This window comes from Nicotiana attenuata, unplaced genomic scaffold (assembly GCF_001879085.1).
Source record: "Nicotiana attenuata strain UT unplaced genomic scaffold, NIATTr2, whole genome shotgun sequence".
Lineage (NCBI taxonomy): Eukaryota > Viridiplantae > Streptophyta > Magnoliopsida > Solanales > Solanaceae > Nicotiana > Nicotiana attenuata.
In genome coordinates this window covers 202,407-274,495 of record NW_017671402.1, presented here as the reverse complement: position 1 = coordinate 274,495, position 72,089 = coordinate 202,407, and the positions used below count along the sequence as shown (strand labels likewise).

The following is a 72,089-nucleotide window of genomic DNA, read 5'->3' as shown; positions in this document are numbered from 1 at the left end:
CACTTGGGAGATTTATGGTGTCCCAAGTCACTAGTTTCAAATCCCGAATCGAGGAAAGGGTTGACTCTGTATTACAGTGCGCGAACCAGATATCCGGGTAAGGAATTCTGTTAACCCGGGAGAAGGTGTTAGGCATTCCCGAGTTCCGTGGTTCTAGCACGTTCGCTCAACTGTTATTATTGGTATAATTATCTGATTTTAGAAACAATTTTAAACCTATGTGCATTTTTACTTTTAACAGCTTTTATTTATTTTAAAAGAAGATTTAACGTCGTCCAAAATATGTCTTTGAATCGCTTCATGAAATGCACCCGCAATCCGAAATACATTTTATTCAACGTTATAAGGATTTGGATTTGGGTCACATGAAATGCACACCCGAGTTTAGGAAGGTAATATTTAAAATAACGCGCCTAAAACAACTACGCATTTGCAACTTTGCGAGGGCCATGAAAATTCGCTAAATGGCACGCCTCGATTTCTAAGGACAAACAAGATTAATTAAACGAGGGCAATGCAATTGAGATTTTTGTTTGGCACGGCACGCCTCGAATTATTCTAACCAAGAGGTTTCTAGATTAAATCGTGAGGGCCATAAATATTTATATTATCTAATATGGCACACCCCCAATCTACTTTTAAAGAGCCCAATTGATTAACTAAGGACGGTCGGAAGGGATCGAAATTACTTTAAATTAAAAACTCAAACTTGGTTCAGGAGGCAAAAAAGCCAGCAGGGATGAGGTCCAGCCTTTATTTTGAGGCTTGGGCCTGACATAGGGCCCATTAGTCTAATAACGTTACAAGGCTGCCAACGGTAGGCCTCTCAACAATTCAACTCAGGCCCAACTCAAGAGGCCCAATCCTAAGGGTAAAGCAGCATTGTCAAAATTGGAGACTAGGGATCGAGTCCCTTCATAGCATTAAACGGAGTACATTTTGGATTCAGAAACACTAGTTGACCCGTGTCAGATTTTTGTCAAGTAAGCAACAAAGGGTGGGGCGTCACTAAACCATAACATCATTTGAAGTAAGAAAAAAAAATTGGCTTAAGTCCAATTATTCCAGCAACAACAGATGCACAGCATTCCATTTTTATTTAAAGCTCAAACTAAATTACAACCAGCTATAAGCCTCATTCTGCAAAACCAACAGTTACTTAAAATCGATTGAATGAAAATCAAGCAAACAAACTACATGAGACATGAAACTAAACTAGCAATCTATTTTATTTCTGAATTTTGGTTGTTTAAACATACATCAAATAACTGAGCGTTTTGCTGGTCTGAAACACCCTTTTTAACTTAAACATGTTCAAAAACAACTTAAGGTCCATTTCACCATCCATTTCCAAATAGAGCACTACTTAACTAAAATCTATTACAACTAACTTAATGAACTAACAGGCATGAAAGTTCAGGTGCAGCACATTGCCATTACATTGTTTTATAAGGTCAGATTCCCAAGTTCACTACTCTTATTCAGATTGCCAATAACTAATTATGAGACATCCAATGAGAAATTGCATTCCTCTACTGATTTACAACCAAAATACAGCTCACAGAGTAGTATTTGTTAGCAACTAGCAGAAAGCCATATATCATAAACTAGGAACTAAGCAAGTAAACTAAGTAAAATCATTTATGAACAAAACTAATTATGACTACTACTCAGAGCTCCAAATTCCATTTCGATTCCAGATCAAGCCTTACATTAGGTGGAATGCAGAAGTGTACCTGAATAACAGCAAAATAGACCCAAAACTTTAGTCTGAAACTAAGAGGAAACAGCAGCAGCAGCAAGCTAAACATAGCAGGAAAGCAACAGCAGAATCAAATGAAGCCCAGCGAAGAAAACAGTGTTCCCACAGCCAAAATACACACCCAAACTCTTAAATATCCAACAGTTTAATCCATTTTGAGCCAGAATGCAGAACTGTAGAATTTCAGTGTTTTGTTTCTAGCCTATGAGGATCAAAGGAACAAAAAACCAAGCAGAATGTGCAATAATTTTCAGAAATTGCAAGGCTTTCAGGGTTATTTCAGAATTTCTTTTAAGAAAAGCAGCCGTTTTAGTTTTTTTCTGATTTCTATCTCTAATTCTCTGTCTTGAAAGGCAAGAATAAGATGCCTTTATAGGCAAGCAATAGGGCAACTATCAGATTTTATTTTTTCAATTCTACCCTTTTCTAATTTTTATTTTTGCTACTCAATCCCTCAAATTTTGGCTTGCTTGCCAAGCAAAGCTCTTTCCAGCTTCTAAGAAGCTTCTTTAGGTGGTTACCAAAAGATTCCCTAGATGAACTACCCAAAATACCCCTTAGCCACCCTGTTTTTACCCCTGAACCTCAATTGGGTTATAGGTCAAGTTGACCCAAGGTCCAGCCTTAAACCTTGACTTTCCAACTAGAATGAAACCCATTTTTCTCTAGTCTTTGATTCAATCAGCAACCAAATCCAGTCCATCAAAGCCCAAACAAAATTCAAACCCCAAAAGGGGTTACAAATTAAACGGATTCGAAGTGAAACCAGAACAAGGAAACGAGAGATTTAAAATTAATCATGAGAACTAAAACAAAAATCTGAAACTTAACACGACTTAAATAAAAACAAACATTGCGAACGAGCAAACCAAACACAATAAAAAAGAGCACTGGAAAGCATGGCACATCATGAATATCAAGCAACTAATGAAAGAAAAAAGAAAGCCTAGATTCAGAACTTGAGCTTTTCCTAAATTCATCAAAAGAAGCTAATTGAAGAAGAGTCGAAGGAAGAGAAGGGGAACAGATAGTGAAACAATGAAAATAGACAAGAAAGATGAAGAAAACTTACCAATATAGGCTGAAAACTAGCGGAGACCAGGGACATGACCAAAGTAATATTGATCCCTCGTTCTTTGTCAAGAACAAATGAACAATATTAGTTTCGCCAAGTCCGAACTTCAAAGCTCGAAAAGAAAACGAACCCCAAGGTCGTGCATGTTAACAGGCTTAACAAAATGATTTCGAACTTTAGAAGCCAAACTCGGATTCAAAATTCGAAGAGTTTGAAGCTGATTCGGGAGTCACTGACCATAGATTAGGGAAGAGGGGGTTGTGGTGACTATGTGGTGTTAATTTGGGGCTATTTGGTGGTGGCGCCTCCACCCCAAGACGGTGGGATTTAGGGTTCGTTCGATCTCTGAAAGGGGTGGGGTTCTGAGAGAGACAAGTGAGATGGGGGGGTGATAGGTTTCAGACANGAGATGGGGGGGGGGGGTGATAGGTTTCAGATACTTTTATACTTCCAAGAGGATCAGTTCCCTACCGTTGATTTGATCGAGATCGAACGGCTCAAAACCAGGGTCATTAAAACGGGACCGTTTGGTTTTAGGGGGAGACGGGTCGGGGAAGCTGTGCCGGGTTTGGGGTCAATTTGGGGCAGGTCTTGGACAAAATATCATTGGGCCTGGGCAGACAAATTAGAGATGGGTTCAATTGAAATTGCTTCTTCTTTTATTTATTTTCACTTCTTTCATTTTTTCCGAAAATTCTCTCTTTCTTCTCTTTTTTTTAATTAATTTCTAGAACCTAATTAACCCTAAAAAAACTAATTAAACCTAAATTATAATTGTCACAATTAATAAAAAAAACAAATTAAAAAGAAAGCTACTCAATATCAAAGTCAAAATTAAAAATGCAAATTAAACTATTTTTGTGTGATTTTCCTTTTTATAAACAACTTAATTACTTAATTAATCCTAACATGTCAAGTTAAATCCTAAATGCAAATGCACATATATTTTTGTATTTTTCATTAATTAAAATGCACAGACAAAATGCAAACAATTAACAGAAAATGCCACAAAAATCCTCAAAATTGCAAACATTGAAAGAAATTATTTTGTTTTAAATTTATGGGAGTAATTCGTATAGGGCAAAAATCACGTGCTCACAGCTGCCCCTCTTTGCTCGGAAACACGAAAAGTTTTCGTGCAAAGATAAAGTGAGCGGATACGAGCGATTTTGCCCGTTTGAATACTCCGTGGGAAGCATTTTTGAAAGAGTTGACCGCACCCTGCTTCTGAGGTTGCCTACATATCCTTGGCTATAAAGGAATCAGGTCAGTGTAGTTCAGGAATATTTGGTAGCTGGGACTACCATGAAGTTGTGGTTTCACTGTTGTTGTTGCTGTTGCTACTGCTTACTGAACCCCTTATTACACCATGTCAAAAATAAAAAGAATCTAGACTAAAACTATGGTCTATGAATTACAAAACCTATCTATCTCTTCAAACTTGATCCTGCAGCTCTTGTTGCCATGTTGACTTGTATTCTCCCGGTGAGATCCCTTTGTTGTCGACTTGAATTGTACTTTGAGATGCTTTCCCTATCTCCAGGTGGACGCCTGACTGCTGAACTTGAACTGTATTTTGAGATGCTTTCCCTTTTTCCAGGTAGACGCCTGATTGCTGAACTTGAATTGTATTCCCGTGCTCTCCAGGTGGGCTCCTGACTGCTGAATTTGAATTGTAATCCCGTGCTCTCCAGGCGGGCTCCTGACTGCTGAACTTGAAATGTATTCCCATGCTCTCCAGGCGGGCTCCTGACTGCTAAACTTGAAATGTATTCCCATCGCTCGTCCGAGGTCGTCGTCGTCGTTGACTGTACTAAACGTTGAACTTCGTACTTCCCATCGCGTCGTCCGCGGTCGGTCTCCGTGACTAGCTAAACTTGAACTCGTATTCCCATCGCTCGTCCGCGGCGGTCTCGTTGACTGACTAACTTAACGTGTACTTCCTACTCGCGTCGTCCGTCGGTCCGGGTCGTCCGTCGTACGTACGTACGTAAACCGTTACGTAACGTACGTACGTTACCGTCTCGTCGTCTCCGTCGGTCGTCGTCCGTCGTCGTACGTACGTACGTACGTACGTACGTACGTACGTCGTCGTCGTCGTCGTCGGTCGTACGTACGTACGTACGTACGTACGTACGTAACGTACGTACGTACGTACGTACGTACGTACGTAAGGACGACGTCGTACGTACGTACGTACGTACGTACGTACGTACGTACGTACGTACGTACGTACGTACGTACTACGTCTACGTACGGTACGTCTACGTACTAGTCTAACGTCGTAACTCGTATTCCCACTCGCTCGTACGTCGCGTCGCGTCTTGACTAGCAACGTTACGAATCGTAGTCCTACTCGCTCGTCCGTACGCGGCTCTCGACTAGTCTAACTGTAACTCGTACGTCCACTCGCGTGTCCAGCGCGTCTGACTGCTAACGTAAATCGTATCCACTCGCTCGTCCGACGCGGGCTCCTGTACTACGCTAAACTTGAAATTCGTATTCCCATCGCTCGTCCGACGGCGACGCTCCTGACTACGTACGTAAACTTGAAACTTCGTATTCCTATGCTCTCCGGGCGGGCTCCTAACTGCTAAACTTGAAATGTATTCCCATGCTCTCCAGGCGGGCTCCTGACTGCTAAACTTGAAATGTATTCCCATGCTCTCCAGGCGGGCTCCTGATTGCTAAAACTTGAACTACTTCTCCCTGTTCTCCAAGTGGGTACCTGATTCCAACAAAAATAGACAAAACAAAGGAAATTTTCTGCCCCAGTTTGGTAGCTGGGCACATAGGTGAGTGTTAAACTGAATCATTCTACCAACTATTATTAAGAATTTGAAAGCTAGGTCCTATTATCCAGGGGGTCCTGACAACTCTTAATTAAACGACAATTATAAATCTAAGTTATATCTTCTAAAGGTGTGACTTTCGCTAAATCTTGTTATCTAAGAGGGTCTTAAACTACTCCCCATTATCGAGGAGGGTCCTGACAATTCCTAATTAAATTACAATTTTAAATCTAAGTTATATCTTCTAAAGGTATTATTTTTGCTACATCTTGTTATCTAACATCAATTTTAAAGCTAGGTCCCATTATTCAGGAGGGTCCTGAAAACTCCTAATTGAATCATATCTCAAACATGTAATTTTTGAAACCAACTTATATTCCTTGGGGTACATTTATGCTAGATTTGCTACTTATGAATGTTTCGATTTTTAAACTAGGTACCATTTTCCAGGAGGGTCCTGAAAACTCCTCATTGAATCCTATCTCAAACATGCAAACTTTGAAACCAACTTATATTCCTTGGGGTACATTTATGCTAGATTTGCTACTTATGACTGTTTCGATTTTTAAACTAGGTCCCATTTTCCAGGAGGGTCCTGAAAATAAAAAGTCAAACCTGTCTGGTGCTTGCTTTTCCTTTACGGAGGGTTTCTCCGAAACAACCAAAACTTCTACCCCTGTTTCAATCAAAGAAAAAACTCTTGTCAGTTTAAAATGTGGTGGTTGGTTTGTGGTCTTGAACTTTGAGGGCGATTGCTCCTTCACTTCTTGTGGTATCTTTGGTTTCAACTCGAAAGACCTTGCCTGTTTATTGACTGACCGCTTTTCTATCATCTTTATCACAGAAAATACCTCTTCTCCTTTCAGACCCCCATATCCTCTATTTGTTGCATTGCTCATAAACTGGCATCTACCAAACCTTTGTGTTTCACATGAATCCCAAAGCACGTCAATTGCCACCCACTTAGTGTGTATGTTGTTCTTTCTTGACTTAAACCACTGGCCTTGGCCTTGAGGTCTGTTGCACTTTCACTTGCCATGATAACTTTGATTTCTGCTTGGAAGACCTTGCTTGTTTATTGACTAACCACTTTCTTTGTCACCCTTATCACAGAAAATACCATTGCTCCGTTCAGACCTAATACCCCCTATCTGTTGCATTGCTCATGAACTGACATTTACCAACCTTGTGTTTCACATGAACCCCAAAGCATGACACTTGTCACCCCCTCATTGCGTATGCTATTCTTTCTTGACTTAAACCACTAGTTCTGTCCTTGAGGTCAACGGCTCCCTCATTTGTCATGATAACTTTGATTTCTACTTGGAAGGTCTTGCTCGTCACTGGTTTACCACCCTTTTGTCAATCTTATCACAGGAAATACCTTTGATCTGTTCACCCTAACCCTTCATCTGTTGCATTGTTCATGAATTGATATACACCAAGCCTTTGTATTTCACAAGGATCCCAAAGCATGTTGATTGTTACCAACTCAGTGTGCTTGCTGTTCTTTCCTTACTTATGACGCTTTGATGTGTTAACCAGATCCCGTTTTGTGCAATTGGAAAACCGGTGGCAAATTTTGAAATCATTTCTCACTTGTTATGACCAAACAGACTCAGGAAGAGGAAGTAAACAAAACAAAAGGAACAGAGTAAAGGACAAATGAAAGAGATGATTCCTAGCAAGAAAGCTACAAAGTAGAAACCTGTCAGATGTGGATACCAACTCTAATGACCATGACATGCACCAGTGGGTATTCTGTCAAGCAAGTCTGATGTTCTACTCCTGTTGTACCTTTTTGCCGTGAAACTGGGATTCAATGCTCTGCTTATCCAATCTGATTCACAATCCTTATTCGACTTGTAGTGCCCGAAGGGTTTTCACCATCAAGCCTCCCTCATTTTGGTCTTTCTCTCAACTCACCGTCGCCTTATGGTGCCCGTGAAGGTTTTCACCAATAAGACTCTCTCATTTTTTATTTCTCTCAGCTTTCATCGCCTTGCGGTACCCGTGAGGGTTTTCACCAATAAGACTCTCTCATTTTCCTTTTTCCTGCTTGAACCAGAGTGTTGCCCCTCATACGAATCACCTTTACTTGCTCGACTTGGCATTTTTCGAAGACTGATCGGAAGGTCTTTCTTTGGACCGTAATGTGGGCTTTTGGATAGGGTTAGAAAGAAAGGGTATCAAAAGGCTCAAAACAATTCAGATGGGTTCAAAATTACAACTCTCGGAATCAGATTTCTCACAACATCCGCAACTTCTGCCCCAGTTCCTTGCTTGGGGACTTCTGGATTTTTGCTTTGATGGGACCGAACCGTGAGGCTGCCTACGATCCTTAAAAGGAATCAGGTCGAACGTAATTCATGACATAGGAATTGCTTTATTGTTGTGATTTTCTCTTTTCTCTTTTTTTTCTCGTTCTCTTCTTTTCTTTTCTTTCTTCCTTTTCTCTTTTTGTTGTTTTGTTGTTGTTTTTCTTTTTCTTTTTCTTCTCTTTTTCTTTTTTTTTCTTTTCTTCTTCCCTTTTTTTTTCTCTCTCTCTTTTCATTCTTTTCTTTTCTTCTTTTCCTTTACTTATCTTTCATGCTTGCGTTTCTGATCTTTGCTACTGATTCCGAAAGAGGGGTATGAAAGAAAATAAATAAGGCTCAAAGGGGTAACGAAGGATAAAGTGTTTAGATAGCAGAACAAAATGCCTTCGTCATTCCAATCTCCAAAACATGCCAAGTACAATAACGCAATTAAACAAACCGAGGAACACATTTATAATATCTTTTGATTGTACCAGACTTGATAACCATATCCACACATTCGCCTTCTACATCTGTCAACTACAAAGCACCAGTGGGCAACACCCTCACTCTTATTACCATGAACGGACCCTGCCAATTTGAGCAAACCTACCCTTAGCTTCAATCTGATGCGGCATGATGCATTAATATAGGGTTCCTTTATGTTCTATCTGCCCTGGTTTCACACAATTCGGGCTTTGAGTGATCTCAAAATGCCCTTACTTATTTCCCTCAAACGTCCCTATCATCTTCAAAAATTATTTCATTGCTTCCTGACTAAACTGACTTTTAATGATTTGGCTGAGAATTATGCGTGCATGTCATGTCACTAGAACCAGCATGAAAAGAACTGTAAAAGGAGAAGAGAACCAAAAAAATGACCAGAAATAGCAGAAAATAGAGAATTGCATTAAACAGACGGTGAAAGGGTTTGAACAGCAAAACAAGCAAAATAGCCTGGGGTACAACCCTAAAACAAACCTAGATAACACTAAATGAGATACTACGACTAAAGGAACTAGACAAACTAAAAGGATAGAAGGGTTTGAGTCACAAAACAATGTCCGGATTATAACCCTAAAATAACCCGGACAACAGAAATGACAACAAACTAAGCCACCAAAGCTCCTCTTCGACTGACCAAACAGTGGAGCGTCTTTTCAATTACCAAGCACGGTATCTTAGCCACGGAATTCTGCATCAACAATACTAGGAACTTCACAAGTCTTCATCACATTGTTCTTAACAAATTGCTTTTGGGTTCCCTTTGCCTGCTCGTTCTTAAGATCAACCTCTGATAGTGCTGAAAGCTTGGTAGCACGTAGGCCTCCGAGGCTCGCAGAAGAATTCTCACATTCCTTTTCAAAATAAATCATACCCACCATGTGCATCTCATTATGCACAGGCGATGGACTTTGGCTGGTGTTTGCTGCATCTGGATTTTGCACGACAATATCGCCTGCATCAATAAGCTTCTGAATCGCATTCTTCAGATTCCAACACTTCTCTATGTCATGCCCCAGGGCGTCTGAGCAATATGCACACCTTTGAGAAAAATCAAACTTCTTTGACAGAGGGTTTGGCATTTTTATCTGAATTGGCTTCAACATGTCCAATTGCTTCAACTTTTGGAACAAACTGGCATATGATTCTCCAATAGGGATGAAAGCCTTTTCTTTTTTCAGCAACCTCTCGTTCTTAAATGCTTGATTGGGCCGGAAACCTAATCCAGGGGGTTTTCAATATGTTCGTAGGGGTGGATAGGCATTTTGTGGAGCTGGGTACTGGGAAAGTGATGTACAATTTTGGGAGTTCTGTGGAGAGAAGTGGCATTGGGGAGGATCATCTGGTGCACAAGGATGTCCACGGGGAAGATGTCGAGGCTGGAAGTGTTGATCAGGAAAGCCCATCGGATCATCTTTTCTGTTTCTCTTTCTTCCACAAGTTTACTGGGATGTTCTGAATGTCTTTCGAACAACTCATGATTTTGCCTGTCTTGATTCCTTCTTCTACTAGATCCCCCATTTTTAACACATCATTGAAAGGCTTACCCAAGGCCGGGATCAAATGACTGAAGTAGGTGGGGCCCTGGGCTTGTAGGAATAGCTCAACTATTTCTTCTTCACCAATCGGGGTACTGGCTCGCCCTCCATCTGAGCCCAAACTCTCTAAAGCTTTCCTCCGGCTTCTTTTCCATTCTAGATAGGGAGGAGCAGTCTGGGGTAACGCATGATTTGTGTTGAAAGTATCGAACAAAATCTTGAGCCATGTCACCCAATGTAGGCCACTTACCAACATCTTGACGAGTATACCAGTCCAAAGCTTCCCCAGTCAGGCTCTTACTGAAATATGCCATCAACAGGTCATCTTTCTCTCCAACGCTTCTCATTTCACTGCAATAGACCCTCAGGTGGGCTACCGGGTCTCCACACCCATCATACAAGTTAAATTTTGGCACTTTGAACCCTGCGGGCAGGCGAACGTCAGGGGACACAGACAGTTCTTTGTAAGTCATGCTACCCTGGTCTCCCATTACTTGCTTGTTCCTTATGGACTGTTCTATGTCTTTCAGCCTCCTGGGTATCCCGTCCCGCCCTTCTCTTCTTGTGAACCTTTCATTTTTAACATGAGGCTCATCCCGCGGGCCCTGTTTGTATGAGTAGGGAAGCTTGTGGGCAACCTCTGAGGGGTAATATTGGGCATCATGAACTTGGAGATAAGCGGGTGGATCTGGAGAATATGGAGGATCATCTGGCATTGTGTCCGGAGCTTGGGTAAGGGTGGAATCTAGGAAGCTAGTTGGTGGCGGGGGTGGTGCCTTCCCAATCATCCAAGCCTGATACATGTCCACCATGTATTGTCTCAACATCTTTACCTCTTCAACGAACCCATTGTCCTGTTCCACCAACTGCTTTCGGGCCCCGATATCAACCAACTCAGTTCTGTTGTTGTCTGCCATTGCCTTTTGACTTTATATTGTGGAGAGGAGTTACTATTTCGGGAACCACAAACCAACCACCTTTCTGTACTGAATTGTCAACAACAAACTTATTAGTGATTAGAGCTTAATAGATAGGCAACCGCACATTTGGGGAATGAATGCACCTAAGCAGTTAACCGTTTCTATTATGCATTTGATCGGTTGCTTGCGTCATCCCGGCTTTCCCTTATTTCCATTTGCAACTTCCCTTTTCTCTTTTTTCCTTCTTTTTTTCTTTTCATTCTTTCCTTTGCCTTCTCTTTGTTTTTATTCTCTCATTTTTCTCTCTTATTTTGCCATTGTTTCCTTCTCTCGGTTTCTTATTTCTCTCTTTTTCTTTTCTTTTCCTCTCTTGTTTTTCCTCTCTTTTTCTTTTCCCCTTTTTTTTTATTATTTGGTTACGGTCGAATCCTATGGAGATTGCCTACGTATCATGACCCCGCATGAATCAGACCAAGCGTAGTTCTTGGGGATATAAATGAAAAATAAATAACAAAAATATTTTGGGATTTTCAATTTTTTATAAAAAGCAAATACTTTGATTACAATTACTCAAAAACTCACAGACACAAAAGAAACTAACAGACTCTGCCAGGATGAAAACACAGACTCAGTAAGAACTAACAGACTCAAAACAAACTGACAGACTTCAACAGCAAGAAAAGTACAGACTCAAGCAAAAATCACGAATACATTAATGCCTCGAAAACTCCTGGGGCCCGCGGGGCATCATTCGGCCTCACCGCGGGCCTATATGCAAGATCCCCTTGGAGCCTCTCTAAATCACTCATGATTTGTCGGACAAATGTCATCACCGCCGCAAAGAAAGTGGTGCGGGTCATATTCTCACATGCTTGGCACTTCACAACAATATAATCGGCAATAGCTCTGACCCTCTCTCGAATCCTACCTTTTTCCTGAAGTAGACGCCCGACCTGCTGATTACGGGCTTCTAACACTTGAGAGTCGTGAAGGTGTTGATTTTGCAACTGCTGTATTTCTTCCTCCATCTGAGCCATCAAATCATAACAGTGTTCCCTATCAGCTTTAAAATCCTTGGCCTGCTTGGCCACCTCATTCTCGAGGGTAGTTACTTTTCTCTTCAAGCTGGTGATTATCCCTTCATAGTTCCTTTTCATTTGTTGCACAAACCTTGCCTGCTCTTCCGCTTCTTTGCTCATTGTGCCCGAACTTTCGCTAAGCTGGCCTCAGACTTTTCCAGGTCATCCTGACACTCAAGGGATTTCTTTTTCAGGCTGTTTATAAGCTTTTCGTCCGCCCGGCTTCTTTCCGGGTTTCTAGCAGTTATTTTCATCCTCCGGATTTGATCTTTGAGGGCTTCATTTTCCTGAGTTAGTTTTTTCTTTTCTCCCTCATCTACGGCGGCTTGCAATCCATTTTCAAACTGGAGGTCCATGACTTGCTTTTCTAACCTGCTTATGGTGGCTCTGTACTCGTTTTCTTTGGTCAGCCAGTCCCATTGCACCGGTGCTACGTCGGTGAACTGTTGGACATGGGGTCTTTTTGCGGGCCTTTCGGGTTCCTGATGAACTCGGGATCTTTTACCATACAAAGTAGGGTAGCCAAGCTCCAACTCTCCTCTAGATATATCTCGTACTTGAGTTTTAGACTCTAAGAATCTACACTGATGCCAAATCCGACGCACTTTTTCTTCTGGGAAGGCAGCTTTGGGTTCTAACTCAATGACCCGTCGACTCAAATCTTCATCGTGTGGGATGGTCTGGTATCGGCCTAACTGACGTAGGACTCTGTGCGGAGCATAAGGCTGGATACTTCGAAGACCCATCAATAGCAGAAAACACTCCTCAGCCGACATATAGATTACTTCTCCGATCGACAGCCACCCGAATGTCCATTCGATTTTGTTTGCAGTCAAGGATCTCAAGTGAGCATGCCATGCTTTTGTACCCTCCGGGAACTCATAACCCTCTACCCGCTTTCATGTTTTTCAATGCATTCGAGGCCAGTCATACCACAATTCAAGTATCCGGGACGGTGGCAAAGATGTTCCACCATCCATAGTTGTAACAGCATATTGCACCCTATAAAGAACTTTTCTCCTTCTAAGCAAAGGGTCGGGGCTCGGTAAATTTCTGCCAAGATCAACGGCACTATGGTCCCATTTGCCTTTTTTATCATAAAGTCAGCTATCCCCACGAGTCCCAGCTCTATATTCCCATCTTTTCTGGGGCAAACCAAAATACCCAGGAATGCCGTTATAAAAGCTAGCCCTCTCCGAGCTTCCCACTTGTCTTGATTTCCTGCGTGAGTAAGACCAGTATCTGGCGTCTCAAAGCCACGGGGATTCCCGTAACGTCGGTACTGAAAGTAGAAGGTATAGAATCCATTGGCCAAATTCCCGTCTCTGACGTCCCGAGTGATGCTTAACAAGTCCAAAAATTTGTGAGGGGTTACTGTTCTAGGTGCCACCGGGTATCGAGTTTTGAGATTCCCCTCGGAATCGGCGTATCCTGCTATCTCTTCCAGTGTAGGAGTCAGTTCGAAATCAGCAAAATGGAATACATTATGTGCCGGGTCCCAAAATGGTATCAAGGCCTCAATTATGTCCTTTCTCGGCTTAACCTTCAAGAGCCCAATAAGACCACCCAACGCTTTTGTCACAACTTTCCTGTTGTCGTCCCCCAAATCATGCCACCACATATGTAGCTCCAAAGGGATCTCTTCACGGACTGAAAAAGGTTCATTTTGATTTGTGCTCATCCTGCACATTTATTAAGGTGATTTTAATTAAAAGAAAACTATGACTCATTTTGACTCAAGAAGAATGACACCATTTTTCAAAAGTTTATTTCAAACTAAAACCCAGTTTTTAAATACGTCCTTTCAGCACTTCGGGGAAGAAGATTTTAAGGCTGTGCCCGCTAACTGGCCAAAAAATTAAAAAATGACCAAAGGTGGCTGTTCTTGCAAAAACAGCCTTCCGGTGCCCTTTTAGGGACATTCGGCTATTTTTGACAAGAATGGCATAAAAATAAAATTTGTTCTTTTTGGGCTATTTTTCAAGAGGGAAATTGGACCCGATGAGGGTTGCCTACGTATCTCACACCCTGTGAGAATCAAACTGGCATAGTTCGGGCAAATAAAACAAAACCAACTATTTTTTAAAAAACAAAACCTTTTTCTTCTTTTTTTTTCATTTTTCTCAAAAATTCGGCAGAGTTTTAGTACCATTTGGGCATTGGTTTTTTTTTCCTTTCAAAACAGGTGATTAACTCACTTAACCCTTACACTGCTATTTTCTTCTTTCCAATTTACTCAAAAGCCGGTCAGCATGCAAACCCGAAGCAAATAAATGTACAAGTAGCACGTAAAATATGCATCAAGATGGTCTGTTATTCTGGGTACACCTGTCCTAGACGGACCCAACCCTTGTGTTGAGTCCCCTAAGTCAAATGCACATGATGCAAACAAACGTTCCTACTAGGGATCCGACATGAGGCTGAGTTATTCTAGGTTTAAAACCTGGGTTTATTGTTCTAGACCTGGCTTACCCGAGCGGACAACTCGAGCTGAGAGGGGGCAGCGTACCGGGAATACAGAAGCTTCGCCGGCTTTGCAACTTATCCGAACCTCGTTCTAAAATTTGGGATGTGACTCTAACAGAAAAGAAGTCACACGAAGTGCACACTCCTTCATGATTTAGAAGACTTAGAGAGAAGAAGGGTTTCGTAACAGTTTATATACAGTTCACAGAATATCAAAGCGGTAAAAGCAACACTTAGCACATTAGGCCCAAACATGTAACAAAATCAGATAATTAATAAAGCCAACTATAACAATTCATCTAAGCTCGAATTCTGAACCCTGAACCAAAAGTTCTGGGTTTTTGTTCCCAGCAGAGTCGCCAGAGCTGTCACACCTCCTTTTTACTACACCCCCGGAAGGGTATAAGGGAGTTTTTTCCAATTAAAGGACAATCGAAATGGGATTCTTTACTTAAAAGATTCAGAGTCGCCACTTGGGAGATTTATGGTGTCCCAAGTCACCGGTTTCAAATCCCGAATCGAGGAAAGGGTTGACTCTGTATTACAGTGCGCGAACCAGAAATCCGGGTAAGGAATTCTGTTAACCCGGGAGAAGGTGTTAGGCATTCCCGAGTTCCGTGGTTCTAGCACGGTCGCTCAACTGTTATTATTGGCATAATTATCTGATTTTAGAAACAATTTTAAACCTATGTGCATTTTTACTTTTAACCGCTTTTATTTATTTTAAAAGAAGATTTAACGTCGTCCAAAATATGTCTTTGAATCGTGTCACATGAAATGCACCCGCAATCCGAAACACATTTTATTCATCGTTATAAGGATTTGGATTTGGGTCACATGAAATGCACACCCGAGTTTAGGAAGGTAATATTTAAAATAACGCGCCTAAAACAACTACGCATTTGCAACTTTGTGAGGGCCATGAAAATTCGCTAAATGGCACGCCTCGATTTCTAAGGACAAACAAGATTAATTAAACGAGGGCCATGCAATTGAGATGTTTGTTTGGCACGGCACGCCTCGAATTATTCTAACCAAGAGGTTTCTAGATTAAATCGTGAGGGCCATAAATTATTTATATTATCTAATATGGCACACCCCCAATCTACTTTAAAGAGCCCAATTGATTAACTAAGGACGGTCGGAAGGGATCGAAATTACTTTAAATTAAAAACTCAAACTTGATTCAGGAGGCGAAAAAGCCAGCAGGGTACGAGGTCCAGCCTTTATTTTGAGGCTTGGGCCTGACATAGGGCCCATTGGTCTAATAACGTTACAAGGCTGCCAACGGTAGGCCTCACAACAATTCAACTCAGGCCCAACGCAAGAGGCCCAATCCTAAGGGTAAAGCAACATTGTCAAAATTGGAGACTCAGGATCGAGTCCCTTCATAGCATTAAACGGAGTACATTTTGGATTCAGAAACACTAGTTGACCCGTGTCAGATTTGAGTAAAGTAAGCAACAAAGGGTGGGGCGTCACTAAACCATAACATCATTTGAAGTAAGAAAAAAAAATTGGCTTAAGTCATATTATTCCAGCAACAACAGATGCACAACATTCCATTTTTATTTAAAGCTCAAACTAAATTACAACCAGCTATAAGCCTCATTCTGAAAAACCAACAGTTACTTAAAATCGATTGAATGCAAATCAAGCAACAAACTACATGAGACAGGAAACTAAACTAGCAATCTCTTTCATTTCTAAATTTTGGTTGTTTAAACATACATCAAATAGCTGAGCGTTTTGCTGGTCTGAAACACCCTTTTTAACTTAAACATGTTCAAAAACAACTTAAGGTCCATTTCACCATCCATTTTCAAATAGAGCACTACTTAACTAAAAACTATTACAACTAACTTAATGAACTAACAAGCATAAAAGTTCAGGTGCAGCACATTGCCATTACATTGTTTTATAAGGTCAGATTCCCAAGTTCACTACTCTTATTCAGATTGCCAATAACTAATTATGAGACATCCAATGAGAAATTGAATTCCTCTACTGATTTACAACCAAAATACAGCTCACAGCATAGTATTTGTTAGCAACTAGCAGAACGCCATATATCATAAACTAGGAACTAAGCAAGTAAACTAAGTAAACTAAATTTATGAACAAAACTAATTATGACTACTACTCAGAGCTCCAAATTCCATTTCGATTCCAAATCAAGTCTTATATTAGGTGGAATGCAGAAGTGTACCTGAATAATAGCAAAATAGACCCAAAACTTTAGTCTGAAACTAAGAGGAAACAGCAGCAGCAGCAAGCCAAACACAGCAAGAAAGCAACAGCAGAATCAAATGAAACCCAGCAAAGAAAACAGTGTTCCCACAGCCAAAATACACACCCAAACTCTTAAATATCCAACAGTTTAATCCATTTCGAGCCAGAATGCAGAACTGTAGAATTTCAGTGTTTTGCTTCTAGCCTATGAGGATCAAAGGAACAAAAACCAAGCAGAATGTGCAATAATTTTCAGAAATTGCAAGGCTTTCAGGGTTATTTCAGAATTCCTTTTAAGAAAAGCAGCCATTTTAGTTTTTTTCTGATTTCTATCTCTAATTCTCTGCCTTGAAAGGCAATAATAAGATGCCTTTATACGCAAGCAATGGGGCAACTATCAGATTTTATTTTTTCAATTTTACCCTTTTCTAATTTTTATTTTTGCTACTCAATCCCTCAAATTTTGGCTTGCTTGCCAAACAAAGCTCTTTCCAGCTTCTAAGAAGCTCCTTCAGGTGGTTACCAAAAGATTCCCTAGATGAACTACCCAAAATACCCCTTAGCCACCTTATTTTTACCCCTGAACCTCAACTAGGTTATGGGTCAAGTTGACCCAAGGTCCAGCCTTAAACCTGGGCTTTCCAACTAGAATGAAACCCATTTTTCTCTAGTCTTTGATTCAATCAGTAACCAAATCCAGTCCATCAAATCCTAAACAAAATTCAAACCCCAAAAGGGGTTACAAATTAAACAGATTCGAAGTGAAACCAGAACAAGGAATCGAGAGATTTAAAATTAATCATGAGAACTAAAATGAAAATCTGAAACTTAACATGACTTAAATAAAAACAAACATTGCAAATGAGCAAACCAAACACAATCAAAAAGAGCACTGGAAAGAATGGCACATCATGAATATCAAGCAACTAATGAAAGAAAAAAGAAAGCTTAGATTCAGAACTTGAGCTTTTCCTAAATTCATCAGAAGAAGCTAATTGAAGAAGAGTCGAAGGAAGAGAAGGGGAACAGATGGTGAAACAACGAAAATAGACAAGAAAGATGAAGAAAACTTACCAATATAGGGTGAAAACCAGTGGAGACCAGGGACATGACCAAACTAATATTGATCCCTCGTTCTTTGTCAAGAACAAATGAACAATATTAGTTTCACCAAGTCCGAACTTCAAAGCTCGAAAAGAAAACGAACCCCAAGGTCGTGCATGTTAACAGGCTTAACAAAATGATTTCGAACTTTAGAAGCCAAACTCGGATTCAAAATTCGAAGAGTTTGAAGCTGATTCGAGAGTCACTGACCATAGATTAGGGAAGAGGGGGTTGTGGTGACTATGTGGTGTTAATTTGGGGCTATTTGGTGGTGGCGCCGCCACCCCAAGACGGTGGGATTTAGGGGCGGCGATTTAGGGTTCGTTCGATCTCTGAAAGGGGTGGGGTTCTAAGAGAGACAAGTGAGATGGGGGGGGTGATAGGTTTCAGACACTTTTATACTTCCAAGAGGATCAGTTCCCTACCATTGATCTGATCGAGATCGAACGACTCAGAACCAGGGTCATTAAAACGGGACCGTTTGGTTTTAGGGGGAGACAGGTCGGGGAAGCTGGGCCGGGTTTGGGGTCAATTTGGGGCAGGTCTTGGACAAAATATCATTGGGCCTGGGCAGACAAATTAGAGATGGGTCCAATTGAAATTGCTTCTTCTTTTATTTATTTTCACTTCTTTCATTTTTTCCGAAAATTCTCTCTTTCTTCTCTTTTTTTTAATTAATTTCTAGAACCTAATTAACCCTAAAAAAACTAATTAAACTTAAATGATAATTGTCAAAATTAATTAAAAAAAAACAAATTAAAAGAAAGCTACTCAAAATCAAAGTCAAAATTAAAAATGCAAATTAAATTATTTTTGTGTGATTTTCCTTTTTATAAATAACTTAATTACTTAATTAATCCTAACATGTCAAGTTAAATCCTAAATGCAAATGCACATATTTTTTTGTATTTTTTATTAATTAAAATGCACAGACAAAATGCAAACAATTAACAGAAAAAGCCACAAAAATCCACAAAATTGCAAACACTGAAAGAAATTATTTTATTTTAAATTTATGGGAGTAATTCGTATAGGGCAAAAATCACGTGCTCACAGTCGTATGTTATGTTTGAAGTCAAGCGAGTTGTGGAACAAAAGCTGATGAAAGTCATCACAAGTTACGTTCATAAGTTTTACTGAAATTTTGGGTCAAATGTAACTGCGATTTTCTCCCAATATACTTAGAGTTATGGGGTGTTCCACCCATCAAATTTAAGATCTATGAGTCTACTTTCAAACTCACTAAACCGTATTTCAATACGACATCGGAGTAGAGAGATATGGGCATTTTTGCAAGACTGCGCAGGCTGCTAGGTGACAAGTAGCTTAGCTGTGTCACCTACTTGCTTAAATGAGAGCCCAAAGATGGGCCATTTCGGGTCGTCCAAAGAGGCCTTTTAAAGGCCTATTTTCTTCATATATTAGACTGAAAATAGGTCATAATAACTAGACATAAGCTCTGCAAAAATCCTCCCAAAAATTCCCCACAAACCCTAATTGCTTTTCTCTCCCTTTCAAGTTTTAATTGGAGGTAAAACCTAGAGTTTGAAGAATCAAGATAGGAGATGAATTATCCAACAAATAAGGTGAGTTTAATTCTCTATTTCATCCATTTTTTCTGCTGTAAATTCATGGTAAGTCGTTCTATACTTGTAAGAACTCACGAGACGGTGATCGGAAGCCGTGAATTCGAGTTATTCACTTGTAGCGGATTGTTTTATGGACTGTTTTGTGTTGCTGTTGGGCTGCGTGTTTTACTACTGTTTTATGGATTTTTGGAGGAGGAAGGGTGTGGAGAAATACCATATAACTGTAGGGTGGTGGGCTGGTCGTTCGTCGTAACGTTTTCGGGTTGTTTGACACTACTACGGTGGTCGTTTTGTGTATGAAGAGATTGGGGTGTGTTGGGCTGTTTTGTAGTATTTGATGGTGTATATAAGGCTGGAAAATAATGTATATATGTTGTTATTGTTGTGTTCTTATGTTGTTGGTGTTATCTTGAATTTGGAGGAAGTAAGGATTATAGGGGAGATGCTGCCCGTTTTAATACAATAAGCTAGTCATTCGTTGTGCGATAGTTGTAGCTTTCGTAACATAATGATAGTGTTGTTATCGTTGCAGTAGATTAAGGTGCGAAGAGTCGAGTTCAACTTGGTGATTGGAAAGATTGTGATAAGGTATGTTAAGGCTAAACCTTTCTTTCATTTGGCATGATCCAGTAACTACATGTGTTTGACAACGAGACATAAAGAGAAGTTCATACTCCCGAATTTATATACACTATCCTAGTCTCATAAGTTACAGTATTCTCCCTTATCGGGACTTCATATTCAATTTAGTTTTGTCTTCTGTCAGCCAAGACAGCAGAGAGTATATATATACAGTATTACAGTATTTTCACCACCATCGAGCTATAATCGATGGGCAGGCCCATATTGGGCAACCTCTGATCAGATGGTGAGTTATATACCGAGCCTACTGTGGCTGAGCACCTATGAGTGAACCTGGTATGGCCGAGATACAGAGCCTAGTATGGTCGAGCGCCTATGAGCGAGCCTACTACGGCAGAACAGTTACACATACCGGGCCTTAAAAGGCCGGACAGCTATTTTACTTACTATATTGAGAGAGTTGAGTCATTATTAGTAGGTAAGCATATTTTCAGATTATCTTTGACTCCCAGTTACTTTTAGTTATTATATTATCAATTCAGTTTCAGCTTGCAGTTATCCTGTTGCCTTACATACTCGGTACATTATTTTGTATTGACGTCCCTTTTGCCGGGGACGCTACATTTTATGCCTGCAGGTCCTCTTTGACAGTTGGATAGACCCTCCCAGCAGACAAAGTCAAACATCAGCTTAGTTGGTAAGCTCCACTTCCTCGGAGTTGCCAGGTCTAGACCTTGGAGTCCATTGTATATATACATGTTTGATAGGTAGGTCGAGGCCCTGTCCCGACCATGGTACAGTTCAGTTATCTCTAGAGGCTTGTAGACAATCCTGTATACTTTGTATATCAGTAAATGTTCATATATATATATATATATATATATATATATATATATATATATATATATATATATATATATATATATATATATATATATATATATATATATATATATNAGAGATGTTATTTTCAGACGATTCAGAATATGGCCTCATCGGCCTAAGTTGAGGGTTACCCTTCCAGAGTCCACAGTTACAGAGTGGTACGCTCGGGCCGAGTATGGCATCGGGTGCTGGCCTCGCCCCCCAGGTTCTGGGCGTGACAGATGTCTCATGAAAAACAACATTTCTTGAGACAAATATGTGGTTGGTAAGTAGGTTGAAAAGTTTGTAGCCCTTTTTACCAAAGGGGTAACCAAGGAAAATACAAGGATCAGCTCGAGGATCAAGTTTCCCTCTATGTTGAGACAAAGTAAAAGCAAAACAGAGACAAACAAAACATTTGAGAAAGCTGTAATCAGGAGACTTGTGAAATAAAATTTCATAAGGAGTTTTATACTGAAGAAGCTTGCTATGGAATCGATTGATTAGAAAAGTAGCAGCAAGAAGACATTCTCCCCAGTAAGATATAGGCACTTTAGAATGAAATAAGAGGGCTCTACAGGTTTATAGCAAATGTTTATGCTTTCATTCAACAATGCCATTCTGTTGAGGAGTTCCTACACAAGAGATTTGATGTAGAATGCCTTTAGAAAGAAAGTAGGTTGTAGCAGCAGTGTTGCTGCCTAGTTCAAAGGCATTATCAGATCGGGCTTGGTCCACATTGTCACACCTCTTTTTTCTCCAACCAACCCTATTATGAGGTTGAGTTAGAAGAGTTTTTCCAATTGAAGTGACGTTTTGAAAAGGGATTATTTATTATTTAGAGTCGCCACTTGGAATTGAGTTTTGGTGTTCCAAGTCACCTTTTATTGAATCCCTTATCAAAAGGAAGATTTGACTCCTAATTTTATGGTCTACGAAATAGAAGACTGAGTAAGGAATTCTGTTGACCGAGGGGAAGGTGTAAGGCACCCCTCAAGTCCCGTGGTTCTAGCACGGTCGCCTTATTGACTCATGTAAGGCTTAAATCAATTTTTAGCTATTCTTGTATTTTATTCGTTATGGCTTGTCTATTACCACTTCACTTAATTTATTATATTTTTATTAATTGTTTTGACCTAGATGCGGTACGCACACGAGGTACTTCTTTAAAATTAAGTGTTAAACCAAGATACGGAATGTACACATGGTTAAAACATAATTATTTTAATTTGAAAGGTATCAAGACGCGGGAATGCGCGCATGATCCTTTTATTATTTATATTAGACCAAATTCTAAATAAATTAATCAAACAAAAGGATTCAAAAGTTCCAATCATAAAATTATATACGTATCAAAACTAACAAAGGCTAACACGTAACTAAAGATTTCATCATGCACTGGAGAAACAAAATAAAATAGAACAAACTAAGACATTAAAATATTAAAAAAAAATATGCATTACCAAACAATTCAAGAACTGCGTGAATCCGAAAGTTTCATTTCCAAATTTTAACTAATGCTTCAAGAACATTTATGTAAAAGAGCACTGAAAAGTTTGGATCTTTTAGGATGTAATTTCTTTCAAACCAAACTTTTAGACTGGGACAAACAATGATCAAATCCAAAAAGGGAGTTGTCTTTTCCAACAGCAAAACAGCTAAGCTCTAAAAGTTTGCATAAATTTTTGAAAAAATGATTTTTGTCTATAATTATAACTACATGGAAACTATATAGAACTATAGGCTAGAAACAGTAACTATATGAACCATAACTACACTTTATTTTATTATCCGAAGCTTTAGAATAGACTTTAAAGGTTCATGACATGTATTCCAGATTTGTACCCAATAACATGCGCTTAAACATGGACCCCAACAGATTAAATTACTAACATGGTAATACAAATCATGTCATTTTAATTCAATCTCAAATTATGATTACAGAGCTTGAGGGAAATACCTAGTTTCACGGAAATAGAAGGAGAGTAACCGAGCACCAAACTCAGCAAACAAACTCTAATCAAATGAACCAGCAATAGCAGTGAAATTCCAGCAGCAATCGGACCCCAGGACTCGACAAAACCAGAAAACAGTGATGTGTTTTGGATCGAAAAGCACTGAAGACCGAACCTTAATGTTTTAGTTCCTAAAACCGATTGGGAATAATTTTTCAGAAGTTTTTCTTTTCCCCCTCAATTCTCTGATCATTCTCTCATTGTGATATGTCCCTTTTATAAAGGAGAATGTTGGTGATATGTGATCATGTGCAAAAGAGTTTAGAGTTGGAGTTGGAGTGAGAGAATGGGGTTGAGAGGAGGAAATCTTGGGGGAGAGGGTTGAGGAGATCATGGTAAGTAGTTAGGATAATTTTTTGAATCTTTCAAGAGTTATCCCTATTTTTTTTGTTATATTATTTACTTATTTATTTATTTATTTTGCTTGCTTTTCGTTAATTTGCTGAGTTAGTTTTCTTTTTTTTTTCTTTTTGTTTAATAACTTTTACTTATTCTTTATTAATGAAGAAATTAGAAAGTAAAATGCATAGTTAAAAAATATTAGTTAGCTACCTTATACTTAAATATTATATACATAAGAAAATTAAATATTTACATTATAGTTTAAATTATACTAAGAAAAATACTAAAGCTAACTTATTTATTATAATTCTAATTAAAAGAACCATATACATACATATATATATATATATATATATATATATATATATATATATATATATATATATATATATACTAAAGCTAACTTATTTATTATAATTCTAATTAAAAGAAATCATATATATATGTATATATATAAAGAAAATTCATACTCTAAGAATGTTAGTATTTTTGTAGTTTTCTTTTATTTAGACCTTAAAGAGATATTTATACTAAAATAGTATAGAATTTGGGCGTGGTCAAAAATTAGTTGTTCACACACATCAAGAAAAAACATTCGTAATGAACGGATCTCTGATGGTCGAGCCTACCAAGGACACGGAACCCAGCCATCCACCGGCCCTTCTCCTTTACGGGTCTGGATTTTTCGCGTCGTTTCAGTTGTCCTGATCGACGGGGAAGAAAGAAATGAATGAATGTTCTTTTGGAAAAATGTATAATAATACACCTACCGAGACGAAAGCCAAAGTCTTGATTTTGGTGTCAAATTGTCTCTCAACCATGGAAATGAAGGATTGCAACACAGTAAAGGCATTGCTTTTAGTACCTAATAGGAAAATCCATGTGCCCCCACTGTAATCATCCACAATAGTAAGAAAAAATCTGAAACCATCATGAGTAGGAAATTTATAGGGTCCCCAAGTATATATGTAGATTAGTTCAAACACATGAGAGGTACAACTAGTGCTATTGGGAAAAGGTAACTTGTGTTGTCTAGCCATAGGGCAAATAGAACAAGGGAAAACATTTGCACTGGAACAATGCTGTTTACAAATGGGAATATGTCTCATGGTAGATATAGGCAAATGACCCAACCTTACATGCCAAAGATTATCACATGAAGCAGTAAAACTAGACATAGAGGAATGTAAAACATTGACAACATTGGAGATAGGTTTAGAACTATGCAAAAGAGATGAAGTTTTATTATCTATGTGCAGGGAATCAGCAGGATGATGAACAAAATGCAAAAGGTAAAGCCCAGCCTTGATTTCACCAAGAACCAGAGGCTTCCTCAAGGAAAGGCCCTGCAAGAAACAGGCAAAATCACTGAAGGTAAGAATAGAATGAAACTGTTCACATAATCGATGAACAGAAATCAAGTTAAATTTGAAAGTTGGGACATAGAGTACTAGAGTTAATAAAGGGTGAACTGTCACTTGTCCCGCATGAGTGAATTTAACCTTTTGGGAATTAGGAAGAGTAACATTGATAGGTCTAGACAAAGTAATGACATTTGACATAATGGTGAAATCAAAAGTCATGTGCTCGGAAGTACCTGAGTCAATGATACAAAATGGTATTTAGAAGATGCAGGAGGATGAGTAGGATTAAGCAGAGATGTACCAGCACAATTAGCAACAGCACTGGCCTTAGAAGTGTTAGCTTGTTGCCCAACTTTAACTTGTTTAAGTAGTTCCATCAGTTGGTTACGTTGCCCCTGATTTACACAAATAGTAGCTTCAGTCTTAGAGGTGTTGGGTAGAAACTGCCCAGGTCCTTCATCTGAAAAGACTGCATTCCCTTGAATTGAATGTTGGAAGTTGTTCTGTCTATTGGGGCTTTTGAATTGTTGTGGATAACCATGCAAATTGAAGCACTTATCAATTGTATGTCTTGCCTTCTTGCAGTAGTTACAAAATAGATCTTCCTATGTTCCTGATTGTTCCTGGTAGACTGTGTTCCTGCCATATTACCTCCATAAGTATTTGGATTTCATATCTCTGTTTGTTCTGATTATTATTCTGCCCAGGTACATCAAAAGAGTTGGATTCAGTAGGATATTGAGCCATATTTTGGATGCTTCTCTATCTTTCTTCCTAAAGAAGAAGGTAATATGCTCTATCAATGGTTGGAGAAGGTTGCATCATCATGATATTTCCTCTTACTCCAGTATATGTTTCATTTAAGCCTGTCAAAAATTGCACCAATTATCTTTCCTCAAGTGCAGAGTTCTTCTCTAGTGCTCCAGTATATGTTTCATTTTTTGTTAAAATAGGATGCAATATTACTTGATCCTTGTACAGTTTCTAACAGTTGTTTTTGCAACTCAAATGACTGTGCTAGATTAGACTGACAATCCCTATCTTCGAGTTGTTTCCGCATGATCCTTGTGGACTTGAAATGAATCACACTTGACCTAATTTCTGGTGTTAAGGAGTTCAACAACTAAGAAAATACCATATCATTACACCTTACCCAAGACCTAAGATCTACAACTCCATCATTTGGGCGAGGCAAGCTTCCATCAGTAAAACCAAGCTTATTCTTAGCTGACAAAGCAATCAATATAGATTTTCTCCAACCGCCATAACCAGATCCATCAAAAGGAGGTATAACTAAAGCAGTCCCAGGGGAATCGGATGCAAAAAGATAATAAGGATGTTCATAGTCAATCTTCTCCATTTCAGGCACAGATTCACAATAAGAAGTTGAATCAACAATTTGTGATTCAGAATTTGGAGAATTTGACATAGAATTCAGATTTAGGTATCAATCAAAATCGAAGAAAATGCTGGGGGAAAAACTTTAGAGAATTTTCTGAGTTTAGATTGAGATTGAGATTGAGATCGTGTAATCCAAATGCGTGACGGATGTTGCTACTGGATCGAAGGCCCAAAGCTCTGATACCATGTCAGTTTTCATGGAAGATTCTAGAATAGAATTGGTTGAATTATATTTCTCAACTGAACTTTTCAATGTACAGAGTGTAATATATATACATATCCTCTCTAACTGACTAACCTCCTAACTAACAGTGATATAATTAATTAAGTAACACTAGTGGAATACAGCTGTCACAGACGGCTGAGTTTAGTGACACGTGTTGGCTCCCTCGAGCTGTAGATAAAGTCCCTTCTCTTTACTCATTTCAAGCGATACCACCAAGAAAGAAGAGGAACTATCCATCACCCACGGTCCTTATTGACCAGTAAAACTTTTCCGGCGACATATATTTTGGTGAGTAGTTCAGTTATAAAACGAAACAAACAAATGAAAAAAAAATCTTATGTGTCTTAACGACCCCTCAAAGTAAAGGGTCGATCCTGTCATTAATTTTGGATTTCTCCACCACCTACTCTTCCATCCAAAAGCAAAATGGTCGAGCGAGATGTATAAATAATTGCTTTCAGAACCCCTATTTAAAGAATAGCCGAAGTTAATTCACAATTTTTTGAAAATTTAGTCACTTCAGAAGCAAACTTCAAAGCATCGAGTCTAAAGTTTCAATCGGGGGTTTGAAGTTTCAAAAGTCAGACCGTCAAATTTGAAATTGAATACAGTTCGATCTTAAATTTTAATTTTGATAGTGTAAACTTCAGACATTTCAATGTGAAGTTAGGCTATGAGAGTGAAAAAATTTAGACTCAAAAGTCCGGAAAACAAGCATAAAAAGTAACAACAACAGGAGAAATTTGAAAATTTTCAAAAATGCCTAAATATTTAAATAATTTTTAACTATTGAATATATTTTAAATAGGATTTCTAAAAGCGACAAATTCATAAAAATGATCACAATCCATTCATCGGCTCTTATTGTAGAAATAACACCAGGTAGCCACTTTAAAGGGCTGCTAATTAGAAACTAATCAGTGTATCTTTAGTTTTTGAGTTTAATTTTTCAGGATCTTGAGTTGTCCTAAAATTAAAACTTTAAATTTAAAATTTCATGACAATATTCTATCTATGCACGGGCTAATATTCTATCTATGCACTTGCCCCGCTACTTTTCATCTATTCCCTAAAAGACCAAAACTCAAGCTAACCGTTAGTTCTGCGAACAAAACAATTGAACCAGTAATATGGACAGAGAGTGGGGTTCGAAGCCAGGAAGTGGTGGCGCCGCCTCAGCACAAAATGAAGCCATCGACCGGCGTGAGCGGTTACGGCGGCTTGCCCTTGAGACAATTGATCTGGCCAAAGATCCATATTTCATGCGAAACCATTTGGGAAGCTACGAGTGTAAACTTTGCTTAACGCTACACAATAACGAAGGGAATTACTTGGCCCATACGCAAGGGAAGCGCCATCAGACCAATTTAGCAAAGCGAGCGGCTCGTGAAGCTAAGGATGCGCCAGCTCAGCCGCAGCCTCATAAGCGCAAAGTCGCTCTCAAAAGGAATGGTAATAATTGAAACTATTTTTTTTTTCCAATTCTTCGTATATTAAAGTTATGAACTTCAATTTTGGACTTCTAGTTGGTAGTACATTGGATTGGATACATGACACCATGGTAAATTAGTATGGTTTGGTAGAAACACCAGGTGCGGATAAGTTGTGATAGAGATAGTTTTAAGTAGGAAGGATAGAGGGGCAGAATCATTATCCACCGACTGGAAACTGTGGATCTGTTGATTTCTCTATTATAGAAGATAGTTTTTTTGTTGTTTAGTTGAATAGGGTTCCAGAAAAGAAATTTATGGTTGAACGGATTTTCTCTATACCATTGATCACGCTATAGTCTTTTTTGTCTGGGCATGTTATAGAGTGGATTTTATTATTAGACGGAAAGAAAGTTTGCCATTTTATTTATTATAGTAATCTGAGTCAGATTTCAGATAAAGATTTTGACGTTGCCATTTTTCATTGGCAAAATTACTGAAAATATTGGATTTTGTAATAATTACTTTGGTAGTACCTTCTGTACTTTATTTTATCAAGAAAGTGGTGTAATGGTAAGAATTCACCACCCTTAACTAGAAGTGTCGAGTTCAAGCATCGAGAATGGAGAACCTTTTGATAGATAGCGGTTTACCCTCTTAGTGGGCCTACCCAGTGGATCCAAATATAATCTGGCCAATGGACTTCCAATACTGGATGCTTTAAAAATTAATTCTTTTAAGCGTTAGATCTTCAGAGTGAGAAACGAATAGTTTGATGATAGTTATCAAGGTATTCTAGTTGATTGGTTGACCTGTACTAAGTTTTTCGTCTGTTGCAATTGCAGTTAAAATTGGTCGGCCTGGCTATCGAGTAACCAAGCAGTTTGATCCAGAGACAAAACAAAGATCTCTTCTATTTCAGGTACGCCATGTCTTTTGCTGTCCTTTTTCTTTTCTTTTTTCCTTTTGATCTTTATGACATATCTGCTGCTAACTAACGTTCAATGGCACTGTATCATCTCAGATGACATTAAGTGTTGAAATAAGATCAATATAATGTTATTTTTGCAATGAGTAAGAGATGATGAGGAATATCGATAAGCCTTTTCGACTTACTACGAAATTAGATGTGTAAAGTCTGACTTTAATCCTTTTTGGAATAGCATTAGTATTCAGTCTGAATAATTGAAGCACTAGGCAGTAGAAAACCTAGTCCAAAAAAAAAAAGGCAATTGGCTATATAGAGAAGGAAAAACTAAAAAGCACTTCTAGTCTCATTGGTGCGATAAGTTGGTTATAAACACATATCCAGTCGGAGTGGACGCCATATTCGATTTGGTGCAGATAGTGAGAGAAAATAGAATATAGTTCAAATATAACAGAATAAAGCCATACGTGAAGGACAAAAAAGTCTGTGACGTCTTTTGTGTTGAAGATGGACAAGGAGGTGTTAGGACCACTTGGTGAAGGAGGTGGCAACCTCATAATGTGAAAGCACTTGGGCATGTAGATGTGGGCCACACCTTTGTATGCTATTTAGAGAAAAAAATAAGGAAAAACAATTTGTGTCTTTTCAAAACCATGAAAAATGCGGAAGTGATAGAAACTTAATGTATTGGCTAAAGGGCTACTTGAATCTTAATGCTTGCGTGACGAATGAGAAAGTAGGATTTTGTCCACGTTAAAAGTGGTTTACTAGATGCTCTAAAGAAGAGAAATGCACAAATATCGTAGATTAGTGGTAGGTTGCAGGCGGTAACGTGGATCAGTTTCTTGAGTTTGTATACTAAGTTGGGATTGATAGGAAACAGAATTTCAGGGTTGGCCGAGGAAGAAAGGAAAGGGAAGGGCTGGCCTTCCTTCAAGCTAAGCTGCTAGTTCAGTAATAGAGTATAGTACTAAAACCTCGGACTTTTCGCTGGTTTTTTTAGTGCAGTTGTTCACCTTTTGATCTTTGCCAATACAGCCTCCTACTTTCCTTCTGAGATATCCTTTTGCTCATTGTTCCCAAGGATTTTTTGGGATCCTTCTTCCTAGCCCCTAGGAAGTCAATGGTGTTACATATTGAGATATGTGAAATAAACTTGAGAGCACAGATTTCTACTGGTGCTAATCAAGTGCCTTTTTGGGTGATTTTAACTACCTGCCTATGATCACATACTCAAAGTATGTACTATGTTACCAGAAACTCTGATTGCACAAAATGCATGTTTCTAAAAAAATTGTATTTGCCCATCAATAGTTTCATGACTTTCAATTTTGTTGTAGATTGAATATCCTGAGATTGAAGACAATACAAAGCCAAGGCACCGATTCATGTCCTCATTTGAGCAGGTTTGTTATGTCCTACAATTATCTTTTCTGAAGTACTCTATTGGTACATAAGAATCATTTCAAATTTTAACAGGATCATCCTTATGTATTTTCTTTTCTTTTTCCCTTTTGTGCAGAAAGTTCAACCTTTTGATAAAAGATATCAGTTTCTTCTGTTCGCTGCTGAACCGTATGAGATCATTGCGTTCAAGGTAGTTTGGTTCTAAAGTAGAAATATTCTTGTCATGGTGCAGCACTTATGCTTGTTAGATTTTTTTTTTTTTAGATGAGAGATCTGTTTCTAACTGAAAACGTGCATTCTTTAGGTTCCTAGCATCGAGATTGATAAATCTACACCAAAGTTCTTCTCTCATTGGGATCCAGACTCAAAAATGTTCACTGTAAGTCGTCTGAAGTCTTCAAACTCCAATGAGTTTGGACTGTAATACCTACTTGGGAGGTTTATATTTCTTTGCCAAGTTTCACTAATTCTCCTCATGGTAAATCTGACATTTCACCTGGATAAATCGATTTCAGTTGCAGTTATACTTCAAGACTAAGCACCGGAGACCAACAAACCGCAACCTGCTCCTACAGCTAATGGAACAACACCTGATGCCCCACCTAGAACTTTGCCTCCTCCGCCGCCACCACCGCAAGGACTCCCCCCTGGAGCGCCACACCCGCCTAGAGGCCCACCATCTACCCCTGGGTCTATGCCGCCTCCTCCTCCGTCTATGGCTAATGGACCTAGGCCTATGCCTCCAGGTGGTAACTTGCCTGCCCCACCACCTCCACCAATTGGTGGTGGTGCAATGGCTCATTTTACTCCTGGTGCACACATGGGGAGACCACCAATGATGCCTCCACAAGGTTTCCCGGGGCAACAGATGCAAGGCCAAGGAATGCACCCACCACCTCCGCCACCCAACATGGGACGATGAGCATTGGCCATGATACAATTTGCATGGATGCATCAGTCAAGCTCACTCTTCTGGTGATGAGTTTTGTAGATATGCTTTGGTTGAAGAGTCAGATGGTGATTGGAGTTTTAGGCATGAAAATCATGACTGCATGTTACGCTGCCTAGTATTGCCTTAGGGCAGACAATGTAATACATACCGGCTTCAAATATCAGAAGCGGCCTGGTGCATTAGCTGCTGCTCCGCTGAAATGAAGGCCTATACTTGTTTAAATTTAATCTTCTCAATTTTCAGGAGCCAAATCTGAGTTAATAAGATACATTTGTATTTAAATTGTCAGTGAATCAATCTACCTTCTTGGCATATTCTTTTTGTCTATTTATATTTTTCGTTGATGTCTTGGGAAATTAGCCTGACATCTTCAGGCATATCCAGGTTGCCAAACTCCATCTCAACTTGAGAGTTGCCTCTCTACTAAATTGAAATTCAAGTCAGTGTATTGGTGGTATCTTCATAATGGTAATGGTGTACAAAATGCAGAAACGTTGTTGACAAAATCAACAAAGAAAAGTTTTTCCATTGTTGCCAGAAGAGTTTACATTTACTTTTTTCCAGAAAAAAAAAAGGAAATCACTAGATACAATATAAACCCTCGTAAGCCGTTTTGTGCATTCTCAATAAATGAAAATAGTAGATACATATCTGTCAACCCATGAGGACACTACAAACAAGTCATGGGATTAGTTGTTTAAGGGAAAAGATGAGGTATAAACGACAATATACACACTCTTCTAATTTACTACTGATTTTGCAGGAAACACCTTTCGAATGAACTGTAAGAACCGCTGTGAATAAAATGTTGGCTCCACAGCAGAAATGGACATAGAATCAAACTGAATAGATTTGTATGCATGTTCTATCTTCTTACGTAGGTTGTATTCTTGCAATATGTCAATGATCCCGAGATATAATACAACATCGTATACTTTGAGAAACATCCGTGCTTCATCTTTCCTGGGTATATATTCTGCTCTTGCTGGCATATTCACTCCAAGCTGAATCTGGAGTCTGCACGGGGATACGAGGGAAGCTACTTTTAGAAGATATCAATAGAAAAAGGGATCAAAATTAATCGGCAGATTACATGAGATATATAGCATAAATATGCATTCCTTTGGGCGAACATATATAGTCATGAACTTTCTTGCATGTATCATTTCTAAATCTGTTTTTATATTGTGTTTTGAGTATCAAATATTCCTATACAGTTGTATTCATACTTAAACCTATTTGATGCACTGTGGTTCTAGCAACTGAGTCATGCACGCTATCCTGGAATGAAACTTCTAAGTGAGCTGAAAGTACCATGTTCAAGATTTTTGAAGTACCTTGCAGTCCCAGGAAGGAGGAGATCTACTTCCTCGTCACCTGTAGCAGATGCTGCTCGCAATCGGCTGCCTCTGACATGAGGTCCTACGACTACATTATTATCATCTGCACCACGAGGGACTAAAACAAGGCCCTGTGGTGATATTTCATCCTCCAGAGACTCTGTAATAAATAAAATAATAAAGTTTCAGAAACAGTGATCAAGCACTTTGCTCATTGATTAGAAAGGGGGATCAGTAATTTACATTAAAGAAATGATCACATAGATTGGAAAACACATGAAATATTCATAATCTTTCAGAAACAAACATACCATCTTCTGCAACATTTCCAAATCCTTCTGCTGTTGTACGTCCACTGCACGAGATGGGAGATCGTAGGTGCTGGGGTGCTCTATAATGAACGCCTAACAAGAGGCTGTAATCCATTATGTGCTGCTCCTCCAAAAATTTACTATCGATCTCTATCTGCCTGTACAAGTACATGAATATCCACAAACAAAATGAGAGCATTTAAAAGGATTTCCGCTGAAATGAAAAAGGAAATTTTATTTCAAATCACTTATTTCCTGTTGGGACACTATTGAAAATGGTATCTCCTTGAAGAAACATCAGATAATGCAGGTTACTTCTACAGTAGTAAGTGACGTTCTACTCTTTCTATGGTATCTTAAGTTCAAAAATTCTTTCCCTTCTTGATCTCTTTAAATTAACAAAATAGGGATCTATCATATCATTAAACTACGGAATGAGAAAAGCTATTTACACATACCATTGTTTACTTATTGAAATGCGCATGAATTCAAGAAGATTCTAGTAACATTTGAGAGTGAAATCTGTGACCATATAAAAGAGAAACAGTGTCTTGTTTCCAGTGCCAGTGCAAGTATTACTTGATTCCAGGTTAAAGCACCAGATAAATGCACACGAAACGTTACTCGGTCTTATTAAACATGCATAAATACTTGAAGTAATTTGCATGAATACGTAAAGGTTCTAGTGAAGTCAGTGATCATCAAACATAAAGAGAAACACTCTCGAACAGCTTTTGAATGCCAGTTGTAACTGCTTCCAGGAAAAGTACTAAATAGATCCATGCACTCTAAGCCTTACTCTATCTTATAAAACTTGCAAAAATAACAGACTGGTATAAGCACAGAAAGAAATTTCCACCATATTTACATAGATGAATCGTGTGGAACTGTTATAAAAGAAATACGACTATAGTGGCTGAGAATCGTCAATAGCCTAATACAAGGAAACAGAAAATGTCAAACCAGTAAGTCATGAAATTATTCAACTGACTGCAATATATTGGAGTTTTTCCTTTGTTACGGAATGAATTGCTACATCCATCAAAAGCCCTCGAAAGTATCATGCTAATGAGATAGGCGTTAACTAAAGGGCTAACTGAACCACTTTGTTCGGTACAGCAATATTACCAGTAACGGAAGGCTGTTGCTGTTTAAATCCTCGGATATCTAACAGCACAAGGTACCTTCTAGTTTAAATGCTAAATAATTAAAGGACTTGATCAAACTTAAGAATGAATTTTTTTAAAGGTAGACAAAAGATTTTAAGAAAGGGAGAAGTCCTAGCACATGAACGTTCACTAATGTTTACAAGAAGCTCTATGGAAGATCAACCATTACGGGATGGCAAGTAAACCTTCAGATATTACTATAGAGATAAAGTGAAGACCTATGAAGATAAGGAGGTAAAAAGCAAAGAAAAAGTTAAGTGCATAAACACCATAGGAAATACATGCAAAATAAGGAATAATTTTACCAAAACTCACATTAGTAAAGCTTCCTGCCAAGAAGGCTCCAGATAAAAACAGTAGTTCAAATCTAGATCCTTAAGAATTGTGTTCTCGTCAATTTCGACCTTGTCTGCAGATCGTCCAAGTGAAGAACCTTTAAGATCAAATCGTCGGTGGATTCTTAACTCCGTGCAGAACATATTTCCCATTACTACAAAGCAGAACTGCAAATGTTATTGGGAAAAAATGAGTTAGTTTTGATATGCAAAAGTCTATATGTTCTTTCTTCAAATGATAGCATGCATGTAAGGAAAAATGTTCTGGAACCAAACCACTTGTCAAAATTTTTACTCAGATAAACATATACTTGTCATTGATGTGACTAATTAAATATCTAAACATGTAAGTCTCTACGTATCAATTGATAGTATTTCGAGATGTGTTATACGATATTTTATGATAAGTCATTTTTATTTCAGTGATAAGCCAACTTCCTACTTAATTTTGTAAAAAAAAAAAAGTTTTTTCTTTCATTATTACAGAGTATACATGTTTGATGTCAAATAGCTTCTCAAGTTATCCTAACTTTACCTTCCGCAGCTTGTAGAAACTCGTAAGTACAACAAAGGAATGATGAAATAATGTGACTGTTTTACAGTTTATACCTTTTGTCCACTTGAAGGCTTTATCCTGTGAAGACCAAAAAATTTAGTGATGAGAGTATTCTCATATGCCTTGACATGACGATGATAATCTGGAAGCATCCGCAGCAAAACCTACAAATGAGATGAACGTTAATAAGAATTATAACCGACACTAATTGAAAGAGTGCTCTTTTCATATACCTACTTACAAATATCAGAGGAACGCTAATAAATTAGTCAGAGGTTTACAAAAATGAGATGTTTTGAGAAGTTATTGTAAGCACTATCTTAGTGCTTCTATGCAACAAAATTACTTATCAAAAGAGACTTTGTAACTATAACGAAAACAAGAAAACATGCCAAGGATTAGGAGGCATAGCTCTTCAAAAGGAATGTTGAAAGAGAAGGAAGCAGAAAATCCAGGTTAGCTATTTCCAAGGCAATCTAACGAGATAAGAGAAACTACAGATGAGGAAGTACTTCAGTTAACCCCCACGCAGCCTCTTAAATGATCTTTTCCCATTACATGCAGCTGCTTTCCCTGAACTGAACAATCATGACTACCACCGTGGTAAAATAGTTTAAGAGGCGGTGTGATCATTTAAGCTGAGATTTCACACCTTAACTTCTGACTTTCGTAATGTCTTAATCATGAAACGATCATCTTGAGACAGGAAAAACACACTGCCACTTTTCCCAGGAGAAGAAAGTTCTCTAAGTGCAGCATTTCCACAGATGGACATCATGTAGTCAGCAGTATCTATTTTAAACATTTCCCTCAGATTCCTACAAGAAGGTCAATCTGTTTCAATTAGTCTATATATGCATATATTAAATAAACAAACAAAATGCCAATAATTAGCCTAGACTTATCTGACGCCATTAATTTCACCCAGAAAATGAATATACTAAGGGATACAGGGGGTCAGCTCAGTTGATCAATGGTTGAGATCAATGACTATCAAAAGATTCTCTTTCTTAACTAGTCAGCAAAGGAGAAGTAGGCTGAGAGAAGGCATAAAAGATATTAATCTATGATTTACAGATATATCCTGTATATTAATTCACTTGGGAGATGTACATTTACTGATCAGAATTCTGTCAGAATAGATCAAGCTATTTCCTCACTGTTAGACATAATGTCATGCCTTCAGGAATTAAAAAAACAATGGAATTGACAACTGAAAATTATATCTAGCGGACAGAAATTGTAATTGACTTTGCAGGTAGAAGATGGTAAATGACCAACCTGAAAACCATTGGACAATAATCTTTCCACTTGAAATCTTCTGATTGATGAGAAGGTGTCAGTTGAGATCCTTCTTTAGGAAAATACATCCAAAAGCTCGAACAGGCACCAAAATCAGAGGCTCCAACTTCTCGTCTTTGTACCGGTGTAATTTTCCCCACAGAGTATCTGGTCACATTTCATAACCTTTCAACATTCATAAACTAGAAGCTTAACTGGTCATAAAGGTTGACATAAGATAAACAGGAGGGCAGAAACTTGTCTTTTTTTAGACCTCACATATATGGACCATGGTTTCTGTTATGTTCAATATTTCATGGGAGTTACCAGGAACCATGGATGAAGCAATGTCAATATGCTATAAACAGGATGGAGAGATAAACAAGGGAAACAAATTGCTGTAAGTAGTGTACCTGATCCCAAGCTGCAAACTAAGCATTACATCATAACGCCTATGACCCTTAATAATTGCCTCACCTGGCCTCTTTGATTCCCTTGCAAGTTTTCTTTGTCTCCTTTTTGCTGCTCTTTTAGATTGTGGTGAGAATCGATCATTTAGGACAACCTCACTTATTAGTACACCTTGCATGTATTCTCTTTCCAAAATTGGAGAATTCATATTGTTCCCAATGTCAACACCATCTATATCATTTCCAATTACCTTCTCAATAGCTACTTCAAGACTCCATCGTCTTTCCAGAGAAACATTACTGGGCTGTGACTGCTCATGCCTTAATATGTTCCCCTTCGAGAGCCTATCGTATGAATGGCTTCCACTTACTTTGACATTTCCCATATCTACTGAAGAGGCGTGAGAGATATGTGAGACTCGCAGTTGTTTTCTCAAATCTGGAAGTAATCCTCGTTTTCTCAAAGCATTGAGGTACAATTCCTGACCAGCTGTAAGTCTGCTACCACTAGGATAAAATGTTCCTTTTCCATCTTTTATTCCATGTGTCCATGTTCCAATATAACAGCTACCATCACTCCATGTATATGCACCAACACCATGCATTGTACCATTTAACCAGCTTCCTTCATATGAATCTCCACTCATCCAAGTGAGAGTTCCTTTTCCAGAAAAGTTCCCTCCCTTCATATTGCCCGAGTAGACATTCCCATTCGCCCATGTATACTTACCAGGTCCTTCAGGGGTTCCTTGGATCCAGGACCCTTCAAAAATATCTCCGTTGGGATACACTTGATACCCTAAACCATGTTTGAGGTTCAACCGCCAGCGTCCCCTATATGTCACTTTATCAGGTGCAATATACGTCCCCTCACCATGCATATAACCACCTGAAAATTGACCATCATAGACAGCAGAAGTAGGCCATTCTAGTTTCCCGTGTCCATGCCTCATCCCATGTCTCCACTCACCCTCATACCGACAACCATCTGACCAGATATACTTTCCTGAACCCTCAGGTATGTTTCCAAGTAGCGATCCAGAATATGATTCCCCATTTGGTAAGAAGATATCCCTAACTCTAAAGCTGGTGCTTTCAGAAGTATGACAGACATCACCATTTGTCCATTTGCTAGAGCGGTTATTGTCATTAATTAACAGGGCGTCCAGAGACTTTGTCCTATCTGACAAAGAAAATGTTTTTCCAATATTATCAACGATGGCCACAAGACCAGACATGCAAAATCCCGGGAAGTTTCAGTTTTATATTGGATGAGTTAAGGCCAAGATTATCTCGCTAGCTAAAGCACACACCCCGAGTGTAAAATGATTTGATGAATTTCCCCCGCTTTGACCTGAAAGAAAGAAAAGCACATGTAATTGAACCTACTAATAGACAAATTCGTCTTATAGAACAAAATTACAAATTAAAAGAAGAAAAAGATTGAAATTCTTTCTGAGTCCACAAATAAGAATAGGAAGCTAGACCAGAATTCCAATCATCCGTGCACTGTGTTAACTCTTATTCAAGAAATAATAGCCTTAAAGGTCATACTCAACACGATATATGCCACAAAAGGTCCATGAATTGAATATTCATGAACAGAACGGTAAATCAGACCATTTGACTCAATCATAGTATAACATCCTAACCTCTAGTAGTGGCGGAGCCAGGAATTCATGCAAGGGGATTCAAGGAAATTACTAGACTGTCACACTTAGGATATAAACTTGTGACCTAAAGCAATATTTGAACCCCATTGCCACTACACTAGAATCCCTTACGTCAAGGGATTCAAAACTTTATATACAAACCCAAAAACTTTTTTTTTGCCCTATTTGCACAGTATTATTTTCTAATGAAGGGGATTCAATTGAACCCCTTGGCTCTACACACCTCTGCCTCTGGCCTCCAGGAAATCCAAATAACGAGCTAACACTATCTTAACTGTCAAGATTTAACACAAGGAGAGTAGACAAAAAATCATAAGCTCAGAAACATAAAACAATCAATCAGCTCTCATGGAATTGCTCTTCTCAAGTCATTACCCAAAAGATGCTATCAATTTACATGAAAAGAAACACGAGAGTCATTACGCCCCCTGAAGACCATTTAAGTATTGTATCAAAAAATGCCTAATTACTCAAATGACACTAATATCAAATACTTTATGCTCCTCTAGACCATAAGAAAAAAGAAGAAAAATTTGTCTTTTCGGCATTTAACTCCATTTCTATTCCTCAAAAGCAAATGATCAAAAAGGCTGCTTGTACACAATTACAAAAGGATTGCAAAATGAAACATACACTAGAAAGCGAAACTTCACAGAGATTTCTCTGCAAATATTTCAATTTATTGCCTTCGAGCCTTCCACACCATATCCAAAAGAAACAAGCAAAACTTCAACTCTCAGACGCAAAAATACAACACAACAATGTACATTATACTATCCAAATATTTGTTTTCCAAAGAAAATAAGATTATATTCAAACATAATCATCATCAATAATCATAGGTTCGAAAAAAAAATACTACCGTGTGTGTGCGTGTATATACACCGCAGTAGAGAGAGAAAGATACCGCGAAGGTAGAGAGAAGAAAGGTAAGTTTGGGAGAAGTGGAAAAAGGTGCCTTTCCGTTTCAGTTTATGTTTCGCTTTCTGAAGATGAAATTCCGTTTTGTTGCTATGAATCGCAAAAGAACAATAAAAAAATACTTGAAGCAGAAAATTTTAGAAATCGAGGCATATTACTTAAATTTAAAAAAGAAAATTAACATAAATAGTTGTACGAAATTTAAGAAAAGAAAAAATAAAGAATTAAAAAAAGAGATGTATTGTATAATGTCAGCTAAATAGACTTATGAAAGTGAAATGCTTTATTTTGATATTAATTTAAAGGTAAATTGTGATAGGTGTTAAAAATCGTAAGAGTAGACCTAAGGATGCCGACCAAGATATTGATAGGAGTGTTTGTTTTTAAAAGTGCACGATGTAAACAAGTAGCTAAAAAATACCAAATTGAGGATTAGACTAGAAGTACTCCATTCGGTCCATTTTAATTGATTTTTATGGTTTATAATATTCTATCGTTTTACATATTAAAAAGAAATTAATTCCTTTTTTCTTTAAAGTTTCCCTTGAAGTACAAAGCCTTGGAATATTTGTTGTATTATCAATGAATAAATTAAGATCAATATGATCAATTTCATTGTTAATTAATACTAAAATAGAAATTTCTTAATATATATAAATAAGTAATTATAAAATTCAATTTAAGAGGACCGAGGGAGTAATTTTTTAGCAATGATTATGTGGCATATATCTTAAGCTCAATAATGATGCAATCTGCGTTAATGTAGAATTCAAACTTTGCTAGTCATTCAACGAGAAACTCATCTCCTTTACTTTAAAGAGTCGATTCCTTTTTTAACAAGCAAAGTTCATAAAAAACATCGAACTTAGTCCATAATTATATAAATCAAATAAAGGTGTGTTAAACAAATTGAAGCAAAAGAGTTTTCACAAGTCTAAAAGCAGAAGCATACCTATGTGTAATTTTGAGGAGTTATCGGATTCCATAAATTTCGGTAAGAATCTCGTATACTTTTAAGATAATTAATTTATGAACACTAAAAGTCTTTAAAAAGCTTTTGATTGCGAATATTATGGCACCTATCTCATTAAATCTCGCGTCTGTCTCTAGCTACAAGAGTAAGGACTGGGTCATTATATACATATTGAAAAGGAACATTTATAATGACTTTAAAACTATTTTATATTTGTAAACGAACCTCCTTGGCCGGTCACAAGTCAACTCAATGTAATTTAATCACTCATTTTCTTAATTATTAAGTTAAATTTCGTAGCATAGAGCTCATCATATTTTTTAGAACACTATTGCATTTAGTGTTTTGAAATTTTGCTTAATTTTGTTTCATTTTTTCTTTTTATGTTACTTTTGAGCTCATTGTAGGTTAACACGTCGTGATATTTTTCATTAAATTATAATATTAATTTTGCAAACTGCATTAACTCATCAACCTAACTTCAGCAAACAAAAAATTTCGAAGAAATAGTCCAAAATCTTGAAAATATTTATTTGCACTATCTCATCGAAAAATTTAAATTGGTAGTATACTATTTATTTGAAAGGACATGCTTATGTGGCCCGTAATCGTGTTTAGACTAAATGTTAATTTAAGTTATTCGTCCACCAAATCATATTAATTTTTTAGTGCTCTATCAACTAATTAGCACTCCCTTTACATAGAAATGTTATCATCAGGGAGTGAAAGTCAATTATTAGCTTTTTTGGGTTAGTTAAACACATGGAAAAAAAAGAAGTTATTTTTGTTACCTAAGAGTTTCTACCATTACCATTACGTTAACGTGGCCCAATATTTAATTATCCCTTCGCAGCTTATAATATTGCTCTAACGTTGTTCTTACATTCCCCTTTGTTTTTTTTTTGTTTTTTTTGTTACGAAAGACTATTATTAATTATGCATTATAACAAAATACATGTTATTACGAATTGAAGAGGAGTATTGGAGTAAATTTATTCTCGTGTGATCTATACTCATGGGAGGTCAAAGCAGTCACTAATGTTTGCATTAGGGTAAGCTGTTTATATCACACTATTTGGGGTGCGGCCCTTTTCGAACTCTGCATGAATGCAAAATATCTTGTGCACCAGACTTTTTTTTAAAAAATCGTGGATAGCATGTCCTTACTTCTCAATACTATATGCCTAGTTTCTAACAAAATAATTTCTAGTTTATTCGTCATTATATTATCATTGAACAATTAAGGAAAGAACTACTAAGATGAATAATTAAAGAAGGAACTGCTAGAAACACAAAATTATCAACAAAGAAAAAAAAAATTCTTGCTCCTTCTTTAGCTTGCATAGTTGCAAATTATATTACTTTTGTCTTTGTTTCTTCAATTAAAATTGTGAATTTAAATGTTGTGGCCGATATGCATCAACCTTTTTATAATGGAAAATCCACAACACGCACCCACAATCATAGGCGAAGCCAGAACTTCAAGCTTATGGGTCGGAATTTTAATCATTTGAAGTTACTGAGTTCTAAATTAATAATATATACGTATTCAATGAAATTTTTAAGATAAATACAGGGTTCGAATCAAAGCTACTAGGTTCGGCCGAACCCGTTCCGGTCACTCTAACTCCGCCCCTGCTCACAATCACTTTCTCATAAAATAATTTTGGTCGGTATTTCCTCAAAAGGACTACTCAATTTGTATCATTGCTTCCACTATGTTATTCAACAATCCGTTTTCTTATAAAAACAAGTTACGAGAATTAAAAAATCTGTAGTCCTTGGTCAAGAAAGTGGCTCATTGGATTAATTTTATATCTTATAACTGGAAAGAAAACGACTGGTGTTCATAAAAAACAATTTGTCGGTATATTAAGTACTAAACCAGAGGCGAAGTTAAGATTAAAGCTTATGCAGAGACGAGTCTAAGATTTTTAAAATATGAGTGCACTACTAAAAATAAAAAATAAAAATTATTAAGTGAGAATCGTACATAAAAATAAAAGTATTAAGTGAGAATCGTACCTTTAAAAAATAAAAAATAAAAAGTATTAACCCATGTTCAACCAAGTGCACCATTCAATATGTTTTGGAGCATGAGTGTCAACAGATAATATTTAACCAATTTTAGAGAATACGTACATAAAATACCTAGTTTGGCGGAGAGAACATGGGTTCACTTGCCCCGTGATTTAGCTTATAAATCCGCCCTGAGCTTATGAATTCGAATTTTAGTCAGTATAAGCTACTGAATTCTAAATTAATAATTTATATATATTCAATAAATTTTTTAAAATAAATTTTAGAATTTATACTAAAGTTACTGAATTCGGCTAACCTGCAACAAAAAGGCTAGCCCTGCCCCTGACTAAAACTATATTAGAAATGGAATACACAATTTAAAAAAAAACATATTTTCCTACTGAGTTGTCGTTTTCTTCTTCTTTTTTTTTGTAAAGCTGTGGTATTGTCATGACTTTGGAATTTTTCAGCACTATGCTATATTCCAATTTGACTTTGCTTGTTTTATAGCAGCCATAGCCGCCCATTATCACCGCAGTTAAATGGTTTTTTTCCTGGTTTCAAATTAATTTTAAATATTATCATGTTTTTTTCAATGAGTTACATATTTTACTAAAAGAATTTGATTTTGTTTCTAAATGGAAGGCTTCCTGTCATTTTCCCACATTGATAAGAGTAAAATATATCACCAATAAAGTCAGAAAAGAGTATTTGGTTATTGTCTTTAATGATTTTCTTGATGTTATTCATCTGCTTGTGTCATAACTCATAAAATGAAGATAACTAAAAGAATATAATGTTAATAAGTTAGCACCTTTGTCTGTCTGTTTTTTTGGACATGAATTCCAAAAAAAGTTTAAATTTGGAATTTCACTAAAATTTCAATTGAAGATAAAGTTGTATTTGGTTATAATTTTTACAACATATTTAGATGTCTTTTCTTTAAAATCATAAAACATGATGTATACCACACAATTTATAAGAAAACAAAACCACCCCAATTTGATTTACTCATTCTTTTACGTTTCTACAACATAACAAAATATAATAATCAATCGCATATGAAAGCTTTCATCTTTAGAGTGCATAACAACAGAATATAAGCCTTATAAGTAAATAAGTAATATTAAAGGCACGCACATAGGAGCAAAAAGGAAAATAAAACTTTAAATCAAGTTACTCGATTAACCGGTGACGGAGCAGTAACAAAATTCTCGTATGAAAGAAGATGACCTGCTGCTTGTGTTTTGTGTTTCTGACTTTATGAAAGGAAAAGTGGATAGTTGATGGTTGCCTAGGTTAATAACTGAAGGGGTCTTTTTATAAATTTATATATATTATATTAAAAGCACGAAGACCCTTAGCAAAATGTTATTCGCCTTTTTATCCATTGTAAGTGGATTTTAAGTTGGATATAATTGTAAATATCAAAAAGGTATTTTTGGGAGAAAAAAATGAAACTAACGTATTACAGTAAAAGGAGAAAGAAGAGGAGAATAAGTGAAAAACAACTTCTTCAATTAATATCCATCACAAATTGTAATTTTCGTAGGTTAAAAAAGGAAAATAGAACTTAAAAGAGAATAAGTAGGAAACATTTAATATCTCTATTAAAGAAAGTCAAATTTTCGGTGGGTTCAAAAGGAAAACATTTAACAGAATAAATAGAAAACTTATTATTAATGAATATCCCTGTTAAAGGACATTAGAAACGTGTACCAATTTTCATGAAACTAAGGTTTAGTTTCTGCGTCGGTTAAAATTTTTATTATTGCTTTAAGAGTCAATTTTGTTGTCTTTTCCTTATTGTCTTTCATTTTTTATTGTTGCTTTAACTTGGAAAAGCTTTTGCTTTGAATTCTTTTTTATATTTTTTTTAGTTTGCCATATATACGAGAAGTTTGATATTTTCATTAGGGTTGTTTAAGTCTTAATTTGATATTTTCATAAGGGTTGTTTAAGCGGACATACTCCAACTTTTGGAATTCCATTTCGATCCCGATATCAAGATTTCCACTGCCGACCGGGAAACGCCAAATTTCCATTTTCGCCAATTCAAGCCTAAATCTACCACGGACCTCCAAATTATATTCCGGGCTCCTAAGTCCAAAATCACCTAACGAAGATATCCGAACCATCAGAATTCACATCCGAGACCTTCTACTCATAAGTCAACATCCGGTTGATTTCTTCCAACTTAAGCTTCTAAATAAGAGACTAAGTGTCTCATTCTGTTCCAAGGCCACTCCGAACACAACACAACCAACACGATATGATCAAATACAACTGAACAACACATAAGGGAGCAGAAATGGGGAAAACGGGGTTGTAACTCATGAAACGACCGGCCGGGTCGCTACAAAACCGGAACAACCTCGCTGATAAAGCGCTGCAAACTGAGTGTGGTCAGGTAGAAGAACATTTCCTACTTCCAACACTTAAAGTCCACGCCGGAAAACTTTTCGGGCTTTTCTGCTGATGCCATCGCCAGTGTAGGCGTTGTGCGACTTGAAGATGCAGTAGCCATTGCAGCAACAGTAGTCCCAACAAAACGATTCTGTTGTTCCGTACTCGTTGTCATTTTTCTGTGAAAAAAATTGACACAACCAGAATTAGTAAGTCGGTGAAGTTCTTATATCTTCAAACCGAATATAAAAAATCGAGTAGAAAATTGCAAGGATTTTAATTTCGGATTGAGTAGAAAGTCAGATGAACACAGAATATATTAAATTCTTCAAGCTTGATAACATCTGTATTCGAAAAATAATTTTGGCAAAAATAAAATAAATCAAAAGCAGAAAACATAATAAATAAAAGTTCCGAGCCTAACAGAAAACTGTGTTTCCGTAAGGAATTTAATCCCCTTACTATTTTCCAAGGTTATTGGATTAATCCCTCCCAGGATAGAACGGAATAACTATTCTGTAATACCGGCAACGGAAATTACAGAACTTCGTCGAACTCAACAAATGACAGTAAACCACACTTATGCTTATGTTTTGCTTTGAAAAAATAGTGCAGAAATGCAGAAGAGAAAGGGGAGAGTATGCAGATTTTTGGTGGTAAAAAATGAGGCTACTCCTCTGTATTTATAGTTCGCCAGAATTAAAATTTTGTTAGTCGCGAATTTGACTGTTGGGAAAATTCCGCAAATATTAGAAAAAAAAATTAAATAGCGGAAAACCGAAAATAATTTTGATCCAAAATATTATCAATTAATCATATCAATTGTCCGAATTTGAGGCGACGACGACAACGGCGCAAGGCACCACTTCTTATAGCTAAAGAGCTAGAAGATGTGCTTCTCTATATAAGCATAAAGATTTTCTTTCTATTTTCCGATATGGGACAAAGTGCAGTAGTAAAGGAAACAACTTCAAACTTTTTATTTTCCTCCAAATCTTTCCCCCCCATTTCCCATTCACACCTTTTATCTAATTAGATAAAACCGAACAAACAATTCCCAAAAAAAGATGACAGAAATTGCACTTATATTCCAAATATTCTCAAGATGGATCTTTTGGAAAAAGCTAAGATAGGTCAACATCATTAGTGAATTAATTTTTCTTGACCCAGTGGCCCGTTTATCCTTGTCCCTCGATGGTTACTCCAATCTAGTACGTTAACAAGTTAATCTACCGAGGCAAAGACCATCTAATAAACATTAGAGGCAATTGAAGAAATTTCTCTCAGTCTAGAAAATAATTTGCTTAATCCTCAAACATACACCGGCCTAACAAATTGCCAAACAAATTAAATATAATATTTGGTTCCAAAAAAAAATTTAACTCGGCTATATGAACTCTCACTAACTATTTTTTTTTCATTTTAGTTCTCATATTTTCGGTAGCAAAAATATAGAATTATCCCTATAAATTATGCAATGCATGAATCTGAATCTCTTATTTTTTTTTTGAGAAACTAGAATACTAATATTAGTACTACTAAGAACCAGTCATATAACATGTCAGAGAGATGCCACTTAGGGTGTTTTGGTTACCAAGTTCAACCAACTTAGTACATATGTTATCCGAAATAAATCTAATAAAATGTGTTCCACCTTTGTCTGCTAGGAATCGATTTTCTACAAAATATGGCGGGACTGCAAAATTCCTGACTTGATTTAGTTTGGACTGCTTAGCAGCTTATTTTGCCAAAACATGAGATACTTGATTTGTTTCCCAAAAGCTATATTGATTACCATGACGAGCGCAAAACACAACACAAAATTGTTGCTCGCTAGCCAAAGATAGTATAGTTTAATTATCGTCTCCGCATGGATTGAATTTAAACAATATTCAAATAATCTTTAGTTAATTACTATCCAGGAAAATTAATACTTGATTTTACGATTATCAACTACCATTAACTACTAAAAATTAAGCGATTAATAATTGATCGCAAAAGACAACAGATGAGCAATAAAGAAATATCAATGAGAGAAATAAGGGTAATTGGATAGACATGTGCAAGATAATTGACTCGGGATCCAATTCTTGAGTTAGTTCACTCTATAATATTGTTGATTCTCACGAATTCAACAAATAATAAGATTTCACTTGAAGTTAATGTTTCTCCTTCGATTAAACGTTAAATTCAGTAATTAATCCAATTGAAGCACGGTAAATAACTGCAATGAATAAAATGATGGTTATGGTTTAAAGGGTAACTTCTCACGAATATTTTCCTATTTGCTAGTTTGATTAACAATTCAAGAGGCTCTTTCGAATATTTGAATCACGAATTTAAACTAGAGCATAAGATGTAAAGAGTTCAATATAAAGCTCCTCTTTCGATTAAGTAAAATAATAAATAACTTCACAATACGAATTAAAACTCCATCAATTAATTCCAACAATTATCAAAAATCGAATCCCTAATCAAGTTATTAAAAAATATATATGTCAACACCCTAAAAGAAATTACTCCATAGCAATGCAAAAAGTCATCTCAATACGGTTTAAAAACATAGAAAACATCAATACTAATGATACGATACAAACTCCCGTATTCACCGATTGTTCGTTGAAATCTTGATGAATTCTTCTGTCTTTTTGCCTTAGTTGCTTCCTAAATCTTTCATAGGTCCAAAGTCCTCTAAATCGTATTTTTGATATATTTATACCATGTTGGAACGGGTCCGGACGAAACTATCCTTTCCTAGCCGAACTAGGACAGTACTATGAGAAAAACACACTAGCACGGTGCAACGCGGCGCACCAGTGGACTTTTATAGAGGTTCATTTTTTATGGATTTGGCAAGCTTACACAGCCCCGCTGCACCCGACGACCTGGCTGTGTAATTTTTACGGAGTAATTCTTTTTCTTCACGTTTTGATATCCAGACTTGACTCCTGACCTCCGAACGTGATCCCGGTTTAATTTTCTGGGCTTTTACTCAAACTTCAAAGCTCCAACTTGTTCGATTTAGCTCCCGGTTATCTTTCTAACGCAGAATCACTTCCTGCAAGGTATAAAACACATAATGAGTGCAATTCACTATCATTTAAGCTCAAACACAAGTAAAATGCAGTAATTATACTGTAAACTATGACTAAAATACGAGTTTCTAGCATACCATCAATACCCCACACTTAAACCATTATTTGTCCTCGAGCAATCAAACTGCACTTCACATAGAGATGATCTTTTCATCAGACAACCTCCCTAACTCATCATGCCAAGAATATTTAAAGTAGACTAAGCACCCTATCATAACATCCTAGCCTCAAGACTTGACTCAAAAGCACCACGTATTTTTCAAAAACCCACTCACTTACTCTAACACGGAGGCCAAAGACATTACCTTTCCTTTATAAATCATGTGCATTCACACCAAAGAGACAGAGTAGTTCTACACACAACAAAATTCAAAAACAAATAAGAACTCAATATGGGAAGAATTAACTCCATCTCAGAAATAAATTCCATGCACCACAGAAAACGTACCATAGGCTTGCCCATAGGGTAATACTCTACTAATTGAGCTTATTCAGTCAAAGATCAAGTAGTACTTTATTTTGGTTGTAATGTAGGCTGTGAGACGGGTAAGATACATTTGGATATAGTGACTACACCTTCCTAAGCACTTTAATACATATACATTAACAATTTAACCCACACTTGTATTGAACCAAACCCCAACCTTCATAACATAATAACCCCACTCCCAATTTTTTTACGCACGGACAAGATGAGAACTACTACTAGCAAAGAATCACTTTTTTTTCTACTACATATACAAACTCTTTTTCGTGCTTTTTTTTCAATCCCTTATATGTGGCTCTCACAAATTTTCAACTAGTGCACCTTTCTCCATTATTCTTAGCTCCACTCAACAGCCTACCATACCTCCATTCAACTCGTAACAAGCTCATAACAGTTTTAGCTGCTTACGAGAGGTAAAAATTTCAAACAAATGGTCAATTCAAACAACGGGGTCAGACTTGTAGTGTAGTTGCCAAATAAGTAGGATTACAGGTTCAACAGGGCTAACTAAGATACATACAACTAGGTGGGTGATAAACATATATATGGCTCAACAAAAAATGCATATATCGCTTCCTAAACTGAACATGACTACTATTTCGCTTTGCAAACATATGGGGCAAGTTCTAGACATCAACTGACATGCACAGAATTTCAATAAGATCTCACACACACATTAGCACATAACTCACTTAGGACCAGATCTATCCCGACTCTCTAGTCAAAGCAGTTAAGGAAAGTCGAGATCAAATAATTTAAGGCACTTATACATGAGTCAAGAACTAAGCCTAGGCGTCATAACTAAAGCACTCACTGCTCTCAAGGCGTACGCAGTTGATCTACTCCCAATCTACACTCAACAATGAGTGGAAGAGGTCGTTGGAAGAATAGTACCCAACTATGAGTCGGGGTCAATTTCCTCAGGGAGCTAAATGTGGGTGTTAGAGTGCAGACTTGATGAGCGTAGAAGAAATAGCTTAAATACACTTCCAAACAAGATGGTTTTGCAAATTACTTCTATAAACTATACTATCAATGATTAATTAGAGAAATGAAACTAGAGATTGATTAATTATTTTTGGTTGTTTTTAAATAGGTAAAAGTCCCAGGGATGTAACATTTACCTAGGTATTAGGCTAATGGGTTAATTACATTAACACTTGTTTTAGCTATTGGGGTATATTAAAGCTCTCAACTCTAAGTTACACACTCAATACCCGTCGGTCATAGAGTGATTTTGCCAATTTGGCTTTCTCAAGCCCAAATGGGTATCATACCAAATAGTTGATATAAGCTCAAGTCGGGTTTCCACTATCTCTAGTGCAAACCCTTTAATTAGGCTAGTCAAAATTTTAACTAGCCCAATTTCTTGTTAGCTAAGTTTTCATAGACTACGTCACTCTTTTTCAAGTAAAGACCAAGTCATAAAGGCATGAATCAATGTTTGCAACCATTAATTCTAAAATTGAAGCATGAACAAGGCTAAATAACAAACATCAAATCATAAACAAGCATTAGATTAATTACCCATAAGGTTTACACACTAGGGTTGGGTCACAACCCTAGTAAATATCTAGCTACTCATAGTAGAAATGGAAGAAAACAAAGAAGAAGCACTAAATAAAATACAAAATTAAAGTGATAAAATAATGTTTTTTTAACCCAAATTGGTCACAAATTACCAAAAGTGGTAAACAACAACGACTACGGCTCAAAAAACTACAAAACTTAACCTAAAAAAGTGATTCCCGTCTATTTATAGTGGCCCAAAATCCGCTGATAAAAATGCCCTTCGGGATGTTCTGCGACTGCACAATTCTATGTGCGGTCCGCACTTTGCTCGAGTCTTCAAATTGAGGGATTTTTTTGCCGCATAATTTGATATGCGGTTGCACTTCAGCTTCTGGGGCCGCACAATTCCATGTGCGATCCGCACTTCTGGCAAGACTTCAATCTTGATCGTTTTGAACACTCTTTGAACTTTTTGAATTCTTGTCAGTGCGATCATGTTTTTCAGCCGCATAAATTGTGTGCGGCCCGCGCTTCTCTTCAATCAACTTTTGAGCTTTAACACCAGATCTGCGGTCCACAAAGAGAATTTTGCGGTCCACGCTTTCTTCTGCGAACCGCATGTTACACCCCATGTTTGAGTACGTAAGAGTAAGTCGTAAGTCAATTGATGTAAGCTCAGAAATGAGATCATCTTTGAAAGTACATGAAGTAAGTTAATCATAATACCATGAAGGTTACAAATATTTAATATCATGAATACCAAGTACCAAGAGGGTTGGAAGGCTTAGAAACTAAACGAATTGAATAAAATAAGTTCCGTCGAAAGCCGACAAGTTGAGAATGTTATAACATGTACTTTTGGGATCACTACTAGAAAAAGGCGGATTACCTGGGGATTTTCCTAAGGATAATATAAAAATATCCGCAGGTAATATGATTTGCTGCGGAATTTCCTACCAAAATAAATCCGTTGGAAAAACCTTCGTAGGTAATTATTACCTGCGAATTAAAATTTCCCCAGGTATATTACCTGGGGATTTTGTGTCCCCATGTAACTTATTTGCGGATTTATCAGCGAAACATATCAAAAAAATCGCAGGTGTATTTTGGTAAAAATTCGTAAACAAAAGGATTTTTCTTGGGAAATTATGTAGGAAGAAATCCGCAGGTAATTCCCCATGAAGATCCTCAAGTAAGTCCGTAGGAAATTTTGAGGTTAAAATTTATGGACGAAAGGGATTTTCTTGTGAATATTTATGAAAAATATTCCGCAGGAAAATTCCAAGTAAAATCCGCAGGAGTATATTTTCGCAAGAAAATTCCCATGAAATATTTGCATGTAAAATCCCAGAAAAATTTCCAAGTAATAATTCGTAGGTAAATCACCATGTAAAATTTCCAAAGAAAAAACATAATTCATAACATTAATAATAATAACATATAATCCTTCATCACAAAGCAAAATATCCCAAATTCATAACATTAATATTAATAACATATAATCCTTCATCAAAAAGCAAAATATCCCAAATGTAAAACTTAATAGTCTAATGAACATCTCAATCCTAATTATAATCACTTTCATTCACGTTACCAGGGTTAGAACCACTTTCATTCACATTATCAGAGTCATTGTCACTTCCATCCTCAGATTCTTGATTGTCTTCTTGAGATGATAACTCATTTGAAGATGATGCATTGAAATTCACATACTTCTTCAATAAGTCTAATTCCTTCCTCATTTTTTTGTTTTTGCACCGCTCTTCTTGCAACTGAGCATATAAGTTAGCATTGGAAGTATGCACCTGAGATTTAATCATCTCATCAATTTCTCCTGGTAAAGTAGATGTTGAATGCTTAAGTGCTTTTACTGATCGACCCAAGGAGCCAAGGCCTGCAACCTTTCCTTTTTTCTTTCCACCAATAGATTGCACCCAAATATCCATTTCACTTAATTGGCTTGCTGAATTAGTGTCACCTACCTGATCAGTTGATGCACTTTGAGAAGCTGATAGTTCTTGTTTCTTTCTTTCAAAATTATTCTGCACCAAAGTAAGTTATTTGAGAAATTATATAATGCCAATAAAAGGAAATATTTTACAAACGTAAATAGATGATGTAGATAGAGAGTGGACAGTGGACACGCTGTGCTAAGCTAGCACTCTGTATAAAGCATTTCACAGATGAGTATTGTGCGTGAAATATATGGAACCAGGCAATTAAAGAAGAATATTAAGCGGCACTTTCTCCACGGTAAGGCACTGCTGTATTTTGTTCTATGTAAATAAAGTTCCTTTCTCAATTCTCATCATCCATAACTTAAAAAATTATGTCCATAACGATAGTACATGAAGTAAGCCTTAGGAAATATACTTAATCTAAGCAAGAAGGCCAAAAAGTTTGATAAGGAAGCATGAACAACCAACAGTACAATTGCAATTGCAAGTTTGCACTAGTAGGTCAGCAACAGATCTTTTCCTCTATGTTTTTGATAAAAGAAATATCAAGATTTAAGTGATTTTAAGTTCTATGCATTGACGATGGTAAAAATGTTTATGCTATCATGTCACTTAAAGGGTATTGAGACAACTCTATCTAATATAGTATTAATTGGTAAACTAGAATAGAAATATGTTAAATTACACTAATGGTATAAAAAAAACTCTTATCACATGTCAACAATTCATTAAAAGGAAATCATTTTAAATTTCTAACGAGCAGCAGGCCAGCATCTAACGAGCAGCGGATTCAAGTTTACACAGAATTCAGAAATAACGTGTGCTCTTGTTGAGTTTAGTTGAGCAATTGTTTGATCTGAGCAAATATATCATATGTTGTCACTGAGGTAATGCTTCGAAAAAAAGTAAAAGAAGGAACACTTACATAAGCAGCTTCAGCTTTCTCATTTACCCAACATTTTTCATTTTTTGTGCGATGAGTCTGAAAATAAAATTCCGCAATTGAAGGTTCTTTTCCAGTAGCTTCTTTCTGGAAATAAAGGAAAATACAATATTATCAACACTGAATATGATGTTAGTCTCTTGAAGAAATAAATTTAAAAAGATCTATATATATATATATATATATATATATATATATATTACCATTCTCTTCCAAATCACTCGATGAGGTATACAACCACCTGCATGAACTGAGGCGCCGTCATTTGAATCACGATTCATTTTTTTCTAATATCTTGAAAAAGTTGGGTCATTCTTGCCGCTGCTCTTTTCTCAAAATTGTCCCGTATAGCTACATTATAGTGAGGTAGCCATATGAATTTCTTCTGCATGTATCAAATTAAAATTGCATTAGCCATACAATATCATACCAACAATATTTGAATATGAACCAGATTATAAATTTCTTTACCTTGAATTCCTCAAACCACATATCGCGAATAGATTGTGGGAACTTCTTCCAAGAAGGTTTAGCTAGCTCAAATTTACTACGAATGCAAATAGCAATACCTTCAATAACTGGCTTGTGAGGATCAAACCTACATAAAGTATAGTAGTTATACCAACAGATAATTAAAGGAGTTATCTGATAGCAAACTCCACTAGTACAGTATTAAGTTTCCAGCATATGTTATCATTTGTTAGCTTTTCAAACTGGAATTCACATAGAATAGAGCACAGTAACATATTAATAGTAGTACATATGCAACTGACACTTGATAACACATATGTTAATGCTGTCGAACACACATGGACCAACTAATTAGCAATCAATATAAGTAATAGCATCAATAATAATTGCATAAGCAGTTCTATCGGTTAATGCTAGAGGGTTCCGGAGATACTTGAAGTTTAAGACACAACGTGATCTACATCAACAACCATAAAAAGAAGCAGCACTAGAATTTTGCTGGTTTAACACTTGAACTGACACCCAACTCCTCGAGCTATGATATTGAACTCCAATATAAAGATAATCATCAATATCTAGCTTTAATACCAACTCAATCCACTGAATGCAAGTAAATACAAAAATTCTGCAATTAAGTTTTTCCAGCATGCAGAACTAGTAACACAATTATTAACTCAAAACCTCAGTTAGAATCCCTCTGGCTAGCAACTAATTCACACAAATATACAGTATGCATTTATCAGATAGAATAACATCAATTCAGCTCAGCTCACCAATAAAACTCGAGGAGCATCTGGGAATATATACAAAATAAATCTTCCAATGCAGAGATTGTTCTATAGTATGACATATGGGTTCACGTGAACCTAATATATATATATATATATATATATATATATATATATATATATATATATATTATACACACACAAAAAACATTGTGTAAGTCATGAATAAAAATGTCGAATCTTTTACTCTTTTATATAATAATAAAAATACAAGTTAGTATAATTACCCATCCGCTTCAGGTTTAATACACATTCGATGCTCATCATCGCCATTGCCAACCGTACTAAATGAGGTGGCTGGAGTCATATTAGCCGGTGGAGACATCATCTGTTCAGTTTCTTGATTTACAGGTTGAGATTCATTAGATTGAGGTTGTGATGTAGTGTTATGAGGCTGGGATTGACCGACTTCAAGAATAGGATGAGGCAGGGAAGTGTCATTTATATGAAGTGGACCAGTAGGAGATAGGCGGGGTCGTGGTAGTATTATGGGAGGAATAGATCCAGTGATGTGAGGCTGAGATCGATTGACTTCACGACTAGGTTGAGGCAAAGAAGGCTCATTTACATGAAGTGGTCCATTATGAGACAAGAGGGGTCGTGACGGGATTAAGGGAGGCAACTGAATTGGTTGTCGCTCTATGGCAATTGACTTTCTTTTATTTGATTTTCCTCCTTTACCACTAGATTGTCCATCTCTTTTAGATCCTGCACCTGCCATCTGTAAGAAACAAATCAAAGAATATTTATATAATATATTAATGATCTAATATATGTACAATAAATGAATAAGCATAATGATATGGATCTCAACAGCGAAAGAATTATTATTATGCTAAGACCACATAAATAAATATATATTTATAGATATCAAATGAGTTACCAAAAGCATAGAAGTACAAGAACCTATAGGAAAGCTGAATATTAAAACAGTAGCTTTAATAGAAACAAAAAAAAGCAGTAGTATCCACATGACAGATTTTAACTATTTTCAAAATCAAATACAGTATTGTAGGTAAACAATAAATAGTGGCAAATAAATAGTGGCACCTTATGACTCCCTCGGACAAGTACTTAGGTTGACTGCAAGCAAATTTAATAAACCCATCCATGCCACTTAAAAATTCATCTGTATACCCCGCTCGACGGGGAAGAAGTCTATTTTCCATCCATTTTCGATGCTCGGGAATTTTCATTTTCTGAACCAAAAGACAAATATAGTTAAAAATATAGATAATAGCATTTAATCACTAGACATAAAGCAGTTAGTGTTGGAATTCTTGGCTGCCCAAAAAACAGGTCCAGTCTCATGAAATTTACATATACTGACATGCGTACATCACAACCTAGTTCTGGCAATCAACTTAATCTACTTTTACTCCCTGTTGTGCTTTTAAAAGATTGTATGGTTTGCACAGAAAATGCATCCTCTAGTCAGGCAACACCAGTTTTTTAGAGAAATATAAACACCACAAATATGTGTGTGCAAGATCAATGTGAGTATAATAAAAATAAAAAATAAAAGATAAAAAGAGCTAACCAGGTGGGCAAAAGATGAAGAGTAAAACGTAATCTTTGCTGCACTACTAAAAATTCTTAACTCCAAGGATAAACTTCACGTTTTACCAATGGAAAATATGAGCATCCTCAAACCAAAACTAATAGAAGAAAAGATAAAGTTCTAGGACTAAGTAAGCATTAGTGTTTTACTTCTCTAGTTCTAATATTCAGTTTCTATGTGTTAGGTAACAAGATATGCAAAAATAATTGCTAATCAACAGCAGTCTTGCTTTTTCACGCAATAATTGGTTTTGAAGGCTATCAAAGATCGATTTGGTAATTGCTGCAGCAGAAATTGCCTCAAAATCTGGCTTCTAATTCAACTTTGTTGCTGGCCACTGAGAAGATAATGTGCTACTAGTATCTGAATCCTGCAAACTCGATGTACGTGATGATTTCCTAACTCAGAATTGATGATGCATAACTTTAGAATATGCATCTTTTGAAAACTAAAGTTTTCTAGATTGTATCCTAAAATTCTCAGTCTTTTCTTTCGTAAATTAGAAATATCAATCCCTAAATGTATATAAAATAATCAAGGGTGATGAAAAAACCTAGAAATTCATACTCACTTAGCCAAAGAATGGGATGAACAAAACATAGACGATTGGCCAAAGCAGTAATTGAACATCAAAATGAAAAACAAAATTGACCAATATTTATGATTCCATAAATTAAAAGATAAAGAGATAGAGAAAAGGAGAGAGGCTTACGGGTTTAGAAAAATGGGGGTGACAGAGCTTAGCGAGTGGAAGAGGCGGACAGAGTAAAAGTACCCGCGAAAATTTAAGAGAGTACAATATCAGGCTCAAGGTTGCCGTCAGTCTCTAAGTCTTGACCTAGGTTTGAAAGCCAAAAGTTTTGATTCTTTTCCTTTTGTTATGGCGCTTAAGTTTCCCGCTTATGCTCTCTCTTTTTTTCAGTTGTAAAGAAATATGTATATACTAAAGCTTTTATTATTTTGGAAGTAAATTATGAATAAATTTTTAAAAGTTGATTATAACCATAAACTTTCAAATATTACTTTTGTTGGCACCACATATATAAGTCCCCACATAAATCCCCAGATATATAAGTCCCCATATAAATCCCCATGAAAATATTCGCAGGCAAAACCCAAAAAATAAATCCCAGGTATTTCCCTAGGTACATAAATTCGTTGGTAATTCCCCAGGAACTATTCCCATGTAAAACCGCAGAAAGATAACCCCAGGTAATTCCCCAGGAAAACAAAATCCCCAGGTACATCCTCATGATATATTTCGCAGCAAACTCCGCATGACAGTTACCTAGGGAAGTATCTGCCGACTCACAAACGAAAAAAAAAATGTTTTTACCTGCGAATTTACCTACGGATAGAGGACTTGCCGATTATTTCCCCATATAATTCCCCAGGTAATATGTTTGCGCCTAATGGCGCCAAAATTACCTGCGGATTTATCGGGGGGAATAAAATTCCCATGTATAATATCTTACAATTTAAGAATTTTATATTTCGGCAAGAAAATCCGCAAGTAAACCTGGGGATTTTATCCCCAGGTAAATATCCCCAGGTAATCCGCCTTTTTCTAGTAGTGGATGAGAATAGGGTTCTTTAAATTATAAGGAGACTATGTTATGAGTTATTTTAGTCGTACGATAGACGTGTGTTACGTTTTGAAGTCAAACAAGTTGTGGAACAAAAGTTGGAAAAGGTCATCACAAGTTACATTCATAAATGTGTTGAAACTTAGGTCAAATGTAGCTGAGATTTTCTCCCAATATACTTAGAATTAGGGGATTATCTACCTGCCAAATTGAAACTCTATGAGTGCATTTTCTAACTCATTAAACAGTTTGTCAATACGACATCGGGGTAGAGAGATATATGCATTTTTGCGAGACTACGCAGGCTGCTAGGTGACAAGTAGGTGTGTCACCTACTTGCTTAAATGAGAGTCCAAAAAGGGTCTATTTTGGGTCGGCCAAAGAGCCCAATTTAAGGTCTTATCTCTGCAATATAACACCCACTACATAACACAATAACCAGACTTAAACTCCTGCAAACATCCTCCCAAAAATTTTCCTCAAATCCTAATTGATTTTCTCCTTTCCAAGTTCTAGTTGGAGGTAAAACCTAGAGTTTGAAGAACCAAGACAGGAGCTGAGTTATTCAAAAATAAGGTAAGTTTAATGCTCTCTTTCATCCATTTTTTCTGCTGGAGATGTATGGAAAGTCGTTCTATAATTGTAAGAACTCACGGAACGGTGATAGGAAGTCGTGAGTTCGAGTTATTCACTTGTAGCGGACTGTTTTGTGGATTGTTTTATGTTGCTATTGGATTGCGTGTTTTACTACTGTTTTCTAGATTTTTGGAGGAGGAAGGGTGTGGAGAAACACCATATAAATGCAGGGTGGAGGGCTGGTCATTCGATAACATTTTTGGGCTGTTTGACACTACTACGGTGGTCGTTTTGTGTATGAAGAGAGGTGTGTTGGGATGTTTTGTAGTATTTTGTGGTGTATATAAGGTTGAAAAATAATGTATATATGTTGATATTGTTTTTTCCTTGTGTTGTTGGTGTTATCTTGAATTTGGAGGAAGCAAGGAATATAGGGGAGATGCTGCCAGTTTTTATACAAAATAAGCTTGTCGTTCGTTGTGCGATAGTTGTACCTTTCGTAACTTAATGATAGTATTATTATCGTTGTTGTAGATTTAGGTGCGAAGAGGCGAGTTCAAATTGGTGATCGGAAAGATTGTGATAAGGTATGTTAAGGCTAAACATTTTCTTCATTTTGGCACGATCCTGTAACTACATGCGTATGATACCGAGGCATAAAGAGAAGTTCTTATTCTTGAATTTATGTACATTATCCTAGTCTCATAAGTTAAAACATTATCCTTTATCGGGACTTCATATTCAGTTTAGTTTTGTCTTGTTTCAGTCAAGAGAGCAGAGAGTCTATATATATACAGTATTACAATATTTTCACCACCATCGAGCTATAATCGATGGGGCAGGCCCCTATTGGGCAACCTCAGATCAGATGTTAAATTATATACTGAGCCTACTGTGGCCGAGCGCCTATGAGCGAGCCTAAAATGGACGAGATATAGAGCCTAGTATGGCCGAGCGCATATGAGCGAGCCTACTACGGCAGAGCAGTTACACATACCGAGCCTTATAGGGCCGGACAAATATTTTACTTACTATATTGAGAGAGATGAGTCAGTATCAGCAGGTAAGCATATCTTCAAATTATATTTGACCCCCAGGTACTTTCAGTTATTATATTATCAGTTCAGTTCCAGCTTTCAGTTATTCTGTTGCCTTACATACTCGGCACATTATTTCGTATTGACGTCCCTTTTGTCGGGGACGCTGCATTTCATGCCTGTAGGTCCTGATAGACAGTTGGATAGACCCTCCTAGCAGACAGAGTAAAACATCAGCTTGGTTGGTAAGCTCAACTTCCCCGGAGTTACCAGGTCTAGACCTTGGAGTCCATTTTATATATACAGGTTTGATGGGTAGGTCGAGGCCCTGTCCCGACCATGATACAGTTTAATTATCTCTAGAGGCTTCTAGACGAGTCTTGTATATTTTGTATATCAACAGATGTTCATGGAGGCTTCGTCAACCTGCACATTTATATATATCAAACTTTGGGTATGTTTACCCCTCATATGAGAGAGACGTTATTTTCAGATGATTCAGAATATGGCCTCATCGGCCTAAGTTGAGGGTTCCCCCTCCAATGTTCACAGTTACAGAGCGATATGCTCGGGCCGAGTATGGCACCGGGTGCCGGCCACGCCTCTTCAGGTTTCGGGCGTGACACCGCACTTTTGGTCTGCTACGCCTCCTTTTGCCTTATGAGCCGTAACAGTCCTTTTTGAGTTAGATTTCTTCATTAGAGTCAAAATCTCCAACATTCATGCAATTTACACACTTTATTAGTTTTGGGAATATAAATCAACACTTTAGGATTAAAACTAAAGGAATAAGGTACTAATAAGCGGTTAAAATCCGCACTTATCAGCAGACGAAGAAAATTGCTTCAAGTTAGCACTATGACTCAAGATTCTTTATTCCTACAAAAAGAAAAAGCTAACTATACCCGGTTCAAGTAAAACCCTTGGAAAAGAACCGCAGCACAAAGAAAAACCAAGGGGAAATTGTTACACTACCTAAGAAACAACAACAACAACAACAAACCCAATAGTTTCCTACAAGTGAGGTCTGGGGAGGGTGAGATGTACGCAACCTTACCCCTACCCCTGGAAGGGCAGAGAGGCTGTTTCCGATAGACCCTCGGCTAGAGAACGGCTGAAAAAGAAAAGGTAATTGCAACAAGTAAGAATAACAACAAGATGAAATAAGACCGAATCCAAGAATGCAGTCAAACTCTAGGTAGTAATAGTCATCTATGAATAAAAGATATCATACTAACACTAATGCTAGCGAATTGAGTAAGACAAAGAGAAACGCTCGGCTACTTATGAACCTTCTACCCTAATCTTTGACCTCCACACCACCTATCTAGGGCTATGACCTCAGTCAGCTCCAGTTGCGCCATGTCTCGCCTAATAACCTCTCCCCAAGACTTCTTAGGTCTACCTTTACCCCTTATGCTGCCCACCGAGGCTAACCTCTCGCACCTTTTAACTGGGGCTTCTATTCTTCTCTTCTTAACATGCCCGAACCATCTCAGCCTCGCTCCCGCATCTTATCCTCCACAGGGGCCACTCCCACTTTTTCTCGAATAACTTTATTCCTAATCTTATCCAACCGGATATGCCCGCGCATCTACCTCATCATTCTCATCTCAGCTACTTTTAGCTTCTGGATATGAGAGTTCCTGACCAGCCAACACTCTGATCCATACAACATAGTCGATCTTACTATAACCTTGTATAACTTACCTTTAAGTCTCAGCAGCACATTCTTATCACACAAGATACCGAAAGCGAGCATCCACTTCATCCATCCTGCTCCGATACGATGCGTGACATCTTCATCAATCTCCCTGTTACCTTGTATTATATATCCAAAATACTTGCAACTACCTCAATTGCAGATGACTTGCGTATCAAGCCTCACCTCCATATCCCCTTCCTAGGTACCATTACTGAACTTGCACTCCATGTATTCCATCTTGGTCTTGCTCAACTTGAAACTCTTAGACTCTAGGGTCTGTCTCTAAACCTCCAGCCTCTCGTTAACACCGCCCCGCGTCTTGTCAATTAAAACTATGTCATCTACAAATAACATACACCATGACACCTCACCTTGAATGTGTCTCGTAGATGCGTCCATTGCCAAGGAAAATAGGAATGGACTAAGAGTTGATCTTTGGTGAAACCCCATCATAATCGGAAAGTGTTCCGAGTCTCCTCCCGGTGCTCTAACCCGAGTCTTAGCTTCTTCATACATGTCCTTAATCACCCTAATGTAGGCTACTGGGACCCCTTTAGCCTCCAAGCATCACCAGAGCACCTCTCTCAGAACTTTGTCATATGTTTTCTCTAGGTCAATGAACACCATATGCAAGTCCTTCATCTCCCTATACCGCTTCACCAATCTCCTCACAATGTGAATGGCTTCCATAGTTGAACGCCCTGGCATGATGCCGAACTGGTTCTCTGAAATGGACACACTGGTCCTCTCCCTCACTTTAACCACCCTCTCCCAAACTTTTATAGTATGGCTTAGCAGATTAATCCTTATATAATTATTGCAACTTTGGATATCGCCCTAGTTTTTATACAAAGGAATCATCGTACTCCACCTCCATTATCGGGCATCTTCTTCGTCCTAAAAATAATTTTGAACAACCTAGTAAGCCACTCCAAACCTGCCCTACCCGCATTCTTCCAAAATTTCATAGGTATTTCATTTGGCCCGGTAGCTCTACCCCTATGCATCTTACGCATAGCCCCCTCGACTTCCTCTACTCTTATGCGCCTACAATACCCAAAATCCCGACGCATCTCAGAGTGCTCCAAGTCGCCCAACACTACGTTCCTATCACCCTCTTCGTACAGGAGTTTATGAAAATATGTCCGCCATCTTGGTCTAATCTGAGCCTCTTCCATCAAAACTCTACCTTCCTCATCTTTGATACATTTACATTGATCCAGATCATGGGTCTTCCTCTCTCTCACCTTGGCTAGCCTGTATAGCTTATTGTCCCCGCCTTTGGATTCAAGCTCTTCATACAAACTCCCAAACGCCACAGTCTTAGCCGCAGTAACCGCTAACTTCGCCTCCTTATTAGCCCTTCTATACCCCCTCCGTGTTCATCCTCTTCTCATCCTCGTCCATGCTCTCTATAAGCTTCAAGTAGGTCACTTGCTTGGATTCCACTTTCTCTTGTACCTCCTCACTCCACCACCAGTCACCTTTGTGCCGCCAGAGAAACTCGTCGAGACCCCTAACACTTCTCCCGCAACTACTCTAATACACTCCATTGTTGTGGTCCACATACAGCTCGTGTCCCCACTGATCCTCTAGGCTCCCATAGCCAACAACTTCCCCCAACTCCTGCGCTTACTCACTAGTCAAAGCACCCCACCTGATCTTGGGTTGACCATACACGACCCTCTTCCTCCTCTTCCTCACGATCTCTAAGTCCACCACCAATAATCTATGCTGAGTCGTGAGATTATCGCTTGGTATAACCTTGTAATCCATGCACGGACTCCTATCGCACTTCCGGAAGAATAGATAATCAATTTGAGTCTTGGCCAACGAACTCCTGAATGTAACCAAGTGCTCCTTCCTTTTCGAAAAACACGAGTTAGGAATCACCAAATCAAAAGCTTTAGCACAGTCTAACAACGACGTACCTCCTCCGCTCCTAACTCCAAAGCCAAAGCCTCCATGCACATTGTCATACCCACCAGATGTCGCCCCAATGTAACCATTGAAGTCACCTCCAATGAATAACTTCTCGGTGAGCGGAATGCCACGTACCAACCCGTCAAATTCTTCACAGAAGAGCCTCTTAATCTCCTCGTCCAAACCCACTTGAGGTGCGTAAGCACTAATTACAGTTAAAGTAAACCCTCCCACAACCAGCTTAATAGCCATCATCCCATCGTTCACCCTCCTAACTTCTAACCACTAGCTCCCTAAGATCCATGTCAACCAAGATACCTACCCCATTCTTATCCCCCTCGCGTTCTAAGGCCCATAATTTAAACCCATCAGCATCTCGAGCCTTCGAACCCACCCATCTAATCTCCTGCACACAAGTTATGTTGATTTCCTCTTCTGGAGGATCTTCGCTAACTCTATAGACTTTCCCGTCTAAGTTCCTACGTTAAAGGACCCCAGTCACTCCCTAGAGACTCCCTTTCCACTTCTACCCCCCTCCGCCACCCCACCCCACCCCACCCGAGGACATGACCTTATTCCACTATCACTCACCCCTAACCACTACAATCTATAAAAAATTAGCTAGGACTATCAGTAAAACAGACAAAGGATTAAATTAAAGGAGGCAGGTCTAACACATACAAATCTAACCACTAGAGATGCGTACAGATAACACAAACAAACAAGCAAGAATTAAACTAGTGATAACAATAGATATCTAAAAGAAGGCCAATAGAACAGCTACTAAGAAATCAAATTACAGTCTAGAAATCCTTAAACAGTTACTAGCAAGAAAAATACAGGCAGATGCAATAGATAATTATAGGCAATCAAGAATTAGGCTTAAACTAACGCAAACTAATTGGATACTAACAAGGGAGACAAAGATATTAAACGAAGAACATGAGGTCAACTCCCGATTAGTGCAAAACCTGTGTGAATCGTCATAAATGTCAAGGCCGCGCTGCCGTAGTAACGTTAGTCAATTTCCCGCTGCCTCCAACCGATTTTGACATCCGCCACACGCTCTGATCCAGTAGTGAATAACTACAGAAATATAAGGGGGAACCAAAAGGAGAAAAAATGAGAGTAAGAACAGAGGTATACGAAGAAAAACCCAAACAGCAGTTCACTAAAAAGATTGCAACTTTAAAGTCAGAAGAAAAAATAGTGGAAAACAAAGTGATTGATTTCAGAAATAGATAAGATTTTATGGGAAATTGATCGCTGCCTACTTCGCACCACTAAAAAGTAGCGAGAGAGGGTCGCAATAGCTTTTACCCGATTTTGGGTCGGGATCGAATCCACAGAGAGCTAGGATTGGAATCGAGTATCTATTTAGCTTAGGATTGCGTGTATGCTCTTAATTGGTTTTCTATTCATTTTTGGATTTTCTTTACGATTCTACTATTATCAACTACTAATTATGAATCAATTAGATTATGCTAAACGAGAATTGCTACAAGTTGTATCTAATAGTTTAAAGGGGCACTAGGGTAGTGACCTTCACCTAGGTGGCTAATCGACGGGTAATTGCACCTAAAGCTCGATTGACATGATTGGGAAAATATGTTATAACCGTTACTCAATACTACCCACTCTACACCTCTCGGTAGAAAGAGTGGTTTTGCCCAATTGACTCTCTCGAGATCAATTGGGTATGCATATATGCCCGAGCAACTAAGGTTCAAGTCGGGTAATTACTCTCTCGAGGTTTAACCCTTTAATTGGGACTATCAAATCTCTTGAGTCCATCCCAATTCCTTGTTGAGTCAATTTTTGAAGACTTAGGCTCTCTTTCTCAAGAAGAGCCAAGTCAACTTAGCACAAACTAGTGTTTGCAACCACTAATTCATAAATTAAACCATAAAATTGACCCAAATAACAAACACCCATAATCAATCTAACATTAAATCACAACACCCATCAATTACCCATACTAGGGTTGAGCCACAACCTTAGCTAATGGGCTTAGCTACTCTTGCTTGAAGATAAAATCAAAGAAATAGATGAAGAGAAAGACATAATATTAAATTACTAAAGTAAAGATAATGATTCAATTGCTAAAACTATGTTAAAGTGCCCAAAATGGCTACAAAATAGCTTCTCACGAGCGCAGCCAATGCCTGATAATAACTGGTTGCTCTAAAAATGGAAAAATGTTCTATTTATACTAAGCTGGAAAAACTGGACAAAAATACCCCTACGGGGTCAGTGCGGGCCGCACAAAATGAACTGCAGCCACACTAGGCTTTTGACTCTTCAAATTCACTTCTCTGAACTCAGGCTCCGCGGACCGCGCAGAATGGACCGCGGCCGCGGAGGCAGCTAGCGCGGTCCATACAGAGTCGACCGCGGACCGCATAGGCTTGATGATAGGCTCTGGACATCTCTCTGAAGTTGGCTTCCGCGGACCGCGTAGAATGGTAGTGCGGCCGCGGAGTCTTCAGTGCGGACCGCACAATCTCCACTACGGCCGCACTGCTTTAACACTTGATTTGCCAGTTCTCTGAATCTCCCTAGTACGGACCGCATAGAATGGACTGCAGCCGCACTAGGCTAGTTTGTCCTGAGTTTCTTTTGTCTTTGATACTTGTGCAGGTTTCACTCCTTGTTGAGCCGATATTTGACATCTCGTCACTTTGTTGATCAAACCTGCAATCAAGCACAACTTATGAGCCTTTTGGGTCTATTTTGTAAGAATTTATAATCAAAGCATAAGCAAGAAAGAGCATGAAACACGTCAAAATCCGTAGTTATCAATTCCCCCAAACTTAAACTTTTGCTTGTCCTCAAGCAAACAAAATAAGACCCACCCCTTGAGGTAAAATCCAAGAATTTTCAGCTATCCTAAAGTAACCCCAACTAGCCTCAATTGGGATTAACAATTGCCCTCAATACAAACAAATCATTAACAACATTTAACTTTTGAAAAACCATGGATCAAGTGCGACACAAGAGCATCAAGAGTTGATTCAACACATCAAAGAACTCTTTCAATTACTTTAGTCATTGTGGAACCCAAACTCACACATCCTCAACTCTCCCTAAGCATACCTCACCTTTAGTATAATGGCACAGAAAACGAGGTTATTGAGAATTCACTCATCTCTCTCAAGGAAAGGTCACAAGTCCGGCTCTAGGTACCATATGCTTTCCCCTTATGTAAGTATCCACTAATGTAAGCTTCATTCACTCAAGATCATATAGGGCTTTTGTGGAGTCATTGTGAAGGCTTTTGGTTTAGGGTAGGTCATGTTTTTGTTCAAGTGGGTTCCATCTTCCCTTAAGCACTTCTTTTGATTCATTTGGCACAATTCACTTGACTCTTTGAGTCATTTCGCTTCTTTCTAAGGGGTTAGAGAGACACATTGTCACTCTTTCTTATGCATTTCAAACCTTTTCTCCTTTTTCAACTTTCCACACCTTTCTTTCTTTTTCATTGCTTTTCTTGAATCCCTTTTCATTCTTTTTCACATTGCACTTTCTTTTTGTCTTTTTGCTTTTCTTTCTTTTTCATTGCCTTTCCTTTTCTTCACTTTTGTGCCTTTTTACCACTTTGTTGCAATCCTCGTCTCTCCCCCCAAACTTATACTTTTGCCATGTACTAAAGGAAAGATTTGGGTGCCAAGAGAGGGTATCTTTTAGAACAGGTATAGGCTTGTATCATGGGGCTTGAAAGAAAAAGGTCTAAGGCTCAAAAGGGTTAACTAGGGATCTTATCATTGGTAGGCTATGGAATTGTTCAATCTATCATTTGGATCAAGGAGAGCCTATAATCACGCCTCAAGTCAAAATTCACTTAGGATTTCGCCTCAACAAACATTCAGGGCAAGTTCTAGACCAATGGATCGGGACTTGGACTTGCAATTCAATTACTCACCACACAAGCTAAGGGATTGCTAAAGACATAGAGTCGGGGGCCCACAACGACCTTAGATACGATTTGAGCACACAATGGTCCAGAAAAACCACTTAATGATTATCGGTCAACACAAGAGTCTCAAGGCCACGACTTTCACCATCCTAAACACAACAATTTGTTTTTGACCATAAGATCAAAGGCAAATGTGCTAGGCCCAAGTGAAGCTTTGCTTGAGGTACCCTTAACTACAAACTACTAAAAACAAAAAGAAAAACAGACTCAAACCCTTAAGAAGGTTGTCACGCCATCTATCATTGGGAAGAGCCACCCGGTTCACACAACACTCCACCTTTGGATAGAACCGTGGCATTAAGAAAACCAAAGGCTTATTGCAAATTTCAAAAACAAGAAGCTACGAATCACAACTAAGAAGCTAAAAACGAAATTTTTTTGCGGAAAATAGAATAAATATATACAAGAGGGGATTTGAATATACAATAGACGGGATGAATATATACAATGAAATGTAACTTTATATACAGACCAAAGGAAAGATAAAAAGTGCGATAAAAGTAACTAAATATAAAATTATATACAGACCAAATGAAAATCAAGAAAGCATAAAATGGTATCAATATATACAGTCATCCAAAAATGAAGGGTGCAACCCCTCGAATAAAAGCTGGCATTGTCCCCAATGCCAACTAGTCCAAATAAGCACCAAAAAGATAGAAAAAGGATATAGAGGACTCCCTAAGCCGTGTCCGTCTGCATAGGATCATGGGTGGTCCCTGGGTCCTCTGTGTGCTCGGGAACCTCAGACTGGTTCCCGGTGGTCTGCTCTGCTGCTACTGGGACCTGGGCCTGGACCTCGACAGGCTGTAGAACTGGTACATCCTGCGGCTGACTGGAGGAAGCCTCCTGTGGGTCCGCCAACTGGATGATAGCATCATCTGCTCTAGGGATCATCCTCCTCCTCTTCGGAGGCCTCTGGGTCTGCTCCTGCTGTGGATGAGCTGCTGGGACTGGATCATCAAGCAATAGGTCCAAAGGCAGCTGGTCTGCCTTCAGTCTATCAACATCTGCCCGCAGCTCCTTCACGGACTCCTTGGAGGCCCGTGTCTTCCGTAGCTTCCTATGCTCCTTAGCAAGCTCCTTGAGAGCCTTGCTATGTGAATCCACGGCCTTTGTCAATGCATCCTGAGTATCGAGGATTTTCTTCTGGTTCTCAAGAATTTCCTTCAAAGCATCCTCTATTGACTGGGGTACCTGTGGGGCTGGGGGAGCTGACTGAGCTGCTACAGTAGCAGTCAATGTGGACAACTTAGATGACGCTGTGGACATCCAGTTGTTAATACTGTCAAGGGCCTGGCTCAGTCGGTGGGCAGTGATGGGATGGGCCCGGCTAGATGGAATCTCCGGGCCTGCTGATGTGGAAGGGCCAGGAGGAATGGCTGCAGAAGTGGAAGGTCCGGGAGGCATATCAGCAGAAATGGAGGTAGGCTCAGCAGGGACCTCTACCACAACTGGCTCTTCAGACTGGCCAGTTGGGACAGAAGTAGGGGCTTTGTAGTTCTTGTCCTTGGGGTTGTCATTCCCCTTCAAGCTATACCAGGAGAACGGGGCTGTCGCCTTGACCTTGACATCATAGGGCTTCTTGTCCACCTTCAGGTCCCGAAAGTACATGGTGAGAGTGCTAGGAAAGGGGTAGTTCCGGTCATGCTCCACTCCCACTAACGAGATAATGCGTGACATCACATTCCCCACATTTATGGGGTATCCCGCCATAATTGAAGCAACCAATACAGCCCGGTGGAGAGGAAGGGTCTGATCATGTGTAGTAGGGTCCAACCGGCTGCAAACAAAGGTCTCCCAGCCCCTAGCCTCAAAGTTCATGGTCCTCCTCAATATCTTTACCCCAGCAGTCAACCAATCAGGAACGGTACCTGGGATTGCCAGGTACTGAGCTAACCATGGACGGACCTCCTCGCCCATCTCCAACTTCGCCATATACAAAGTCTCATCCTCCTCATTGAAACCCAAGTACTCATTAAGGTATCTCCCATCAAACAACACTGTCTTGTTGCGCACCTTGGTCACTTTTGAGCCCTTTTTGATGTGGGCTACATTGCAATAGACCTCTTTGACCATGTATTCATTGGCGTCCACACAATCATCTATAAAGTACTCCCAACCCACTCTAGCTCTGAACTGTCTCTACACGTCAGGTTTGTGGGGTAATAGATCTCTGTCAATGAAACTCCGCTCCGGTATCAACTTTCTCACCGGCCACCATTCCCTAAATTTGTGGTAAGCTACCTCACTCACGAACCTATGCCGCCAAACCTCCGGCTTTCTAGTCCAGGCAATGCCTCCCACCTGAGGCTCACCACCCTCAGCTATCTCCTCATCCCCTTGTACATCCTCCTCACCTCCGTCTGCACCCTCCCCGGATACTGAAGCTGTGGGAGAGGTGGAGTAATCACCACTACTGGCTGCTGAGCCCTCAGACAACTCAATGGGAATATGCTCGGGTGCTTGGGCAGTGGGTGATTGTGGAGGGGTATCTCTCAGCCTGAATCTCTCCGGCCAGTCTTCAACATATTCTGGCACGGAGTCTGAAGATATTTCCCTTAACGGCTAGTACTCACTCCCCGAGGAATGGGAAGCAGCTCTGTCTGTAGCTTTTATTAGCTTCCTGGTCTTTTTAATGTTTTCTCGAGCTTGGGGAGTGAGTTTTACCATCTTCTTCTTCCCTCACCCGGAGGGTTTTCCTTTTCCCGGTTGTTTCGAGCCTTTTCCTTGCTGTCTCACCATTGTCTGCAAACACAATTCAAATAACTTGTTAGTATCAATGGGTTCACATAAAACAGTGCTGCAGACAAATGATAATATTGCAGGAGTTGCCTAGTGGAGACCGCACAAAATATAGTGTGGCCGCACTGAGGCCATCGCGGACCGCATAAGAATGATCGCGGTCTGCACAGGTATAGAGTTCCAAAAACAAGCTCTCTGAATCTCACCAGTGCGGTCCGCACAAAACCAACCTCGGCCGCACTGGGCAAGAGTCACCTTTCAGAAGTTCAGCACCGCGGTCCGTACAAAGTGGTAATGCGGACCGCACTAGGGTACCGCGGACTGCACAAACACTATCGCAGTCCGCGGAAGGTGCCCAGACTTGGCACTGAGTTAGGGTTTCTAAATTTTGCTTTTAAGTTCAAGTTGTTACCTAATTATGGTCCCTACTCAATTACCCAATACATTTAACTAACAATGAATATATGAATCCAATCTTTAAACTAACCAAATCTAACAATTGAAGAAATGTGAGAGGAGAAGAAAGTAAGCCCTAAGAAAACGAAAATTAAATGTAAAGGACAAAATTAAAAAGTTAAAAGGAAGATTAATTTACCTATTATAGAGATGAAATGAAGCAAAGCAATGCAAATAAGCTGTTAAGATCAAAGTAGAAGGATGAACAGTGTTTAAGGCTCTCTGAGTTTCAAGTTTGCGAAAAGGGTAAAAGGAGGCCCTTGGGGTCTATTTATAGAGAAACCCCTGGGGCCCAGTCTCACCTACCAGTGCGACCGCACAAAATGGACCGCGGTCCACACTGGTCACTTTTGTTAAATTCCAACTCAATAACCCACTGCGGTCCGCACACAATGGACCGCGACCGCGGTGGTCCACCACGGACCGCACCAAATCAATCGCGGCCGTGGTGGCAAACCTCATAGAGCAATTTTGTCACCCTTTTGTCAGCTCGGAAGTGTAGTGCGGCCGCACTGGAAACTTCAGAGACTGTGCAACATTTTTGCATTATGTCCTGCACTGCATCAACTCAATCCTGTAACATCTCACAACCAGTTAGCCCGAAAATCAATCCTAGACTACAAATAAAATCAAAGAAACAAAAAGAATAACACATGGGTTGCCTCCCAAGAAGCGCCTGATTTAACGTTGCGGCACGACGCGGGTTACCATCACATCATTTGAAATGAACAACAGCCACCACATGGCTATCATCAAACTTCCCAAGATAATGCTTGACCCTGTGCCCATTCACTCTAAAAACTTCACCACTTTTGTTCTTCAAATCAAGAGCACCAAAGGGGGTCACACACAAAACTTCAAACGGTCCACTCCATTTTGATTTAAGCTTTCCCGGAAACAACCTTAGACGAGAATTGAATAAGAGCACCAAATCACCAACTTTGAACTCCTTTCCACGAGCATATTTATCATGAAGGTACTTCATCTTGTCCTTATACAAGGATGAACTAGAGTATGCATGGAACCGGAACTCATCAAGTTCATTGAGTTTTTCAACACGAAGATTGGCCGCAACATCCCACTCAAGATTAAGCTTCCTCAAGGCCCACATGGCTTATGCTCCAACTCCACTGGTAGATGACATGCTTTCCCAAACACCAACCGGTACGGCGACATACCAATTGGGGTCTTGTAAGCGGTCCGGTAAGCCCATAGAGCATCATCTAACTTTTTAGACCAATCGGCCTATTGGCATTGACGGTCTTGGATAAAATGCTCTTGATCTCCCTGTTAGACACTTCCACCTGGCCACTTGATTGAGGATGATAAGGCGTAGACACTTTGTGGTTGACACCATACTTCGAAAGCAAGGCATCAAAAGCTCTATTACAAAAATGCGATCCTCCATCACTAATAATTGCCCGAGGTGTACCAAACCTTGTCAAAATACTCTTCTTCAGAAATGCCACCACACCCTAGCTTCATTGTTGGGCAAGGCCACGGCCTCAACCCATTTTGACACATAATCAACCGCCACAAGAATGTAAGTGTTACCACACGAGCTAACAAAAGGGCCCATAAAATCGATACCCCATACATCAAAGACATCAACTTCAAGAATGGTGTTTAGAGGCATCTCATCTTTCTTGGAATACCGCTCGCTCGTTAACATTGATCACATATTCTTACTAGATCACTTACATCTTTGAACAAGGTGGGCCAATAAAAACCACAACTCAAAACATTCGAAGCCATCCCCACCCCTCCATGATGGCCACCAAAGGGGGAGGAATGACAAGCCTCCAAAATACTAAATTGCTCCTCCTCAGGTACACACCTCCGGATGACTCCGTCGGTGCAAATCTTGAACAAGTATGGCTCATCCCAATAGAAATCCAGACTATCCCGTTTGAGCTTCTTCCTTTGGTTAGAAGAGAGCTCACACGGGATGATGCCAGTCACAAGGAAATTAGCAATGTCCGCAAACCATGGCATATCACACATTGACACAGAAAGTAGTTGCTCATCGGGGAATGTATCATTGATCTCTAGGCCATCACACGGCCTTCCTTCCTCCTCCAAGCGGGACAAATGATCCGCAACTTGGTTCTCACTACCTTTCCGGTCCACTATTTCCAAATCAAACTCTTGAAGAAGTAACACCCATCTCATCAACCTTGCCTTGGAGTCTTTCTTGGTCATCAAATACCTAAGGGCGGCATGGTCGGTGTGCACTATGACTTTGGCCCCCATAAGATATGGCCGAAATTTTTCCATGGCGAACACAATAGCCAACAATTCCTTCTCCGTCACCGTGTAGTTCCGTTGAGCTTCATTCATAGTCTTGCTTGCATAGTACACGGGATGAAACATTTTGTTCACTCTTTGACCTAACACTGCCCCAACCGCAACGTCACTTGCATCGCACATGAGCTCGAAAGGCAAGCTCCAATTGGGTGCGGTAATGATCGGGGTGGTGGTCAACTTGTTCTTAAGAATGTTCAAAGTCCTCCATGCATTTCTCATCAAACACAAACTTAGCATCTTTCTCTAGCAACTTGCAAAGGGGATTCACAACCTTCGAAAAACCCTTTATAAACCGCCAGTAGAACCCCGCATACCCAAGGAAACTTCTCACCCCTTTGACAGAAGTGGGGGGGGGGGGGAAGTCTTGAAATCACCTCAATCTTGGCTTTGTCTACTTCAATCCCATGCTTAGAAATTTTATGACCCAACACTATGCCCTCTTCAACCATGAAGTGGCATTTTTCCCAATTAAGAACGAGATTTGTGTCTTCACATCGGGCCAAGACTCTATCCAAATTTCCCAAACACTCTTCAAATGAATCACCAATCACACTAAAATCATCCATAAAGACCTCCAAAATTTCTTCCACCATGTCGGTGAAAATAGCCATCATGCATCGTTGGAAGGTCGCCGGAGCATTGCACAACCCGAACGGCATCCGAGAGAAAGCAAATGTACCATATGGGCAGGTGAATG

General features: G+C 38.4%; 4 protein-coding genes across 5 annotated transcripts; 1 reads left to right on the top strand and 3 right to left on the bottom strand.

Annotated features, from left to right (window-relative positions):
* Window positions 1–27,199: 27,199 nt before the first annotated feature.
* Window positions 27,200–31,196, top strand: LOC109208076 (splicing factor 3A subunit 2-like). Its single transcript, XM_019371090.1, is given in 7 exon segments — window positions 27,200–27,604; window positions 28,428–28,504; window positions 29,851–29,916; window positions 30,033–30,107; window positions 30,222–30,296; window positions 30,433–30,454; window positions 30,457–31,196. Coding segments are annotated over 7 exon segments (1,020 nt in total). The 5' UTR covers window positions 27,200–27,282; the 3' UTR covers window positions 30,840–31,196.
* Window positions 31,197–31,375: 179 nt separating this feature from the next.
* Window positions 31,376–38,930, bottom strand: LOC109208075 (phosphatidylinositol 4-phosphate 5-kinase 9-like). Of its 2 annotated transcripts, none has more exons than XM_019371088.1 (9): window positions 38,807–38,930; window positions 36,275–37,625; window positions 35,862–36,029; window positions 35,233–35,398; window positions 34,634–34,744; window positions 34,005–34,192; window positions 32,521–32,678; window positions 32,207–32,369; window positions 31,376–31,886 (listed from the first exon to the last, which is right to left on the bottom strand). In XM_019371088.1, the coding sequence occupies exons 2-9, from the start codon at window positions 37,507–37,509 to the stop codon at window positions 31,610–31,612; spliced, it is 2,466 nt and encodes an 821-aa protein (XP_019226633.1). In that variant the 5' UTR covers window positions 37,510–37,625; window positions 38,807–38,930; the 3' UTR covers window positions 31,376–31,609. The 2 variants fall into 2 exon arrangements, with proteins under 2 accessions (XP_019226633.1, XP_019226634.1); XM_019371089.1 differs by lacking the exon at window positions 38,807–38,930 and adding an exon at window positions 38,578–38,784.
* A 5,355-nt stretch (window positions 38,931–44,285) lies between these two features.
* LOC109208072 lies at window positions 44,286–51,306 on the bottom strand. Its single transcript, XM_019371086.1, has 3 exons — window positions 50,940–51,306; window positions 48,170–48,248; window positions 44,286–44,445 (listed from the first exon to the last, which is right to left on the bottom strand). Exons 1-3 carry the CDS (start codon window positions 51,304–51,306, stop codon window positions 44,286–44,288), a joined length of 606 nt encoding a protein of 201 aa, XP_019226631.1.
* Window positions 51,307–61,617: 10,311 nt separating this feature from the next.
* LOC109208071 (craniofacial development protein 2-like) lies at window positions 61,618–62,160 on the bottom strand. Its single transcript, XM_019371085.1, has one exon. The coding sequence runs from the start codon at window positions 62,158–62,160 to the stop codon at window positions 61,618–61,620; it is 543 nt and encodes a 180-aa protein (XP_019226630.1).
* Between the last annotated feature and the right edge of the window lie 9,929 nt (window positions 62,161–72,089).

Bases quoted from the DNA above. Each gene is read 5' to 3' on its own strand.
- LOC109208075 (XM_019371088.1), bottom strand. From the start codon at position 37,509: ATGTCTGGTCTTGTGGCCATCGTTGATAATATTGGAAAAACATTTTCT. The intron at 36,030-36,274 runs GTACACTACTTA...AAATGTGACCAG, and splicing joins AGTTTGCAGCTTGGGATCAG to ATACTCTGTGGGGAAAATTA. The intron at 32,679-34,004 runs GTGAGTTTTGGT...GTACTTGTACAG, and splicing joins TGGCAGGAAGCTTTACTAAT to GCAGATAGAGATCGATAGTA.
- LOC109208072 (XM_019371086.1), bottom strand. From the start codon at position 51,306: ATGGATATTTGGGTGCAATCTATTGGTGGAAAGAAAAAAGGAAAGGTT. The intron at 48,249-50,939 runs GTGATTATAATT...TCTCGTAAGCAG, and splicing joins CCCTGGTAACGTGAATGAAA to CTAAAACTGTTATGAGCTTG. The intron at 44,446-48,169 runs GTGCACTAGTTG...TTTTTTTCACAG, and splicing joins GCTAAGAATAATGGAGAAAG to AAAAATGACAACGAGTACGG.
- LOC109208071 (XM_019371085.1), bottom strand. From the start codon at position 62,160: ATGGCTATTAAGCTGGTTGTGGGAGGGTTTACTTTAACTGTAATTAGT.